At 42.1% G+C, this 72,089-nt stretch overlaps 2 protein-coding genes across 2 annotated transcripts; both read right to left on the bottom strand.

Moving 5' to 3' along the window:
* Nucleotides 1-14,491: 14,491 nt before the first annotated feature.
* On the bottom strand, nt 14,492-43,122 carry LOC133125949 (butyrophilin subfamily 1 member A1-like). The gene is made up of 6 exons (XM_061237697.1): nt 43,028-43,122; nt 42,306-42,398; nt 18,266-18,334; nt 17,311-17,664; nt 14,833-15,114; nt 14,492-14,514 (listed from the first exon to the last, which is right to left on the bottom strand). Exons 3-6 carry the CDS (start codon nt 18,330-18,332, stop codon nt 14,492-14,494), a joined length of 726 nt encoding a protein of 241 aa, XP_061093681.1. The 5' UTR covers nt 18,333-18,334; nt 42,306-42,398; nt 43,028-43,122.
* On the bottom strand, nt 33,952-58,271 carry LOC133125948 (butyrophilin-like protein 2). The gene is made up of 5 exons (XM_061237696.1): nt 58,019-58,271; nt 55,850-56,131; nt 37,349-37,417; nt 36,363-36,716; nt 33,952-34,241 (listed from the first exon to the last, which is right to left on the bottom strand). Exons 1-5 carry the CDS (start codon nt 58,269-58,271, stop codon nt 33,952-33,954), a joined length of 1,248 nt encoding a protein of 415 aa, XP_061093680.1.
* Between the last annotated feature and the right edge of the window lie 13,818 nt (nt 58,272-72,089).

The raw sequence follows: 72,089 nt of genomic DNA, 5'->3' as shown, positions 1-72,089 counted from the left end.
ATGCTCCCCAACAGACTGAACAGTGTATCCAGTCTTTCATCTGAAAGAGCTGACACAGACTTTGGACCCAGAAGAAATATTGCCTTGTTGAAGATCAGGCCACGTAGTCTTGCTCTGTAATGAGGCTGCACCTGGTAACGTTACCCGATTTCATTTGTTACCGTTATGACACAATTCAACCGAACACTGTTGTATTATGCCAGAATGCTGTCCTCGTAGCAGAAACATAGAAAAGCGGACTGTACTGTTATATAATATTGTTCAATGTAGCCTATTAATGCAAAGTACTGAAGACAGTGGTGGCATTGCCCTGTAACCATAGGAATATACAGTACACTAAAGGCCTAGGCTTGGCAAACTCGCAACTTTGCTACAGACTGTATATCAGTATTGAGAGAAAGTTTGCACAGTCCCTCCGACAATGCGTCTGTCTATAGGGATGTTGGAAAAGGGAAGCTGCAAGCATTTGTAGCCCGTTCTGCAACTCCAGGCCTGTTATTGTGGCAATTCAACAGAACATTTTGAGTGTACTTTTAATATTGTTTGATGTACATTGAGGACAGTGTGGTGGCGGCATAGCCTGATAATATTATGAATATACAGTAAAGGCTTGTGGTTGAAAAACTGATCCTGTGCTTCACTTTTTTCAGTTCTAGTACACCCTATTTTCCTGTAGGCACACCCAATTTTATATTTCTAGCTACGCCCCTGGTGTATACATGGCTAAAAAGCACTTCAATAATGCGACTATGATAGGAGTAACGTTACTCCACATTGTTTAATTAGATTATTGCTTACTCCGACTATGACTTTAATCTGATTAAGGTAATCAGAAAATGCTGTTTGCATGACAATTACTTAATTAGAGTATTGCCTTAATCGGATTAATATTGGAGGTTTTGCAGTCCATGTAAACGTAGTTAATTTAAGTCATGACTACTATGCTCTTCATGACACATTGTGGGATTATCAATTTGAGCTAGGCCACGCCATCATATGAATGAGGCTTAAAATAAAATGTTGATCCATATGCGAATATGCCTAGCTAGTACGTTGGCCTCTCATATCATGAACAAAGTAGTCTAAGCACGATTTAGAATTGGCCTCTTTCCAAATGTGTGCTTCAAACAGGCAACATAAAGTGAGCACCAATGTTATGTGCACAGTGACCCATTTTTATTTTGGTTCTGTACTCTTTGAGTTTGAAAGGATACGATAATAAGGTTAAAGTGCAGACTGTTAGCATTAATTTGAAAGTATTTGCATTCATATCTGATGAACCGTTTAGAAATTCAACATCACCAGACTTTTGATACGTTCTTTAAATTGCATATGAAAACTGCCGTCTGTAGCTTCAAGCAGCTATCTCTGTCGTGTCTGTAACTACCAAACTACAACTGCCCCACTCACTATAACTATATTTATATATATCTATAAATACAAATAACCACATTCAACTTGTATGTACACGGCTTCAGTCACATGTGTATATGTCGATCCATAACAGGTTTATGGATGGTATAACATGCATTTTATTATTGACCATCTTTTCTATTGAAAGCAAGGTCATACATGGGTGTTGCATCTCTTTGAGTGCCATTCTAGTTTTCATGTACTCTTACAAGCCGATACTACAACCTCTTTTCATATCAACACATATCTATGGGAATTGGGGGGTGACTAGATTAAACTGTAAATTACTCAGGTACAGTATGGAACACAATGATTGGGTAAATGGCTGTATTAAAGTCATCAAGGGTCTGTCTGTATCAAACAAGCCTTAAGCCATCATGCTGCTGCAAGATGTGGTAGATATGGATGGTTCACTTTAAAGGAATATGTCATAGTGTTTCTACTTCTTTTTTTTATTTATTTTTTTATTTAAGTCCCACTACTACTTATCACTCCAGACCGTTTTTAGGTACATTGCTTGTTTTATTAGATACTTATGTAGGACATTTTGTTATTGTTTTTTGGCCCATATGGCCCATTCAGTCAGAAAGTACAGCTTAAATACCTGATGAATGCTCCAAACCAAGTCCTAAAGCATTGATATTCCTTCCGATGAGTTCGGTGAGTTAAAAAGTTAGAAAAGTTACTTCTTCTAAAATCAACCTATTGAATTCCCTGTGTTGACATTTGAAGGCTGAGAACCATGCATTTCACCATGTTCAATTTGTTTGGTTAAAATTCTGTGATAATGGTAACATTAGCTAAATCACAGGTATATGTACACAGATAACTCAGAACAAAGGCGAGGCGATTCTTCGTTTGTAAGTTCTGCCTTGCCTAGTTGACCCATCTCCTGCCACTCATGCTCCACGCATCACACTTGAAGAAGACAAAGCGAGTAAACGTCCGCTAAGGCGAAATAGTCCTTTGTTTTTATATCAAGATTGGTTTGAGTGGTGGTAAGAGATTTGAGAAATCTGAGCATTTTCGTGTCACTTCTAAAATAACAAAATACGGGAGTTACAGACCTAAAAACGTTCTGGGGTGATTAGTAGTAGTGGGGCTAAGTCAGATTTATTTGGATGAAAAATTCCTCATCTGCAGGTTGCTCCACACAACCTCGTCCACATCAGAATCAGTCAGTGCTACAATTTCTACAACGCTGTCTACAAAGTCTTCCACTGTTTCTATAATATTATTGAGTGGTACATTACCACTATCAATGGTATCTGCCAGTCTTAATGGTATCGTTTCATTTCTTAGCTCCGATAAAAACTCCATTTTGGTACCTAGCTAACCGGTAGTATAGTCACACTTGTAAAGAACTTGTAGACAATCCAATCCCAGCATAGGCCACTGCAGTCCAATCAGAACAGCTAGCCCAACTGAAACCCACCCCCTTATTTGCATGTTGGAGCATGAAATCCTTAAATAAATATATCCTTAAATAAATCCATAAATAAATCCATAAATGCATCCTTAAATAAAAGTGTCAATAAATCATTAAATAAATAAATAAATAAATAAATAAATAAATCTATAAAATGGTAAATAAATAAATAAATAAATAAAATGGTAAATAAATGATTAAATAAATGTTTTTATTTCCGTATATATTGATGGATTTATTTATGGATTTATTTATTGATGGATATATTGAAGTATTTATTGATGGATTTAATGAAGGATTTATTTATTAATATGTCACAAAGCGTCCTCCATAGAGGTGATGTATTTAATGGGCCCTCTGGCTGATGTGGGGGCTCTCCAAGCCAAGGACAACCAGACCTGCGGCTACGTGTTCGTGTTTGCTGCGATGTTGGGCTGGACGTAACATCGGAACACATTATGAAGAGGAAAATACACTCACTGAGCACTTTATTAGGTACACATGATGAAGAGGAAAATACACTCACTGAGCACTTTATTAGGTACACATTATGAAGAGGAAAATACACTCACTGAGTACGTTACAGAGACGTGTGCACCAGCTTGTTCATGCAAACATTCAATCAGCCAATCATGTGGCAGAAATTAAATGCATAAAAGCATGCAGACATGGTCAAGAGGGCCAGCTGTTTTTCAGACCAAATGTCAAAATGGGGAAGGAATGTGACCTAAGGAACTTTGACTGTGGAATGATTGTTGGTGCCAGACAGGGTGGTTTGAGTATCTCTCTGCTGGAATTTTTACGCACACAAGTCTCCAGAGTTTGCAGGGAATGGTGCAAAAACGAAAAACATCCAGTGCACATAAGCAGCAGTTACATAAGTTTCACCACATGCAGTGCCATGTAAGTCCAGTTACCCGGTACAGGGTTTTGGAAAAACAATTCAATGAAAATGGAAAGGTTTGCTTGAAGAATGCTGAGATCATGACCTCACACGCACTCACACATGCACACACACGCACACATGCGCACACACACAAACACACACGCACACATGCATACACAAACAAACACACACACAAACACACACACGCACAAACACACACACACTCACACAGAGAAAGAAATATTGAGGTCATGATGGGCCCACATATACAGTTGGCTTCCATGAAATTCAATTTGGTGGTTTTTGAAGGGTTAGGGTGTTACCTACAGATAAATATTAACCACACAGTGAAGTTACAGGTAGAGCACCTGGCAGTATTTGAATGGCATTAATAGCTTGCTAAAATACATCCTAATGGGCCCTATGGCAGTTCATTCATGACATTGCACAACGGCACAGATAAGTCTATTCTGACTGACACAATAGTTGGGACTGGGGGCTTATTCGGTAACAGGTGATACAGGGGTGTTCTGCTGAAGGGAATGCCATGTTTAGCTGAACAGGTGAGTGTTGGGTGGGGGGCTGCACTTGATTGGCAGTATACATCATCTGTTGGTGTTATGTTTAGGATAATTTCAGGTTTAAATGGCGACATGGCTCAGGCAGTAAGAGCAGTTGTCTGGCAGTCGGAGTTGTGTGAGTGTGTGTATGAATGGGTGAATGAGAAGCATCAATTGTACAGCGCTTTGGATAAAGGCGCGATATAAATGTCAACCATTTACCATTTAAATGAAAGTATCATTTATATGGACTTGGCCAAGTACTCTACATCTGTAATGACAGTGCTCATTGCCCCCATTGAACACTGTCCAAACAAACACAACACTTCATGAGTCATTTATGGTGTTTATTTGCTTATAAGAAACAACCTTTTGATTCAGCAAAAATTACAAGATGTTTTCTTATGGCAGAGTACAGAAGTACAACAATCAAAATAAATTATTCCGATAAGTCAGATAAAACATTAGTGAATAAAAATGCTCCAGGACAGTTAGCATGCTGTAAACACGGAGATATTACCGATCAGGACGGAGCTGCCCGGCGACCGGCAGGCTCTGAGGCGATTGCTCTGGCCTTACGGGCCTCACCGTCTCCAGCACCGTGCTCAGTGCGGCTCCTGACGGTGTTAGAGCTCTCCTGCAGAATTAGACCCATCAGTCAAGGATCAGATAGATCTCTTATTTAATACCAATTCAGGTAGATTCAATTAAATACATTTACGAACATCAAAAAAAATGTGATCTGAATTCATTGGACCGACTAACATTCACTCTCGTGTCATGTGTCCATGATGCAGGCTACATACACTCGTATAACAGAATACAGATAACACACATTTACATGATTTATTATTCAATGATTAGCAAATACAAACGCAAAAGTAATTATTAAATGTACATTCAAGACATTGTATCTATATTTTCTCTCAAAAGGGAAGTCTATTTAACAATGAACCTGTGATGTGGTCTGAAACTCCACATTAGCCATATTCCAGCAGCTCCGCCTGAGTCTGGCCTATAACATACATGCGCGTGGTTGAGGCTCCACTAAATACAATTTGGTGGTTTTCAGAAGGCACTATTTTTATTCAGTATATTTTTCTTCTAATTATTAGGATTGGGTTTTTTGTTGGAAAATGCTTAGGGCATTTCGCCGAAATCAAACGGAAAATAACTAGCTGTCTACACCCCACGCTAACCGCTATACTGACAGGCACTCCGTGAAAAAACAGCATTCAGCTTTTCACTAAACCCGAACGTAGCCTACTCTCATATAGGTAAGCAATTTAATAACGATTTTCCTGTCTTCCGTTCCCCAGGTAATACAGTGACGATGAATAACACGCTATTTCTCTGGGAAGGAGAGTGCCAGGCGAGCCTTTCCGACCCTAGTACACAGCACTGCAACCTGACCACAAACAAAACCACACATAACCGCAAACGGAAATGAGTTACAAAAAAGTTAAAGTGCCACACCTTCCCTGAAATTGTAGCATTCTGTTTTAAGTATCTCTGTAATACACATACCATATAATGAATATATATCTGGTTCAATAATCTCCAAGAGCGACACCCGCTGTTTAAAGAGGCGATTACTCAGTTAATTGCTCATCTCTAATAGCACGCTTTTCTTGCTCGGAAAAATGTACTTTTAAAACGTATGCGTTTGTGATTTGAGGGGAAAAAAGATTTTAACGATCAAGTAGCAATGAAATGAAGGAAGGACTTTTGACAGCGGACGAGTGTGAATGTAGTTACAGCACTTTAAGCGGACACGGACGAGTTTGAATGTAGTTACAGCACTTTAAGCGGACACGGACGAGTTTGAATGTAGTTACAGCACTTTAAGCGGACACGGACAAGTGTGAATGTAGTTACAGTACTTTAAGCGGACACGCCCGCGGAGTTCCCATATGCGCGCAGCATCACAGTTAAATATAGAAAAGGCCATCGCGCTCAATCGGACACAAACGTCCCGTCTGATTTGGGCAGTCTGTATGGAATGTGATGGGATTTCATGGGAAACGTGGAGACATTGAGCAGAAATAGGACGACACAACATTGAAGAGATACGCGAACATTAAATGTGATCGACTTCCCATAATCGCTCTTGTAAACATTTAGTACAGACGGATTAGGACACAACTAAAGCAGAAATAAATACACAATCTACACATTTTAAAGTCCAGGGCCTTTTTGCAACAAGCGTCAGAACCAAGGCATCGGAACGTCCCACGTCCCATCACCACGAGCCTTTCTCTCTGCCAATCACCGACGTGGAGGCCGAACCTTTGACAAAATAACTGGAAAGCACATGTAGATATATATTCCGAAAATGGAATGCGCGTACACGTTTGCAACCACAAACCGATTCCATGTAATATTCAAAAGTAAATAATTCACATTAATTATAATCATTCCTATTCATAGTTATAAAGTAAACAGATATTAAATATTACGTCCAGGTGATGCAGTACGTATTAGCGGATTAACTCAGTCGGGTGACATTGTATGAATGACTTAACGCACAGACGGTGAGAAGAGCCCTATGGACGGATCTCACCGCCACAATACGCACGAGAACAGAGTTTACCGCACTGACTGTGGAAGTGCCAAACTCCTGTTTAAAGCACTGCGTAACCTCACAGGGAGACAATGTGGGACAACGTGAATCTGTAGTTTTGGATTTACATGTCTAGTATCATTAGAAGTGTAGCTATTTGTACTGAATAATGCCTTAGGGTGGTTCTGCTGTCCACTGAGCGTTTCCTCGGCAAACAGCCGTTTACTCCGTATGCAGGCTCGTGACTCCTATCACTGCAGAGTGTAGCTCATCATCCAGAGCCAGACACTGACTTCATGCTTATTTTTATACTGCTGATGTGTGCGTGTGGAAATGAGAAGCACAATGAATGAGTTTGTAATACAGCTGGGCTGTTCTGGTTCTTATGGGCTGCTCTGGTTCTCCAGTGGCATGGTGGACTGGGCTTACTGGTCTGCAGAGGTACAAGGGGAGGCTGGAAAGGCTGAACTGCATTATTTACTTAATTTCATTCTTTAAATTATGTCTAACTACTAACTAATTATGTCTAACAATTTACTTTTTAATGTTTTTTTGTCTATTCTTATGTAACGCACATTGAATTGCCTCTGTGTATGAAATGTGCTATACAAATAAACTTGCCTTGCCTACTGAAAACCACTGCTGCTCCACTGTAGAAGTGAGGTTTAAAGGAAACTATAATTTATAAATGATGAACTGCACTCATGCGGGACAGAATTATGGCTCGTGAGACTGGTTTGTGTGCACGCGATCCCCACCTGTCACCAGCGTGATGGTCATATTTAATCAGCGCTTGTACCCTTCTGCTGGTGCGCTGTGACTGGTCAGTTACGAGCATATCCCTGATCTGATTGGCCGGCTGGAGCCCTGGGACACATGACCAGGGGGAGATTTAGCAGCTGTTAGCAGCGGAGAACGTCCGGGTGTCTTTCTGCCACAGACGGATTCATCCAGGGTTTCAGTCTTAGTCATGCAGCTGCAGCCTTTTCAATCCTTCACTTCCTGGACTGCGGCGCTTTCCCCACCTCACTTCCTGTGCAGCAGTTGACTTGACTTATTAGATGTGATCGTTTCGGTCAAAACAACGTCGGATACGTAACGTCGGCTAACGTTAGTTGAAAACTTCGTTTAAAAGGTGAACACCCGCATTATTAGCTTCGGCTAACTTATCCCGGTCGTTCACCTCCGGAAATTACAATCAGGAAGCAAGTTGATGCAGTTTACGATCAGAAGATGGTGCTAGTATTCACGTTAAGCAAATGCAATGGGGTAGGCGCCACAAAATTACGTGTTCTTCCAAAGTGAAACGTCCATTTAAGCGGTTGTGGAGAGCAGGCTAAGTTAGCTAACGTTATGTACGTTAACTAGGCTTTCTATTAGCTAGCGAGTCTAAGCTAACCTTTATAAGTGAAAAGAGACCGCTCAAAAATACATTTATATCGCCAGTCTAATTTACGTCTTCTTGAAATGATTCAGCTATGCGTATAACATCCATCATAGTAAACTTAGGTAACGTTAACAGAGACTATAAAAAGGATCTGTTGGGGCCATGCATGTGTTCAGAGCATGTCTACAGTCCATGGTTTTGGGTTTTGGCACAAATAAACATCCCCATCCCCTCATGTTATACCCTTGCTGAAAAACTGAGATTTCAAAAATAGAAATGTTAATAGTTTATAGAAAAATCTAATTCAAATCAATATTTGGTGTGACCACACTTAGCCTACAAACCAGCATCAATTATTCTAGGTACACTTGCACAAAGGGATTTTGTAGGCATATAGTCAGGTGTGTGATTAACCAATTATACCAAACAGGAGCTAATGATCATCAATTTAATATGTAGGTTGAAACACCATCATTAACTGAAACAGCTGTGTAGGAGGGTTAAAACTGGGTGAGGAACAGTCAATCTCATGCTTCCAAGATGAAGTTGCTGAAGACAGTTTAATGTCAGAAGTCATATATCATGGCAAGACTGAGCACAGCAACAAGACAGAAGGCAGTTATACTGCATCAGCAAGGTCTCTCCCAGGCAGAAATTTCAAGGCAGACAGGGGTTTCCAGATGTGCTGTCCAAGCCCTGATGAAGAAGCACAAAGAAACGGGCAACGTTGAGGACCGTAGGCGCAGTGGTTGGCCAAGGAAACTTAGTGCAGCAGATGAAAGACACATCATGCTCACTTCCCTTCACAATTAGAAGATATCCAGCATTGCCATCAGCTCAGAATTGGCAGAAACCAGTGGGACCTAGGTACACCCATCTACTGTGCAGAGAAGTCTGGTCAGAAGTGGTCTTCATGGAAGAATTGCGGCCAAAAAGCCATACCTCCGACGTGGAAACAAGGCCAAGTGACTCAACGATGCACAAAAACACAGGAACTGGGGTGCAGAAAAATGGCAGCAGGTTTTCTGGACTAATGAGTGAAAATGTGAAATTTGCCTGTAGCATAAGGCAGTATGTTTGCCGAAAGGCTGGAGAGTGGTACAAGAATGAGTGTCTGCAGGCAACAGTGAGCATGGTGGAGGTTCCTTGCAAGTTTGGGGCTGCATTTCTGCAAATGGAGTTGGGGATTTGGTCAGAATGAATGGTCTCCTCAATGCTGAGAAGTACAGGTAGATACTTCTCCATCATGCAGTACCACCAGGGAGGCATCAGATTGGCCCCAAATTTATTCTGTAGCAGGACAATGACCCCAAACATACAGCCAACTATCTTCAGCGTAAAGAAGAACAAGGAGTCCTGGAAGTGATGGTATGGCCCCCACAGAGCCCTGATCTCAACATCATCGAGTCTGTCTGGGATTACATGAAGAGACAGAAGCATTTGAGGCTGCCTAAATCCACAGAAAAACTGTGGCTAGTTCTCCAACATGTTTGGAACAACCTACCTGCCAAGTTCCTTCAAAAACTGCGTGCAAGTATACCAAGAAGAATTGGTGCTGTTTTGAAGGCAAAGGGTGGCCACACCAAATATTGATTTGATTTAGATTTTTCTTCTGTTCATGCATTTTGTTAATTGATTAAAATAAAGTATTAACATTTCTATTTTTGAAAGCATTCTTATTTTACACCATTTTTTCACACCTGCCTAAAACTTTTGCACAGAACTGTATATTCTAATTCAGTAAAAATGCTCAGAGAAGAGGTTGATACTCCAGGACAATCATCCAGTCATTAACTCTACTGTACATGCAGGGGGTTCTCATTTGAATGAATGGTGCACTGGGACTGATGCCGTGCGGATTATGTTCTGAAATACTGACTGGGAAAGTTACTGAGAGCGCAATGAAAAGGCTCTGAAAATAGGATGTGGGCTCCAAGAAATTCAGGATATTATTCATTTACAGCACATTAAACAGTGTGTTGAAGGTAACTGGTGTTCATGGTTACAGCACAGTGAACAGAGTGTGTTAAAGGTAACGTGTTCATGGTTACAGCACAGTGAACACAGTGTGTTAAAGGTAACTGGTGCTCATGGTTACAGCACAGTGAACAGAGTGTGTTAAAGGTAACTGGTGTTGATGGTTACAGCACAGTGAACACAGTGTGTTAAAGGTAACTGGTGCTCATGGTTACAGCATAGTGAACACAGTGTGTTAAAGGTAACTGGTGCTCATGGTTACTGCACAGTGAACACAGTGTGGTAAAGGTAACTGGTGTTCATGGTTACAGCGTCTCAGCCTTGTGTTGTGTGTTCTGGCTCCCCCTGCTGTGTGCTGTAGGAATGATCTGCATCATCACTGAGCACAAGAGCATATCATGATCCACACTGTCAACTGCACAGAAAATATACCTGCATAGAAAAATACTTTCTTAACCCCAAACATACAGCCAATGTCATTAAGAACTATCTTCGGCATAAAGAAGAACAAGGAGTCCTGGAAGTGATGGTATGGCCCCCACAGAGCCTGTCACTTTGGCAATGCACAATGGTCGCTCTTGCAACATTATAACAGTAGAGATGATGATTTACTGTTAGGTCCCTTTCTAAAACCATGAGGAGCTCAATATGGCAGAAGTAGCGTGTAACTGCTACACGGTGTGGAGACGGTGTGATGGAGGACAGAAAACAGGAATGAGTGAGCAGACGGGTGATTGGCAGCCCAGTGACAGTCCGTTTCAGTCACAGGATGCATATAGATACAGACGGGAGACAGAGGACAGATAAACCTGAGTAAATCAGTGGAGAAACATACTGAATGCAGGTGCTTCCATACAGGTGTAATGCCTGATACAATTGTATCAAACTTTATTTAGAAATGAGACAGACTGAGACTGAGTACATTACATTTTATTCAGCAGAAGCTTTTATTCAAAGTAAAAAACAAAACACTGTAAAACAGTGCATATCAAGGTCATATAAAACAGTGCATATCAAGCTCATATAAAACAGTGCATATCACACTCATATAAAACAGTGCATATCAAGCTCATATAAAACAGTGCATATCAAGCTCATATAAAACAGTGCATATCAAGCTCATATAAAACAGTGCATATCACACTCATATAAAACAGTGCATATCAAGCTCATATAAAACAGTGCATATCAAGGTCATATAAAACAGTGCATATCAAGCTCATATAAAACAGTGCATATCAAGCTCATATAAAACAGTGCATATCAAGGTCATATAAAACACTGCATATCAAGGTCATATAAAACAGTGCATATCAAGGTCATATAAAACACTGCATATCAAACTCACACACACCATACTGGCACCAACTGGCTCACCAGGAGCAACTGGGGGTTGGGTGTCTCGCTCACTTTGTCACACCTAGGGCGGGATCGAATCGGCAACCCTCCAACTCTTACTTCCTGAGCCAATGCCACCCCCATTATAAATATCTACGGATATTTACAGATTATTATTTAAACCTGCCACACTATATACAGTACTGTACAGAAGTCTCATTCAGCCTCGATTTCTTCAATATGAAGTTGGTCTTAGGTATTTATTTTTGTTACAATAGACCAGTATGCACCAGGATATTTAAATAACAAAAAATGAACCCCCCAATGAGTTCACAAGACTTCCATTTTCATTAAAATGTTTTACTTGTGAATGCTTATGATTATCTGCTTATATAAGTGCACCTACATTTAATTAAATATGAAGTGTCCATACACATGTTTATACAGTTTATAGCACATAGGCTGATTGGTGTATACCACACCTGCATGAAGACCTGATGCTGTCACGTTCAACAAGGGGGAAGCTGTTTAATTCTTCTGTATTACACATCTAGCATTTCATTTCAATCCGTTCTCCCATATCATATCTTTTCAAATCTATATATTTCCGCTTCTTCCTCTGTGTGTCTCATTTCATATCCCTGGAGGATGATGGCTGTGGAAGAAAACAACAAGAACATTACATGCTGGACTAAATTACTTCAACAGACTCAATGAAATAATTTGCACAATCTCCCAATGAAATGTACAATCACCTGCATGTACACAATAATTTTCAAATTCTGGACAAACACAGAAATTGGTTGTATAGATTGCTGATGATAGGTGAAGTAGGATGAGTTTTCATTCTGCAGAGGATGATATTGTGATTCTCCATCAGCTTACAGAAGTAAGTGTTGTAAAAGTGCTGTTTCAGAGTCAGTTGTGTGTAAAAGTGCTGTTTCAGAGTCAGTTGTGTGTAAAAGTGCTATTTCAGAGTCAGTTGTGTGTAAAAGTGCTATTTCAGAGTCAGTTGTGTGTAAAAGTGCTGTTTCAGAGTCAGTTGTGTGTAAAAGTGCTATTTCAGAGTCAGTTGTGTGTAAAAGGTCTGATTAAATACTAGATCACTGGCCTCATGATCAAAGTACAGGACTGTTCCTTTGAGCAGTTTTCCTCAATTCCCTATTCTACAGACAGACGCACACACACATATATACACAAACACACACACACACACACACACACACTCACATATACGCACACTCACACTCACACGCACACACACACTCACACATATACACACACTCACACGCACACACATATACACACACATACACATATACACACACACATACTCACACTCTCACACACACACACACACACATATACACACACACACACACACACACACACACATATACACACACTCGCACTCGCACTTCTTGATTATCTCTGTTGCCCCTGTTTGCATGCATTCGACCTGCCTGATCTGCCTGTCATTGAATAAAGACATCTATTCTGCTTCTGTGCTGTGATTGGTTCTGCAGCTGATACTATTATAGACATTCAGAATAATTTAAGGAGCTTACATTTTTAAGAACACAATCCATTTACAAAACTAGATATTTACGAAACAAGTTGAGTTCAAAATCAAGTTCAAAACCACCCCAACCTGACATTAAACCTCTTTAATTAGTTACTTAGATACTTTTATCACCTTCACAGTGTCCCCCAATAGCCAAACCCTTTACTAGTTAATTTAATCTCCTCATATTCCTTTTCCAACTGACTTCTCAGAATGACATTAACAGCTTTATTTCAATTGATACTTTCATATTATTTACGTTAAAGATCAACTTTTCATTTACCTTTTCTTCCAGCGATGGATGAACACACACTGGACGATGCCCAAGAGAATAAGTGCAGTCATAGTGACAGCAAAGGCAACTCTCCATGGACGGCTTTGACACTCATCTGAAACATATATGGGTATTTTTACATAGTTTGTTCATTCTTTCACTCTTTCACTCTCCAGTCACACACCTCAGAAATAAGGAGTCCAAGCACATCCCAGGTATACAGTGCAGGGAATGAAATTATCCCAGGTATACAGTGCAGGGAATGAAATTATCCCAGGTATACAGTGCAGGGAATGAAATTATCCCAGGTATACAGTGCAGGGAATGAAATTATCCCAGGTATACAGTGCAGGGAATTAAATTATCCCAGGTATATAGTGCAGGGAATGAAATTATCCCAGGTATACAGTGCAGGGAATTAAATTATCCCAGGTATACAGTGCAGGGAATTAAATTACCGGGATTCTAAATAAATTAACACAATGGACAAATGACAATGTATGAACAAATGTTTGTGAGAGTCAGTGAGAAATTCAGTCGATGAGTGCTTAGATTAAGAATACAGATTGTGGTTAATTCAAAGAAATTAAGATGACTCTGGGAAAACCAGTAGATAGAACTAATGCCACACTAATAGAATGAGCTTTTGCAAAGGAATTGGAGAAATTGGTGGCACATCCACACAGTTCCAGGCATTGATCACAATGTGTGGAATAGTTTGCCAGCACATGTAGTGGAAGCAGAAACACTGGGGGTTTTCAAGAGCAGGCTGGATACGGTGTTAGATTTTATTTAGCTGATAGGCAATTTAGGTGGTAGGTACACTTAGGGGCAGGAAAAGGTGAGCATTGCTGGGCTGAAGGCCTGTTCTCACCATTACCTTGTTATGTTATGTTATGTTATGTTATGTTATGTTATGGTATGGTATGGTATGGTATGTTATGTTATGTTATGTTATGTTATGTTATGTTATGTTATGTTATGTTATGGTCAACACGATTTCTCTAACATGGGGTTTTTCAACGGATTCTAGCTAACTTTCGGGTGCTGAATCCAAATCTGGCATTAGCCTATCACATCAGGTTTCTGAACAGCCACACTCACGACTCACAAGTCTTCACAGCTGCAAATCACAAAAAACATAAACAAAGACATAAAACATTTGTACAATTCTTTTAAGGCCCTGAATGAAGAGGTTTTGGTGAGAATAAACAGAATTTGCTATTTTATCCCCACCAAGACTGCAGACTGTATGGTAAAATTTTACTGTATGGTAAAATCCATGAATATGGAGCATACAGATAGCACAAAAACTTAATTTGATAGAGCAAATCCGAGCTCAGCTGAAAATTTGACAAAACCAGTTTCCAAAATCCATGCAAGAAAGAAATACATTTTTTTGTGGAGTGTGTGCTGTTTGATTCTGTAAGGTCTTACTCACCATGGAGGTAAAACTCTGTCACCTTTTCATCATTGAGCTTCTGCTGCAGAACTCGACAGGTGAATGTGCTGCTGCCTTCTCTCTTTATGACGACACGTGTTCTTATGACAATGAGGCCCAGGCTGTCCCTGAGTATCTCGGGTTTCTCAGTGGTGAGATTGTGACCCTCACTGTCCTGCCAGATGAGGTCAGGCTGAGGATACCAGCCTTTAGATTCACACAGCAGGCCAACCTCCCCTTCTTCATCTGCTTCCCTGAAGATCACTGGCTCAGTTCCTACAGCTGCAGAAATAGGATGTAAGTAACAGCTTATATCATCTAATAGTCTCTGCATTCATCTACATTTGCCATCATATGTTTATCCATTTCCAAAATATCCTTCAATATAATTTTTGATAAAGTAAAACAGTCTTTTTAAAAAACAAACATTTTTAAAAGTCAAGAAAGTTTATAATGACTTTTCTGTAGCATACTAGCATACCAGACAAAGCATCAAACGCATGTCCGAGTCGATCCTCAAGTCTCTGGGCTAGAGTCTGAGTCAAGCCTCAAGTCTCTGGGCTAGAGTCTGAGTCAAGCCTCAAGTCTCTGGGCTAGAGTCCGAGTCAAGCCTCAAGTCTCTGGGCTAGAGTCTGAGTCAAGCCTCAAGTCTCTGGGCTAGAGTCTGAGTCAAGCCTCAAGTCTCTGGGCTAGAGTCTGAGTCAAGCCTCAAGTCTCTGGGCTAGAGTCTGAGTCAAGCCTCAAGTCTCTGGGCTAGAGTCTGAGTCAAGCCTCAAGTCTCTGGGCTAGAGTCTGAGTCAAGCCTCAAGTCTCTGGGCTAGAGTCTGAGTCAAGCCTCAAGTCTCTGGGCTAGAGTCTGAGTCAAGCCTCAAGTCTCTGGGCTAGAGTCTGAGTCAAGCCTCATGTCTCTGGGCTAGAGTCTGAGTCAAGCCTCAAGTCTCTGGGCTAGAGTCCGAGTCAAGCCTCAAGTCTCTGGGCTAGAGTCTGAGTCAAGCCTCAAGTCTCTGGGCTAGAGTCTGAGTCAAGCCTCAAGTCTCCAGAATGCTGTAGCCTAAACAGTAAATGAATCACGATTGCTATGCTAGTTGAAGATATAGAAACCAGAAATTTAGATTTTGTATATGGCATCACATGTCTGATAGCTGAAGAAACAGTATTATCAGGGGCACACACAAAAAAGAAAGTTATGTCATTTATTCATATATCAATGAACTACCACACCTGAGCCAACATTTTGGCAAAGCCTTCCTCAAGATGGCTGGTGAGGTGGTTCACTGATATATCCATAAATAAGATAAAATAAATAACCATTCTACACCGTGTGACTCACGTGACATAATGTAAACATTACATGGGCCTGTAATTTAAGGTGAGGATCAATAACAAACTAGGGGCCTGTTACATGGACACAGATTAAGCTCAATCCTTGACTAAATGCAGCTTTGTATGGAGAATCTCTCATTTAATTTAGCCTAGGACTAGGCTTAATCTGCATCTGCGACTTAATAATGATTATAACTTTATTTGTAAATGTGGAATTAGAGTGTTGAAAATACTTGCGGTTTCTTAAGATACTCTTACTTTTTTTATTTTTAAATGAAAGGTAAGTGTTAATCATTCAAGAAAATGAGTTCTAGATATTTTTTTGCAAGAAATCGGGAGCTATGATTTTGTGCCTACATTATGCTATCAGAAAACCTAGCTAGAATCCTATAGAATGCCATTAACCAATGCATAGTGCAATTATAAATCATTTCTAAACCGTGTGCAACTACAGCACATGCCAAACTTGGGTTCTACAGCTTTTAATGCCGATGTCTATTAGAAACTAAAATACATACAGCCCATATTTGTATGACACTGGAATAAGAGTCAATGTCCACGACATAACGTCACATTCAAAATCACTCTGTCCTGCTTGCATATCGAGCCCCACTCCTTATATCAGTCCTCATTCAGTTCACCTGTTTCATCAGTTAGTCTATTTAAACCTGTCCTGTTCAGTTCCTTGTTGCGAGTTCATCTTTCTGTGTTTCTGTTCCCGACCCTGGTTCTACCCTGGTTCTAGCTTCCCCGTACCTGTTCCGTTCCGGATACTTTGTTCATGACCCCTGCCTGCTCTTTGGACACTGTCTTTGGATTACGATTTCTGTACCTCTGCCCCGTTTAGACTGACCACCCGGTTTTTTCACTGTTGCCTGCCTGTTTGGATTACGCTCTGTCTGCCCCTTCATTGCCATTTCACTGCTTCCCTGAGTCTGTGTCTGTGTTTTAACCAAGGATTATTTTGAATATAAATCATTGAAAAATAATGATTGGTTGTGAAATTGTTCATGACTCTTATTTTGAGTTATTTTTGATGAGTCCGAGTCGAGTCTGGAGTCTGTGTGTGTGCGACTTGAGTGTGAGTCCCCATCTCTGTAACATACAGTGTGAAGGGAGCATCTCTGAACCTCAAAACCCCAAAAAGGTACTGACCTCTTACTTCCAGTGAAACCATGATGCGGTAATTATTGTCAGACTTGGACTGAATGTAACATGAATACTGCCCCTCATCAGAGACCTGGACCCTGCCCAGCCTCAGAGACGTATTGCCCTTCCTCAGTTCCTCAGGGAAGAGTGTGGTCCTTCCGCTGTACGATGGGTTCTGGTGCTCATTCCTGCTCTCTCCCAGAAGGTAGAGATGCACCAGTGGGTCTCTGTTCTGTGGTCTGAACCACTCTATGTGCATATCCTCTGCACTTATGTTGGGTTTGAGGTGAGTGGGAAGGACAACATCTTCACCAACTACAGCAATGACAGGACCAGCTGGACCCAGAAGCTGGAACATCTCTGCAGAGAAAGAGCACACACTAAGACTACTGCTGGACCAGCTACAGACCAACACTGCAGCCCTGCACCAGCTACAGACCAACACTGCAGCCCTGCTCCAGCTACAGACTGACACTACAGTCCTGACCAGCTACAGACCAACACTGCAGTCCTGCACCAGCTACAGACCAACACTGCAGTCCTGCACTACTCAAATCCAGGTCCTGCATTTTGTCCAAATAGAAAAACTGTAAGGGGCGAATACTTTCTCACAGCACTATACCTCAGGCAACTGACTGTAAGTCTTCTCCAAATCCAGAAGGCTCACGGCCATGTTCACTGGGGGGTGCTGGTGGGATATGTTAATCTAAGTGTGTAAACAAAGCAAGCAGAAATTAAAGGGTCATCTACAGTGTGCTTATAGCTGGAATTTAAACCTCAGGTTTAATCCTCTAGAACACAGTACTCCATAACAACTGGAACTGCTCATCCTTATTTCACAGTTTGTAGTCACTGTAGTTCACATTTGCGGAGCTGGTCCAGTTGTAATGCAGTTAATTCCATGCAATGTTACTGATGTATGATGTACACTGTGTCATATTGCAGTGAGCATATTCTGTACCTGATCTGGAGGTCTGGTGGAGGATCAGGAGAATCAAATACGGGCACATTGACCAATCAGCCTTCATCTCTGGAAGAGACACAAACCCATGTGTAAATCACTGTGTAAATCACTGTGTAAATTATAGAGCCACATAGTGATCAGGGTGAGGGGAAAAAGCTTTTCTTCACACTTGGTTAATATTATGACCTGTGATTTTGGTTTGGTGATATGAGCTAATACAACCAAACAGCCCCACAGTGGTGGAATGACCTTCCTGTGAAGGTCAGAACAGCAGAGTCGTTGACCTCCTTCAAATGCAGAGTGAAGACTCACCTGTCCATGCTGCACCTTTCCCTCCTTACCTCACTGTAATAATTATCCATGTATGCTGTGTGTATGCTGTTTGTAATGATCACACCTGTATTTCATTATGTTACTATTCTTAGTGTTCTACGCTTAGTGTTCTATGCTTAGTGTTCTATGCTTAGTGTTCTACTCTTAGTGTTCTACGCTTAGTGTTCTACACTTAGTGGTCTATTCTTAGTGTTCTATGCTTGGTGGTCTACTCTTAGTTGCCAAAAGTTTGGTATTGCTGCTTGTTGGTCAGTTGATCTTAATTTTTCTACAAGGGTTAAAGTTTTATCGATGTTATCACTCTTGGAACAGTACTTCCCTCTAGGGTCTTCAGTGTACGTGTCCCTGGTTCTGATTGGCACTTTATTGTATGTCGTAATGTTGATTATGGTTGGAATGGTTGAGTGGAAACAGTGTCGGATGAAATGAAGCACTAAGGAGGTTCACATATTCGTTCTGTAACCCACATAGGATATGCTGTCAGGGTTAACAAAATGAATGTCAAATCACATGATGCCACAAGGGGCGCACATGCGCAAATCAGTCGTGAGAGATTCCTTTAAGGGAGTAGCAAAGAAGAGCTCCAGACCATCTGGCGAAAACAAATAAAAAAGTAGAAAAGATAATTGTTCAATTCTTACCAGGAATTGTAGAAAAGTGCGTTTTTGTTCAAACTAAAGTACTGCATCGTACTGCTGTTTTTTTTTTTACCGTGCTCTTTCTTCCGAGTGTCCGTTGTCTGAACCGGCACATTAACCTCCCACTAGTTACAATGAGTGGGATATTATCAGTGAACCATGTTAAGTGTTTCGATCACATACTATTACAAAAAACAATCGGAGTGATGTGAGAGTATTGTTTACATATTATATTTTGATCTTTTTTTGTTACTTGTGTTTTGGCAACAACAACAAAAAAAAGAGTCATTTAGTTAAGTTAATGCGTTTTGAATGTGTTTTACCGAAGCACTAATGGAGTAAAAAAAATAACGCATTCATTTCATGTTGCTAAAAAGTAATAATTTATAGTTCATATGTTTAAGATAAATTAAGATATTGAGAAAAGATATATACCATATATTCAAAAGAAATAGAAATGATTGAAACTGATTATATCTTTTCTGTACTGCTACGTGCAGATTAGTGTTTGATCCTGGATTTAGTTTTGTTCCATACCAGACTGAGTTTGATGGCGAGCCTGTCCCAGTGAGTGACTTTTCACAGGACGAAGGTTTGGAGGCGGTGTGGCCAGCTGTTTTGGGCTTCATTCTGTGGAGTGATTGAGCTGATTCCCATCAGGATTTCAGATAAGGAACACTTAGAAGTGTTTTGTTCTACTACCCGAGTAGTTTGAATCACTAATCTTTTTAAAAAGAAAACAAAGATCATTTTTTTTTTTTTTCTATTTTTTTTAAACAAAAGAGCTCGATTTTATTTAGGGTATTTTCAAATAAATTCTGTGAATGTTATGTTGCAGAGATTGTGCAATAAATCTGCCAGCTGTTATTGTTTTCCAAAAGCAACATCTCCTTCTGAGTCTTCTCCATTTTACTGCTCAGAACCTTTAGGTCTCTGATGTATAGCTATCCTTTTCAATTCAGTTAGAGGTGCTACAATTCACTTAATTTGTTTTACTAAATGGTGAGATTTAGTTTCCAGGTGTCCATCCTTTCACCAAATCAGTGCCTATTGATTCACCTCAGACCTCGTTTGGCACATTACGTTACATTATTGGCATTTAGCAGACGCTCTTATCCAGAGCGACTTACAGTTGATTAGACTAAGCAGGAGACAATCCTCCCCTGGAGCAATGCAGGGTTAAGGGCCCTTGATCAAGATTAGAACCACCGACCTTGCGTGTCCCAGTCATTTACCCTAACCACTATGCTACAGGCCGCCCCAAACATACATTGTGTTGTGTGTAAATCTTCAATGTCTAAACCATTATGTTTGCCGGTTTAATTCTTTGAGGAGGTATTATTTAGGAACTCCCCTATGATTCATATTTCTCCTTACAGAAATACAGCTGAGCCTCATTACTGCTACAGAATGCCCCCCAGGCACATCCACTCCCAGTCAGACACACAGCAGATAAACCACAGCCATGTGCTCTGAGAGCAGTGCTCCCATGAGAACCAGCTCTTCCAGCTCCCAGACTGTTCCCTCAGCCCTCAGTGATGTAGGTTCAGCTTAGTTTTCATTTACACTTTGCTCCATGTTCTACTTTAATCATGTGATTGAGAAGGCTAGGACTAAACTGAATCAATGGTTACAAAGAGATCTTTCTTTGAAAGGCAGAGTGTTACTTACTAAAGCAGAGGGACTCTCCAGACTCTCCTATACTTCTTTATCTCTTCACCTTGACAACAGGATTTGTAAGGATATTGACCGAATGCTTTTTAACTTTGTCTGGAAGAACCATACTCATTATATAAGGAAATCAGTAGTCATGAATACCTATGAAAATGGTAGCCTTAATTTCTTAGATTTCTGTACTTCGAACCATACTTTTAAAATAAACTGGGCTAAGCATTTTTTGAAAAACCCCACTTCAATTTGGAATTTTATTCCTAATGATATTTTCTCTAGCATTGGTGGCCTTAAGTTTTTGTTATTATGTAATTACAATCCCGGAAAAATTCCAGCAAAATTGTCTGCTTTCCATAGACAAATGTTATTGGCTTGGTCAATGGTTTACAAACACAACTTTTCCCCACACCGATATTATATTTGGAACAACAGAGACATTTTGTATAAATACAGATCTTTATTTTTGAAAAATTGGTTAGATAATCGCATCATTTTGGTAAATCAATTGATCAACTCTCAGGGATGTCTATTATCATATCAGGAGTTTTTTAATTTATATTTGATTCCTATATCCCAGAAGGAGTACGCAATTGTTTTTGGTGCCAAACCTGAGGGTTCATTAATGTTTTTGTAAGTATTTGCTTACAAATAAAATTAGAGAGGTATCATTTAAAATTATACGTAAGTATTACCCAGCCAATCATTATCTGAGGAAACTAAAGAAAGATATTGATGTCAGCTGCTCTTTTTGTGATACAAGCCCTGAAACGTTGGTCCACTTATTTTGGCACTGTCACCATGTGAAGTTGTTCTGGAAAGATCTTTGTAGATTTGTGATAGATCATGTTCATAGTGACTTTTCTTTATTTTGGAAAAAACATTTTGTTTGGTTTTACTGTATATGATAGATCTAAGGACAAGGAATTTCACCTGATGAATTTGATTATTTTATTGGCCAAATTTCATATCCATAAATGCAAATTTATGAAAAAAAAGCCCCTTTTTTTTAGTTTTTATCAAAGAATGTGAAAATTTTACTAGTTTAATTAAACATTATTTTAATAAGAAAGCTGCCAAAACTATTAATGTCTGTACTTACTTTAAGTTATTTGTAGATTGAATTTATTGTATTGATGCCTTTTGTATAACACCCCTCCCCCCCTGGTATTTCTTGTTTTTCTTTGTTTTTTGTTGGCTCAGTGATTGTTCTGTATACATTGTATTTGTATACTTATTATTTTGTATGTTTGTATTGTCTGCATAATAAATAAAAAATAAAAAATAAATAAAAACTTGCTCCATGTTCTTTTATTGTTTTTATTGATATCCAATGGCTTTTCCAGACCTGCCAACCGTTACGCATTTTGCGTAGCAGATACGCATTTAGACACCAAACTACACTGCTACGATTTGTCACTTCAAAATTTGAGTTAAACTGTCTGTACATTCGCGCACTAGGCAACTCGTCTATGGGTGTAACCGCATTGGGCAGCAACCTGTTGGGAAAAGAAGACTTCGACCAATCATAGCGCTAGTTTTAAACTCTTCAAATAGGCTACAAGCGGAGAGCAGGGGAGCCGTCAAAACGAAAGTAACGAAATTGTTTTTCATCCCTCTCAGTCCATCTAAATACTGTGACTGGTTTTACAAGGGAACACCGTTTCAAAGGTAAATGGGCAGCGTATGGGAATTGTGAATTGCGTCCATTATAATAAGCCTGCCAACTTCTGGAAAATAAAGCAAGGACAGCCGTCCAAACGTGATAGCTCAAACCCAATGTTCCGCCTTATCTGAAGGAAATATTTGTCCCAGCTTGTTTCGATATTTGACCCAGACCTATATCAAAACAATATTGCATAGCCTAAAGTGAAAAATTATGGTAGCCTACTGACGTTTCCATCCACTCAACCGATAGGCTACTGTGCGTTAAGACCTTCCAAACTACACGTGCATGTGAGATTCTTATGAGCAGCGTACGAAGTGTTTTCACGCAAGTGCGTGTGGTAGCCTAATAAGAAAAACACGAGGATGATGATGATGTGTTCGTGTATGTGTGTGCCTTGCAGTTAATAATACACATGACGTCAGATGAGGATACTGACAGAGAGAGAGGGAAGCAAATCTAAAAAGAAGCGAGTCTATGCCCCTCATAGACTCAAGTCATGCGTTTTGCACCGTGTGCAATTATGATTTTGACGTTAGCCATCAAGGAGCTACAGGTAATAATATAAGTTTAAGTTCTGTTTAAGGGATTTTCAGTTTCCTTATGCCAAATGTCTTGGTGAAAACATTGGAACATTTGAAGTGTATCAAAGCACAGAAAACATATATATTTAAATATATTGCCTTTTCATTAAAAGAGTTCTTGTTTTCTTCATAGTCTACTTGTATGTTGAATAACTAGATATGGTGGTGAGTGGGATCTATGTCCTGAGTAATAAGTTGTGATGAGTGAGCATGTGAACTCAATCAATCCTGATCAGCCAATGTGCCTGACCTCACGCCGCGCCGTTTTCAGGCCTGCAACACCATAACTGGATATAATAGTGTATACCCTTCGATGGGGGCAGGGACTGCAGAACAGTGTTTATGGGTCTGATTTGAAGCCCAAAGTTTTGAATCTTTTAATCATTTTAGCAACAACATTTCCAAGTTTGAGTACCACTTCTCCAAGCGACCGCTGTTTGCCTAAAAACTCGCCCGATCGTGACAGTCCTCATCAGGAGACATCACTACTGTTAAACAGGAATCTACACCCAGTGCTAGTTACTCAAAATGGCCGCCAGATTACTGAAGCACATGCATTAAAACGGCAATTATATTATTTTTCAACCTGATCACCTCAGAACATATATAGGTAACAGTAAAACTAAACAAATATGCAGCCTCCTTACCTGTCGTAGATAATCTTTGTCGATTCTTAAAGGTACACATTAGGCACACATTATGAAGAGGAAAATACACTCACTGAGTATGTTACGGAGACGTGTGCACCAGCTTGTTCATGCAAATATTTCATGCAAATATTCAAACTGCCACAAGATTTTTTCTCATGCAGCTCCAGTACAGTTTGTTTTTACTGAAGAAATAATTTTTTTTTTACCTAACCTTACTTACCACCCTAACGCTAATGGCAGCCCAAACCCTAATTCTAATGGTTGGTGGCAGACAAGGTAGTTTGAGTATCTCAGAAACTGTTGATCTGGGATTTTCACGCACACAAGTCTCCAGAGTTTGCAGAGAATGGTGCAAAAAGAAAAAAACATCCAGTGTACATGAACAGCAGTTACATAAGTTTCACCACATGCAGTACTATGTAAGTCCAGTTACCCTGTAGGGGGTTTTGGAAGAACAATTAAATGAAAATGGAAAGATTTGCTTGAAGAATGCTGAGACCATGACCTCACACAGACACACACACGCACGCACATGCGCACACACACACATGCACACACTCACACACACACACACACACACATGCATACACACTCACACACACTCACACATGTGCACACACACTCACACACACATGCACACACACATGTGCACACGCACAAACTCACACATTACATTACATTACATTATTGCCATTTGGCAGACGCTCTTATCCAGAGCGACGTGCATACCCATAACCAGGGATAAGCGCACTGAAAGACCCTAGAGGGAGGTACAATTTCAACTGCTACCCGTACAACAAAGATAAGGACCAGGGCCTATCTTTTTTTTCTTTTTCTTTTCAACAAACAAATAAACAAACAAACAACAAAGCAAAAGTGACCAAACTTAACTATCCAAATACTGCTTACCAGCCAACTAAAACTACCGAAACACAAAGTAAATCACAAAGACAACTATTAAGGTTCACAGGGAGGTAGGGAGGGATGGGGAGAGGTGCTGCTTGAAGAGGTGTGTCTTCAGTTTGCGCTTGAAGGTGGGGAGAGATTCTACAGTTCTGACCTCAACGGAGAGTTCGTTCCACCACCGTGGAGCCAGAACAGACAGTAGTCGTGAGCGTGAGGTGGAAGTTCGGAGAGGGGGAGGTGCCAAGCGGCCTGTGGAGGCTGAACGAAGAGGTCTGGCAGGAGTGTAGGGTCTGATGATTTTTTGAAGGTAAACTGGGGAAGACCCCTTAACTGCTTGGAAGGCTAGCACCAATGTTTTGAATTTGATGTGAGCCATGACAGGCAGCCAGTGGAGGGAAGTAAGCAGGGGGGTGACGTGTGAGTATTTTGGAAGGTTGAAGACCAGACAAGCTGCTGCATTCTGGATAAGTTGGAGGGGTCTGATGGCGGACGCTGGGAAGCCAGCCAAGAGGGAATTGCAGTAGTCCAGGTGGGATAGAACCATCGCTTGGACCAGGAGCTGGGTCGAGTAGGGGGTGAGAACATGCACACAATCACACACACACACGCACACACAAACACACACGCACATGCACACACAAACACACACACACACACGCACACACACATGCATAAAGAAATACTGAGGTCATGATGGGCCTGCATATACGGTTGAGGCTTCCATTATATTAAATTTGGTGGTTTTTGAAGGGTTAGGGTGTTAACTACAGATAAATATTAACCGCACAGAGAAGTTGCAGGTAGAGCACCTGGCAGTATTTGAATGGCATTAATAGCTTGCTAAAATACATCCTAATGGGCCCTATGGCGGCTCATTCATGACATTGCACAACGACACAGATAAGTCTATTCTGACTGACACAATAGTTGGGACTGGGGGCTTATTCAGTAACAGGTGATACAGGGGTGTTCTGTTGAAGGGAATGCATGTTTAGCTGAACAGGTGAGTGTTGGGTGGGGGGCTGCACTTGATTGGCAGTATACATCATCTGTTGGTGTTATGTTTCGGATGTTTCGGCTTATTTTTATACTGCTGATGTGTGCGTGTTGAAATGAGAAGCATAATAATTGAGTTTGTAATACAGCTGGGCTGTTCTGGTTCTCATGGGCTGTTCTGGTTCTCCAGTGGAAAGCAGACTTCATTCAGAGACATGGTGGACTGGACTTACTACTCTGCAGAGGTACAGGGGGAGGGAAAGGCTAAAAAAAAAAAAAAAAAATCAAATAGGCCCTGGTCCTTATCGTTGTTGTACAGGTAGCAGTTGAAATTGTACTTCCCTCTAGTGCACCTATCCCTGGTTATGGATATGCACTTTGTTGTACGTCGCTCTGGATAAGAGCGTCTGCCAAATGCCATTAATGTAATGTAATGTAAAAACCCGCGTATCAAATGGCTTTCTCCGGAGTACAATTCCTCAAATGGGACGGAAACTCGACGCCTTTCCTTTCACATGCAGTTCCACGGCCACAGGACCACACTCAAAATACCACACGTAATACAAATGCTTAGTTATAATAATGTAATAATTCATCCTTAAATTCCTTAAATGCTTGTATCAGTGTCTGTCCGTTGGCAAGACTGTTTGTCAAAGGCAACACATTGCCTGCATTCTGCACTCCATCAGATGGAGGTGCACCCTGCTCCACTGTACTCCTAGCACTGGCATATTTCACATTTCTTGTTCTAGTTTCAGTAAATACATTCATGTCATTCCTACAGGGCTATTCAAAGACTATAAGTGAAATTGTAACCATAGCATAGATGTAGTCCTCTACTATAGACAAACTTCCATCTTTCTCTATATACAGTGAAGTCAAATATTTGGTGAAAGCAAAAAAAGGCATATTTTGATTCTTTTTCTTTTTTTTTTCATTTAGAAGAACCACTTATCTAGAGCAACCAAAATATTATTTAAATGTACAACCTAGTTATACAAGTGGAAAATTTCACTGGATAAAATTCAAGATAGGTGCCTTACTGAAGGTTAGAGTCACATTGACCTAGCTGGGAATTGGACACAGAACCATAACATTACAGGGTCATCTGCCTAAGAGTTATACAGCACTATACTACACCATTATACAATACCATATGCCCTAACCATTATACAGCACTATACTACACCATTATACAATACCATACGCCCTAACCATTATACTACACTATACTACACCATTATACAATACCATACGCCCTAACCATTATACAACACTATACTACACCATTATACAATACCATACGCCCTAACCATTATACGACACCATTATACAATACCATACGCCCTAACCATTATACTACACTATGCTACACCTTTATAAATACCATATGCCCTAACCATTATACTACACTATACTACACCTTTATAAATACCATATGCCCTAACCATTATACTACACTATACTACACCATTATACAATACCATACACCCTAACCATTATACTACACTATGCTACACCTTTATAAATACCATATGCCCTAACCATTATACTACACTAAACTATACCATTATACAACACCAGACTCCCAAACCATCATACGTACTGCACTATACTGCCAGCAGATGGCAACCTGTTTCCCTTCCTTTTGTCTTTCTCACAGAATTCTAGAGACTACCACCTCAAGTGTGAAATACATCCCATTGCTGGAGGTCCCAAACCACGCCCACTAGAATGCCAGGCCTTCACTTCCTGTTACACAGAATGATTCCAGTATTCATACAAAGTTGTTGTTGTGATAGCTTACTGAATTACTGAATTGGGGTGGCCTGTAGCATAGTGGTTAAGGTAACGCAACGTGGCACACGCAAGGTCGGTGGTTCTAATCCCAGTGTAGCTACAATTAGATCCACACAGCCGTTGGGCCCTTGAGCAAGGCCCTCAACCCTGCATTGCTCCAGGGGAGGATTGTCTCCTGCTTAGTCTAATCAACTGTATGTTGCTCTGGATAAGAGTGTCTGCCAAATGCCAATAATGTAATGAATTGCACTTACTTACTTAATTTAATTCTTTAAATTAACTAATTATGTCTAACTATGAACTATTTTTTATGTTTTTGTTTTTTTTGTCTGTTCTTATGTAAAGCACATTACATTGCCTCTGTGTATGAAATGTGCTATACAAATAAACTTGCCTTGCCTACTGAAAACCACTGCTGCTCCACTGTAGAAGTGAGGTTTAAAGGAAACTATAATTTATAAATGATGAACTGCACTCACGCGGGACAGAATTATGGCTCGTGAGACTGGTTTGTGTGCACGCGATCCCCACCTGTCACCAGCGTGATGGTCATATTTAATCAGCGCTTGTACCCTTCTGCTGGTGCGCTGTGACTGGTCAGTTATGAGCATAGCCCTGATCTGATTGGCCGGCTGGAGCCCTGGGACACATGACCAGGGGGAGATTTAGCAGCTGTTAGCAGCGGAGCATGTCCGGGTGTGTTTCTGCCACAGACACGGATTCATTCAGGATTTCAGTCTTATTCATGCAGCTGCAGCGTTTTCAATCGGTATTCCTTCACTTCCTGGACTGCTTCCCTTTCCCCACCTCCTGTGCAGCAGTAGACTTATTAGATGTGATCGTTTCGGTCAAAACAACGTCGGATACGCAACGTCGGCTAACGTTAGTTGAAAACTTCGTTTAAAAGGTGAACACCCGCATTATTAGCTTCGGCTAACTTATCCCGGTCGTTCACCTCCGGAAATTACAACCAGGAGGCAAGTTGATGCACTTTACGATCAGAAGATGGTGCTAGTATTCACGTTAAGCAAATACAATGGGATAGCAGGCTAAGTTAGCTAACGTTATGTACGTTAACTAGGCTTTCTATTTGCTAGCGAGTCTAAGCTAACCTTTATAAGTGAAAAGAGACCGCTCAAAAAGACATTTATATCGCCAGTCTAATTTACGTCCTCTTGAAATCATTCAGCTATGCGGATAACATCCATCATGGTAAACTTAGGTAACGTTAACGGAGACTATGAAAAGGAACTGTTGGGGTCATGCATGTGTTCAGAGCATATCTACAGTCCATGGGTTTGGGTTTTGGCACAAATAAACATCCCCATCCCCTCGTGTTATATTGTTGCTGAAAAACTGAGATCATACAGTAATGTGCAAAGGTTTTAGGCAAGTGTGAAAAAAGGAATAGCTTGCAATGCTTTCAAAAATAGAAATGTTAATAGTTTATAGAAAAATCTAAATCAAATCAATATTTGGTGTGACCACACTTAGCCAACAAACCAGCATCAATTATTCTAGGTACACTTGCACAAAGGGATTTTGTAGGCATATAGTCAGGTGTGTGATTAACCAATTATACCAAACAGGAGCTAATGATCATCAATTTAATATGTAGGTTGAAACACCATCATTAACTGAAACGGCTGTGTAGGAGGGTTAAAACTGGGTGAGGAACAGTCAAACTCATGCTTCCAAGATGAAGTTGCTGAAGACAGTTTAATGTCAGAAGTCATATATCCTGGCAAGACTGAGCACAGCAACAAGACAGAAGGCAGTTCATCAGCAAGGTCTCTCCCAGGCAGAAATTTCAAGGCAGTCAGGGGTTTCCAGATGCGCTGTCCAAGCCCTGATGAAGAAGCACAAAGAAACGGGCAGCGTTGAGGACTGTACTTAGTGCAGCAGATGAAAGACACATCATGCTTACTTCCCTTCACAATTAGAAGATATCCAGCATTGCCATCAGCTCAGAATTGGCAGAAACCAGTGGGACCTAGGTACACCCATCTACTGTGCAGAGAAGTCTGGTCAGAAGAATTGTGGCCAAAAAGCCATACCTCCGACGTGGAAACAAGGCCAAGTGACTCAACGATGCACAAAAACACAGGAACTGGGGTGCAGAAAAATGGCAGCAGGTTTTTCTGGACTAATGGGTGAAAATGTGAAATTTGCCTGTAGCATAAGGCAGTATGTTTGCCGAAGGGCTGGGGAGTGGTACAAGAATAAGTGTCTGCAGGCAACAGTGAAGCATGGTGGAGGTTCCTTGCAAGTTTGGGGCTGCATTTCTGCAAATGGAGTTGGGGATTTGGTCAGAATTGATGGTCTCCTCAGTGCTGAGAAGTACAGACAGATACTTATCCATCATGCAATACCGTCAGGGAGGCATCTGAGTGGCCCCAAATTTATTCTGCAGCAGGACAACGACCCCAAACATACAGCCAATGTCATTAAGAACTATCTTCAGCATAAAGAAGAACAAGGAGTCCTGGAAGTGATGGTATGGCCCCCACAGAGCCTGTCACTTTGGCAGTGCACAATGGTCGCTCTTGCAACATTATAACAGTAGAGATGATGATTTACTGTTTGGTCCCTTTCTAAAATGATGAGGAGCTCAATATGGCAGAAGTAGCGTGTCACTGCTACACGGTGTGGAGACGGTGTGATGGAGGACAGAAAACAGGAATGAGCGAGCAGACGGGTGATTGGCAGCCCAGTGACAGTCCGTTTCAGTCACAGGATGCATATAGATACAGACGGGAGACAGAGGACAGATAAACCTGAGGCTATCAGTGGAGAAACATACTGAATGCAGATGCTTCCATACAGGTGTAATGCCTGATACAATTTAGCAATTAACATCCCATCAGTCAGTGTGTGCATGTTAAAACCCCACACACACTGTACCAAACTTTATTTAGAAATGAGACTGAGACTGAGAGTACATTACATTTTATTCTGCAGAAGCTTTTATTCAAAGTAAAAAACAAAACACTGTAAAACAGTGCATATCAAGGTCATATAAAACAGTGCATATCAAGGTCATATAAAACAGTGCATATCAAGCTCATATAAAACAGTGCATATCACACTCATATAAAACACTGCATATCAAGCTCATATAAAACAGTGCATATCACACTCATATAAAACAGTGCATATCAAGGTCATATAAAACAGTGCATATCAAGGTCATATAAAACAGTGCATATCAAGGTCATTTAAAACAGTGCATATCAAGCTCATATAAAACAGTGCATATCAAGCTCATATAAAACAGTGCATATCAAGGTCATATAAAACACTGCATATCAAGGTCATATAAAACACTGCATATCAAGGTCATATAAAACAGTGCATATCAAGGTCATATAAAACACTGCATATCAAACTCACACACACCATACTGGCACCAACTGGCTCACCAGGAGCAACTGGGGGTTGGGTGTCTCGCTCACTTTGTCTCACCTAGGGGGGGATCGAACCGGCAACCCTCCAACTCTTACTTCCTGAGCCAATGCCACCCCCATTATAAATATCTACAGATATTTACAGATTATTATTTAAACCTGCCACACTATATACAGTACTGTACAGAAGTCTCATTCAGCCTCGATTTCTTCAATATGAAGTTGGTCTTAGGTATTTATTTTTGTTACAATAGACCAGTATGCACCAGGATATTTAAATAACAAATGCACCCCCCAATGAGTTCACAAGACTTCCATTTTCATTAAAATGTTTTACTTGTGAATGCTTATGATTATCTGATTATATAAGTGCACCTACATTTAATTAAATATAAGTGTCCATACACATGTTTATACAGTTTATAGCACATAGGCTGTTTGGTGTATACCACACCTGCATGAAGACCTGATGCTGTCACCTTCAACAAGGGGGAAGCTGTTTAATTCTTCTGTATTACACATCTAGCATTTCATTTCAATGTTCTCCCATATCATATCTTTTCAAATCTATATATTTCCGCTTCTTCCTCTGTGTGTCTCATTTCATATCCCTGGAGGATGATGGCTGTGGAAGAAAACAACAAGAACATTACATGCTGGACTAAATTATTTAAACAGACTCAATTCAATAATTTCCACATTCTCCCAGTGAAATGTACGATCACCTGCATGTACACAATCATTATCAAATTCTGGACAAACACAGAAATTGCTTGTATAGATTGCTGATAAGTGAAGTAGGGTGGGTTTTCATTCTGCAGAGGATGATATTGTGATTCTCCATCAGCTTACAGAAGTAAGTGTTGTAAAAGTGCTGTTTCAGAGTCAGTTGTGTGTAAAAGTGCTGTTTCAGAGTCAGTTGTGTGTAAAAGTGCTGTTTCAGAGTCAGTTGTGTGTAAAAGTGCTGTTTCAGAGTCAGTTGTGTGTAAAAGGTCTGATTAAATACTAGATCACTGGCCTCATGATCAAAGTACAGGACTGTTCCTTTGAGCAGTTTTTCTCAATTCCCTATTCTACAGACAGACGCACACACACATATATACACAAACACACACACACACAAATACACACAATCGCACTCGCACTTCTTGATTATCTCTGTTGCCCCTGTTTGCCTGCATTCGACCTGCCTGATCTGCCTGTCATTGAATAAAGACATCTATTCTGCTTCTGTGCTGTGATTGGTTCTGCAGCTGATACTATTATAGACATTCAGAATAATTTAAGGAGCTTACATTTTTAAGAACACAATCCATTTACAAAACTAGACATTTACGAAACAGGTTGAGTTCAAAATCAAGTTCAAAACCACCCCAACCTGACATTAAACCTCTTTAATTAGTTACTCAGATACTTTTATCCCCAATAGCCAAACCCTTAACTAGTTAATTTAATCTCCTCATATTCCTTTTCCAACCGACTTCTCAGAATGACATTAACAGCATTATTTCAATTCATACCTTCATATTATTTATGTTAAAGATCAACTTTTAATTTACCTTTTCTTCCAACGATGGATGAACACACACTGGACGATGCCCAAGAGAATAAGTGCAGTCATAGTGACAGCAAAGGCAGCTCTCCATGGACGGCTTTGACACTCATCTGAAACATATATGGGTATTTTTAAATAGTTTGTTCATTCTTTCACTCTTTCACTCTCCAGTCACACACCTCAGAAATAAGGAGTCCAAGCACATCCCAGGTATACAGTGCAGGGAATGAAATTATCCCAGGTATACAGTGCAGGGAATGAAATTACCAGGATTCTAAATAAATTAACACAATGGACAAATGACAATGTATGAACAAATGTTTGTGAGAGTCAGTGAGAAATTCAGTCTATGAGTGCTTAAATTAAGAACACAGATTGTGGTGTATTCAAAGAAATTAAGATGACTCTGGGAAAACCAGTAGATAGAACTAATGCCGCACAAATAGAATGAGCTTTTGCAGAGGAACTGGAGAAATTGGTAGCACATCCACACAGTTCCAGGCATTGATCACAATGTGTAGAATAGTTTGCCAGCGCATGGAGTGGAAGCAGAAACACTGGGGGTTTTCAAGAGCAGGCTTGATACGGTGTAAGATTTTATTTAGGGGTAGGAAAAAGGCGAGCATTGCTGGGCTGAATGGCCTGTTCTCACCATTACCTTGTTATGTTATGTTACGTTACGTTACGTTACGTTATCTTATGTTACGTTACGTTACGTTACGTTACGGTACGTTACGGTACGGTACGTTACGTTACGTTACGTTACGTTACGTTACGTTTTATGTTATGTTATGTTACGTTACGTTACGTTACGTTACGTTACGTTACGTTTTATGTCACGTTACGTTACGTTACGTTACGTTACGTTACGTTACGTTGCGTTACGTTACGTTACGGTACGTTACGGTACGTTACGGTACGTTACGGTACGTTACGTTACGTTACGTTACGGTACGGTACGGTACGGTATGTTACATGTTATGTTATGTTACGTTACGTTACGTTACGTTACGTGTTATGTTATGTTATGTTATGTTATGTTACGTTATGTTATGGTCAACACGATTTCTCTTGCATGGGGTTTTTCAACGGATTCTAGCTAACTTTCGGGTGCTGAATCCAAATCTGGCATTAGCCTATCACATCAGGTTTTTCAACAGCTGCACTCACGACTCACGAGTCTTCACAGCTGCAAATCTCAAAAAAACATAAACAAAGACATAAAACATTTGTACAATTCTTTAAAGGCCCTAAATGAAGTTTTGGTGAGAATAAACAGAATTTGCTGTTTTATCCCCACCAAGACTGCCAGACTGGATAGTCAACTTTTGTAAAATCCATGAATATGGAGCATACAGATAGCACAAAACTTGATGTGATAGAGCAAATCTGAGCTCAGCCCAAAATTAGCCAAAACCAGTTTCCAAAATTTTTTTTAGATCATCTGTGTGCAGTATGTGCTGTTTGATTCTGTAAAGTCTTACTCACCATGGAGCTTAAACTCTGTCACCTTTTCCTCATTGAGCTTCTGCTGCAGAACTCGACAGGTGAATCTGCTGCTGCCTTCTCTCTTTATGACGACACGTGTTCTTATGGCAATGAGGCCCAGGCTGTCCCTGAGTATCTCAGGTTTCTCAGTGGTGAGATTATGACCCCTGCTGTCCTGCCAGATGAGGTCAGGCTGAGGATACCAGCCTTTAGATTCACACAGCAGGCCAACCTCCCCTTCTTCATCTGCTTCCCTGAAGATCACTGGCTCAGTTCCTACAGCTGCAGAAATGGGATGTAAGTAACAGCTAAGATCATCTAATAGTCTCTACATTCATCTACATTTGCCATCATATGTTTATCCATTTCCAAAATATCCTTCAATATAATTTTGGATGAAGCAAAAAACAAACAAAAACAAACATTTAAAAAAGTCAAGAATGTTTATAATGGGGTGTCTCGGTGGCGCAGCCTGTAGAGCACTGACCGCATGCTCATTGCGAGCCGCGACGTCGGCGGTTCGAATCCGACCGTCTGACATTTGTCGCATGTCTTCCCCTCTCTCTCGCTCCCATTCTTCCTGTCTCTCTATACTATACTGTCCAATAAAGCTGAAAAAGGCCTAAAAAATATCTTAAAAAAAAAAAGAATGTTTATAATGACTTTTCTGTAGCATACTACGATACCAGACAATCAAAAATCAAACGCATGTCCAAGTCAAGCCTCAAGTCTCTGGGCTAGAGTCTGAGTCAAGTCTCAAGTCTCCAGAATGGTGCAGCCTAAACAGTATGACTATTCAAATTAATCATGATTGCTATGCTAGTTGAAGTTATAGAAACCAGAAATTTCTGACAGCTGAAGAAACAGTATTATCAGGGGCACACACAAAAAAAACTAGTTATATAATTTATACATATATCAATGAACTACCACACCTGAGCCAACATTTTGGCAAAGCCTTTCTCAAGATGGCTGGTGAGGTAGTTTATTGATATATTACATTATTGGCATCTGGCAGACGCTCTTATCCAGAGTGACGTACAGTTGATTAGACTAAGCAGGAGACAGTCCTCCCCTGGAGCAATGCAGGGTTAAGGGCCTTGCTTAAGGGCCCAACGGCTGTACGGATTTTATTGTGGCTACACTGGGATTAGAACCATTGACCTTGTGTGTCCCAGTCATTTACCGTTACCACTATGCTACAGGCCACCCTATATATCCATAAATAAGATAAAATAAATAACCATTCTACACCGTGTGACTCATGTGACATAATGTAAACATTACATGGGCCTGCAATTTAAGGTGTGGATCAATAACAAACTAGGGGCCTGTTACATGGACACAGATTAAGCTCAATCCTTGACTAAATGCAGCTTTGTATGGAGAATCTCTCATTTAATTTAGCCTAGGACTAGGCTCAATCTGCATCTGCGACTTAATAATGATTATAACTTTATTTGTAAATGTGGAATTAGAGTGTTGCAAATACTTGCGGTTTCTTAAGATACTCTTACTTTTTTATTTTTAAATGAAAGGTAAGTGTTAATCATTCAAGAAAATGAGTTCTAGATATTTTTTTGCAAGAAATCAGGAGCTATGATTTTGTGCCTACATTATGCTATCAGAAAACCTGGCTAGAATCCTATAGAATGCCATTAACCAGTGCTTAGTGCAATTATAAATCATTTCTAAACCGTGTGCAACTACAGCACATGCCAAACTTGGGTTCTACAGCTTTTAATGCCCATGTCTATTACAAACTAAAATAAATACAGTCTATATTTGTATGACACTGGAATAAGAGTCAATGTCCACGACATAACGTCACATTCAAAATCACTCTGTCCTGCTTGCATATCGAGCCCCACTCCTTATATCAGTCCTCATTCAGTTCACCTGTTTCATCAGTTAGTCTATTTAAACCTGTCCTGTTCAGTTCCTTGTTGCGAGTTCATCTTTCTGTGTTTCTGTTCCCGACCCTGGTTCTAGCTTCCCCGTACTTGTTCCGCTCCGGATATTTTGTTCATGACCCCTGCCTGCTCTTTGGACACTTCTCTTTGGATTACGATTTCTGTACCTCTGCCCCGTTTAGACTGACCACCCGGTTTTTTCACTGTTGCCTGCCTGTTTGGATTACGCTCTGTCTGCCCCTTCAGTGCCATTTCACTGCTTCCCTGAGTCTGTGCCTGTGTTTTAACCAAGGATTATTTTGAATATAAATCATTGAAAAATAATGATTGGTTGTGAAATTGTTCATGACTCTTATTTTGAGTTATTTTTGATGAGTCCGAGTCGAGTCTGGAGTCTGTGTGTGTGCGACTTGAGTGTGAGTCCCCATCTCTGTAACATACAGTGTGAAGGGAGCATCTCTGAACCTCAAAACCCCAAAAAGGCACTGACCTCTTACTTCCAGTGAAACCATGATGCGGTAATTATTGTCAGACTTGGACTGAATGTAACATGAGTACTGCCCCTCATCAGAGACCTGGACCCTGCCCAGCCTCAGAGACGTATTGCCCTCCCTCAGTTCCTCAGGGAAGAGTGCGGTCCTTCCGCTGTACGATGGGTTCTGGTGCTCATTCCTGCTCTCTCCCAGAAGGTAGAGATGCACCAGTGGGTCTCTGTTCTGTGGTCTGAACCACTCTATGTGCATATCCTCTGCACTTATGTTGGGTTTGAGGTGAGTGGGAAGGACAACATCTTCACCAACTACAGCAATGACAGGACTAGCTGGACCCAGAAGCTGGAACATCTCTGCAGAGAGAAAGAGCACAGACTAAGACTACTGCTGGACCAGCTACAGACCAACACTGCAGCCCTGCACCAGCTACAGACCAACACTGCAGCCCTGCTCCAGCTACAGACTGACACTACAGTCCTGACCAGCTACAGACCAACACTGCAGTCCTGCACCAGCTACAGACCGACACTGCAGTCCTGCTCCAGCTACAGACCAACACTGCAGTCCTGCACTACTCAAATCCAGGTCCTGCATTTTGTCCAAATAGAAAAACTGTAAGGGGCGAATACTTTCTCACTGCAGTATACCTCAGGTAACTGACTGTAAGTCTTCCCCAAATCCAGAAGGCTCATGGCCATGTTCACTGGGGGGTGCTGGTGGGATATGTTAATCTAAGTGTGTAAACAAAGCAAGCAGAAATTAAAGGGTCATCTACAGTGTGCTTATAGCTGGAATTTAAACCTCAGGTTTAATCCTCTAGAACACAGTACTCCATAACAACTGGAACTGCTCATCCTTATTTCACAGTTTGTAGTCACTGTAGTTCACATTTGGTAGCTGGTCCAGTTGTAATGCAGTTAATTCCATGCAATGTTACTGATGTATGATGTAAACTGTGTTATATTGCAGTGAGAATATTCTGTACCTGATCTGGAGGTCTGGTGGAGGATCAGGAGAATAAAATACGGGCACATTGACCAATCAGCCTTCATCTCTGGAAGAGACACATACCCATGAGTAAATCACTGTGTAAATCACTGTGTAAATTACAGAGCCACATAGTGATCAGGGTGAGGGGAAAAAGCTTTTCTTCACACTTGGTTAATATTATGACCTGTGATTTTGGTTTGGTGATATGAGCTAATACAACCAAACAGCCCCACGGTGGTGGAATGACCTTCCTGTGAAGGTCAGAACAGCAGAGTCGTTGACCTCCTTCAAGTGCAGACTGAAGACTCACCTGTCCATGCTGCACCTTTCCCTCCTTACCTCACTGTAATAATTATCCATGTATGCTGTGTGTATGCTGTATGTAATGATCACACCTGTATTTCATTATTTTACTATTCTTAGTGTTCTACGCTTAGTATTCTACGCTTAGTGTTCTATGCTTAGTGTTCTACTCTTAGTGTTCTACGCTTAGTGTTCTACACTTAGTGTTCTACGCTTAGTGTTCTATGCTTAGTGTTCTACTCTTAGTGTTCTATGCTTAGTGTTCTACACTTAGTGGTCTATTCTTAGTGTTCTATGCTTGGTGGTCTACTCTTAGTTGCCAAAAGTTTGGTATTGCTGCTTGTTGGTCAGTTGATCTTAATTTTTCTACAAGGGTTAAAGTTTTATCAATGTTATCACTCTTGGAACAGTACTTCCCTCTAGGGTCTTCAGTGTACGTGTCCCTGGTTCTGATTGGCACTTTATTGTATGTCGTAATGTTGTTTATGGTTGGAATGGATGAGTGGAAACGGTGTCGGATGAAATGAAGCACTGAGGAGGTTCACATATTCGTTCTGTAACCCACATAGGATATGCTGTCAGGGTTAACAAAATGAATGTCAAATAACATGATGCCCCCTCCGAGGAATCGCCACCTTAACGTGGTGGAGGGGTTTGTGTGTCCCGGTGATCCTGGGAGCTAGGTTGTCGGGGGCACTGTTAGCCCCCAGTAGGGTCTCCCAAGGCAAATTGGTCCCGGGGGAGGGGCCGGACTAAGAGCGATTCAAAGACTCCCATGACACGGCCACACAAAGACCCAGTTACCTCGCCCGGAAAAGGGAAACCGGGGCCCCCTGCTGGAGCCAGACCCGGGAGGGGAGCTCGTCGGCGAGCGTCTGGTGGCCGGGCCTTATCCCATGGGGCCCAGCCGGGCACAGCCCGAACTGGTCACGTGGGGTCGCCGCCCTGTGGGCTCACCACCTGCAGGGGTCGGCATCGGAGTCGGGTGCTTTGCCCAACGGGCAGTAGGCAAAGGCGGGGATCCGGGCGTGCTGATCCTCGGCGTCGCAGACTGGTTCTGGGGACGTGGAACGTCACCTCTCTGGTGGGGAAGGAACCGGAGCTAGTGCGGGAGGCGGAGCGGTACCAACTAGATATAGTTGGGCTCACCTCCACGCACAGTACTGGTTCCGGAACCAAACTCCTGGAGAGGGGCTGGACTCTGTTCTTTTCTGGAGTTGCTCAAGGTGAGAGGCGCCGGGCGGGTGTGGGGATACTCACAAGCCACCGGCTGAGCGCCACTGTGTTGGAGTTCCACCCGGGGAACGAGAGGGTCGCTTCTCTGCGACTACGTGTCGCTGGGAGGAAGGCTCTGACTGTCATTTGTGCGTATGCACCAAATGGCAGTTCAGAGTATCCGGCCTTCTTGGAGTCACTGGGTGGCATCCTGGAAAGGGTGCCACCCGGAGACTCCATAGTTCTGCTGGGCGACTTCAACGCTCACGTGGGCAATGACGGAGAAACCTGGAGGGGGGTGATTGGGAGGAACGGCCTGCCTGATCTGAACCCAGTTTTGTTATTGGACTTCTGTGCTGGCCATGGATTGTCGATAACAAACACCATGTTCGAGCATAGGGTAGCTCATAAGTGTACTTGGTACCAGAGCACCTTAGGCCAAAGATCGATGATCGACTTTGTGGTCGTATCATCAGACCTGCGGCCGTATGTCTTGGACACTCGGGTGAAGAGAGGAGCAGAGCTGTCAACTGATCACCACCTGGTGGTGAGTTGGATCAAGTGGCCGGGGAGGCTGCCTGACAGACCCGGTAAACCCAAACGTGTAGTGAGGGTGAACTGGGAACGTCTGGCGGAGGCCCCTGTTCGCGAGGTCTTCAACTCCCACCTCCGGAAGAACTTCTCACGCATCCCGGGGGAAGCTGGGGACATGGAGTCCGAGTGGGCCATGTTCAAAGCCTCCATTGCAGAGGCGGCAAGCAGGAGCTGTGGCCAGAAGGTCATCGGTGCCTGTCGGGGCGGCAACCCAAGAACCCGCTGGTGGACACCAGCGGTGAGGGAGGCCGTCAAGCTGAAGAAGGAGGCCTTTCGGGCTTGGCTGGCCCGGGGGTCCCCTGAAGCAGCAGACAGGTACCGGGTGACCAGAAGGGCTGCAGCTTCGGCAGTCGCTGAAGCAAAAACCCGGGTATGGGAGGAGTTCGGGGAGGCTACGGAGAAGGACTTTTGGTTGGCCTCGAGGAAGTTCTGGCAAACCATCCGACGACTCAGAAAGGGAAAGCAGGGCTTGTCTCAGGCTGTTTTCAGCAGGGGAGGAGAACTGCTGACCCGGACTGGGGATATTGTCGGGCGGTGGAAAGAGCACTTCGAGGAGCTCCTGAACCCGAACAACACGTCCTCTGTGGAAGAGGCAGAGCCTGAAGACTCGGGGGAATCTGCACCTATATCCCTGGCGGAAGTTGCTGAGGTAGTCAAAAAGCTCCTCAGTGGCAAGTCGCCGGGTGTAGATGAGATTCGCACTGAGATGCTGAAGGCTCTGGACATTGTTGGGCTGTCTTGGCTGACACGCCTCTTCAGTGTCGCGTGGAGATCGGGGACAGTACCTGTAGAGTGGCAGACCGGGGTGGTGGTCCCCATTTTCAAGAAGGGGGACCGGAGGGTGTGCTCCAATTACCGGGGTATCACACTCCTCAGCCTCCCTGGGAAAGCTTACTCTAGGGTACTGGAAAGGAGGCTCCGACCGACGGTCGAACCTTGGATTCAGGAGGAGCAATGTGGCTTCCGTCCTGGCCGTGGAACAGTGGACCAGCTCTTTACCTTGGCAGGGTTGCTGGCGGGGTCATGGGAGTTTGCCCATCCAGTCCACATGTGCTTTGTGGACTTGGAGAAGGCTTTCGACCGTGTCCCCTGGGGAACCCTGTGGGGTGTACTGCGGGAGTACGGGGTACCGGGGCCGTTGTTACGAGCCATCAGGTCCCTGTATAACCAAAGTGAGAGCTGTGTCCGCATTCTCGGCACAAAGTCAAGCACGTTTCCGGTGGGTGTTGGACTCCGCCAAGGTTGCCCCTTGTCACCGGTCCTGTTTGTGGTATTCATAGACAGGATCTCAAGGCGAAACCGAGGTGAGGAGAGTGTCCGGTTTGGTGACCTCAGAATCGCATCTCTGCTTTTTGCGGATGATGTGGTTCTGCTGGCTTCATCGGACCGTGACCTTCAGCACGCACTGGAGTGGTTTGCAGCCGAGTGTGAAGCGGCCGGGATGAGAGTCAGCACCTCCAAGTCCGAGGCCATGGTTCTCTGCCGGAAAACGGTGGATTGCTTCCTCCGGGTTGGGAACGAGTCTTTGTCCCAAGTGAAGGAGTTCAAGTATCTCGGGGTCTTGTTCACGAGTGAGGGTAGAAGGGAGCGTGAGATCGACAGGCGGATCGGTGCAGCGTCAGCAGTAATGCGGGCGTTGCACCGGACCGTTGTGGTGAAGAAGGAGCTGAGCCGGAAGGCGAAGCTCTCGATTTACTGGTCGATCTACGTCCCAACCCTCACCTATGGTCACGAGCTTTGGGTAGTGACCGAAAGAACGAGATCGCGTATACAAGCGGCCGAAATGAGCTTCCTCCGTAGGGTGGCCGGGCTCAGCCTTAGAGATAGGGTGAGGAGCTCGGACATCCGGAGGGAGCTCGGAGTAGAGCCGCTGCTCCTTCGCATCGAAAGGAGCCAATTGAGGTGGTTCGGGCATCTCATCAGGATGCCTCCCGGGCGCCTCCCTTTGGAGGTTTTCCGGGCTCGTCCAACTGGGCGGAGACCCCGAGGGAGACCCAGAGCCCGCTGGAGAGATTATATATCTCTCCTGGCCAGGGAACGCCTCGGGATCCCCCAGGAGGAGCTAGAATGCGTTGCTGGGGAGAGGGACGCCTGGAATACCCGGCTTTGCCTACTGCCCCCGCGACCCGACTCCGGATAAGCGGGTGACGATGGATGGATGGATGGATGGATCACATGATGCCACAAGGGGCGCACATGCGCAAATCAGTCGTGAGAGATTCCTTTAAGGAAGTAGCAAAGAAGAGCTCCAGACCATCTGGCGAAAACAAATAAAAAAGTAGAAAAGATAATTGTTCAATTCTTACCAGGAATTGTAGAAAAGTGCGTTTTTGTTCAAACTAAAGTACTGCATCGTACTGCTGTTTTCTTTTTTACCGTGCTCTTTCTTCCGAGTGTCCGTTGTCTGAACCGGCACATTAACCTCCCACTAGTTACAATGAGTGGGATATTATCAGTGAACCATGTTAAGTGTTTCGATCACATACTATTACAAAAAACAATCGGAGTGATGTGAGAGTATTGTTTACATATTATATTTTGATCTTTTTTTGTTACTTGTGTTTTGGCAACAACAACAAAAAAAAGAGTCATTTAGTTAAGTTAATGCGTTTTGAATGTGTTTTACCGAAGCACTAATGGAGTAAAAAAAATAACGCATTAATTTCATGTTGCTAAAAAGTAATAATTTATAGTTCATATGTTTAAGATAAATTAAGATATTGAGAAAAGATATATACCATATATTCAAAAGAAATAGAAATGATTGAAACTGACTATATCTTTTCTGTACTGCTACATGCAGATTGGTTTTTGATCCTGGATTTAGTTTTGTTCCATACCAGACTGAGTTTGATGGCGAGCCTGTCCCAGTGAGTGACTTTTCACAGGACGAAGGTTTGGATGCGGTGTGGCCAGCTGTTTCAGACTTCATTCTGTGGAGTGATTGAGCTGATTCCCATCAGGATTTCAGATAAGGAACACTTAGAAGTGTTTTGTTCTACTACCCGAGTAGTTTGAATCACTAATCTTTTTAAAAAGAAAACAAAGATCATTTATTTTATTTTTCTATTTTTTCTTAAACAAAAGAGCTCGATTTTATTTAGGGTATTTTCAAATAAATTCTGTGAATGTTATGTTGCAGAGATTGTGCAATAAATCTGCCAGCTGTTACTGTTTTCCAAAAGCAACGTCTCCTGAGTCTTCTCCACTTTACTGCTCAGAACCTTTAGGTCTCTGATGTATAGCTATCCTTTTTAATTCAGTTAGAGGTGCTACAATTCACTTAATTTGTTTTACTAAATGGTGAGATTTAGTTTCCAGGTGTCCATCCAGCGACCGCTGTTTGCCTAAAAACTCGCCCGATCGTGACAGTCCTCATCAGGAGACATCACTACTGTTAAACAGGAATCTACACCCAGTGCTAGTTACTCAAAATGGCCGCCAGATTACTGAACAGAGATCCATTAAAATGGCAATTATATTATTTTTCAACCTGATCACTTCAGAACTCCATCATATATAGGTAACATAGTGAAACTAAACAAATATGCAGCCTCCTTACCTGTCATAGAAAATCTTTGTTGATTCTTAAAGGTACACATTAGGCACACATTATGAAGAGGAAAATACACTCTCTGAGTACGTTACGGAGACGTGTGCACCAGCTTGTTCATGCAAATATTTCATGCAAATATTCAAACTGCCACAAGATGTTTTCTCATGCAGCTCCAGTACAGTTTGTTTTTACTGAAGAAAGATTTCTGGGGAAGACCCCTTAACTGCTTGGAAGGCTAGCACCAATGTTTTGAATTTGATGTGAGCCATGATAGGCAGCCAGTGGAGGGAAGTAAGCAGGGGGGTGACGTGTGAGTATTTTGGAAGGTTGAAGACCAGACAAGCTGCTGCATTCTGGATAAGTTGGAGGGGTCTGATGGCGGACGCTGGGAAGCCAGCCAAGAGGGAATTGCAGTAGTCCAGGTGGGATAGAACCATCGCTTGGACCAGGAGCTGGGTCGAGTAGGGGGTGAGAACATGCACACACTCACACACACACACGCACACACAAACACACACACACACGCACACACAAACACACACACACATGCATAAAGAAATACATGATGGGCCTGCATATACGGTTGAGGCTTCCATTATATTCAATTTGGTGGTTTTTGAAGGATTAGGGTATTACCTACAGATAAATATTAACCACACAGAGAAGTTACAGGTAGAGCACCTGGCAGTATTTGAATGGCATTAATAGCTTGCTAAAATACATCCTAATGGGCCCTATGGCGGCTCATTCATGACATTGCACAACGACACAGATAAGTCTATTCTGACTGACACAATAGTTGGGACTGGGGGCTTATTCGGTAACAGGTGATACAGGGGTGTTCTGTTGAAGGGAATGCATGTTTAGCTGAACAGGTGAGTGTTGGGTGGGGGGCTGCACTTGATTGGCAGTATACATCATCTGTTGGTGTTATGTTTCGGATGTTTCGGCTTATTTTTATACTGCTGATGTGTGCGTGTTGAAATGAGAAGCATAATAATTGAGTTTGTAATACAGCTGGGCTGTTCTGGTTGTTATGGGCTGTTCTGGTTCTTATGGGCTGTTCTGGTTCTCCAGTGGAAAGCAGACTTGATTCAGAGGCATGGTGGACTGGGCTTACTACTCTGCAGAGGTACAGGGGGAAGGAAAGGCAAAAAAAAAAAAAAAATCAAATAGGCCCTGGTCCTTATCGTTGTTGTACAGGTAGCAGTTGAAATTGTACTTCCCTCTAGTGCATCCCTGGTCTATCCCTGGTTATGGGTATGCACTTTGTTGTACGTCGCTCTGGATAAGAGCGTCTGCCAAATGCCATTAATGTAATGTAATGTAAAAACCCGCGTATCAAATGGCTTTCTCCAGAGTACAATTCCTCAAATGGGACGGAAACTCGACGCCTTTCCTTTCACATGCAGTTCCACGGCCACAGGACCACACTCAAAATACCACACGTAATACAAATGCTTAGTTATAATAATGTAATAATTCATCCTTAAATTCCTTAAATGCTTGTATCAGTGTCTGTCCATTGGCAAGACTGTCAAAGGCAACACATTGCCTGCATTCTGCACTCCATCAGATGGAGGTGCACCCTGCTCCACTGTACTCCTAGCACTGGCATATTTCACATTTCTTGTTCTAGTTTCAGTAAATACATTCATGTCATTCCTACAGGGCTATTCAAAGACTATAAGTGAAATTGTAACCATAGCATAGATAGTCCTCTACTATAAACAAACTTCCATCTTTCTCTATATACAGTGAAGTCAAATATTTGGTGAAAGCAAAAAAAGGCATATTTTGATTCTTTTTCTTTTTCTTTTTTTTTTTCATTTAGAAGAACCACTTATCTAGAGCAACCAATATATTATTTAAATGTCCAACCTAGTTATACAAGTGGAAAATTTCACTGGATAAAATTCAAGACAGGTGCCTTACTGAAGGTTATAGTCACAGTGACCTAGCTGGGAATTGGACACAGAACCATAACATTACAGGGTCATCTGCCTAACAGTTATACAGCACTATACTGCACAATTATATAACACCATATGCCCTAACCATTATACTACACTATACTACACCATTATACAATACCATACGCCCTAACCATTATACTACACCATTATACAATACCATACGCCCTAACCATTATACTACACTATACTACACCATTATACAATACCATACGCCCTAACCATTATACTACACCATTATACAATACCATACGCCCTAACCATTATACTACACTATACTACACCATTATACAATACCATACGCCCTAACCATTATACTACACTATACTACACCATTATACAATACCATACGCCCTAACCATTATACTACACCATTATACAATACCATACGCCCTAACCATTATACTACACTATACTACACCATTATACAATACCATATGCCCTAACCATTATACAACACTATGCTACACCATTATACAATACCAGACGCCCTAACCATTATACGACACTATACTACACCATTATACAATACCATATGCCCTAACCATTATACAACACTATACTACACCATTATACAATACCAGACGCCCTAACCGTTATACTACACCATTATACAATACCATATGCCCTAACCATTATACAACACTATGCTACACCATTATACAATACCATATGCCCTAACCATTATACTACACTATACTACACCATTATACAATACCAGACGCCCTAACCATTATACTACACCATTATACAATACCATATGCCCTAACCATTATACAACACTATGCTACACCATTATACAATACCAGACGCCCTAACCATTATACGACACTATACTACACCATTATACAATACCATACGCCCTAACCATTATACTACACTATACTACACCATTATACAATACCATACGCCCTAACCATTATACTACACCATTATACAATACCATACGCCCTAACCATTATACTACACTATACTACACCATTATACAATACCATATGCCCTAACCATTATACAACACTATACTACACCATTATACAATACCATATGCCCTAACCATTATACTACACTATACTACACAATTATATAATACCATACGCCCTAACCATTATAGAACACTATACTACACCATTATACAATACCATACGGCCAAACCATTATACTACACCATTATACAATACCATACGCCCTAACCATTATACAACACTATACTACACCATTATACAATACCATATGCCCTAACCATTATACTACACCATTATACAATACCATACGCCCTAACCATTATACAACACTATACTACACCATTATACAATACCATATGCCCTAACCATTATACTACACCATTATACAATACCATACGCCCTAACCATTATACTACACTATACTACACCATTATACAATACCATATGCCCTAACCATTATACGACACCATTATACAATACCATATGCCCTAACCATTATACAACACTATACTACACCATTATACAATACCAGACGCCCTAACCATTATACTACACCATTATACAATACCATATGCCCTAACCATTATACAACACTATGCTACACCATTATACAATACCAGACGCCCTAACCATTATACGACACTATACTACACCATTATACAATACCATATGCCCTAACCATTATACAACACTATACTACACCATTATACAATACCAGACGCCCTAACCGTTATACTACACCATTATACAATACCATACGCCCTAACCATTATACAACACTATACTACACCATTATACAATACCATATGCCCTAACCATTATACTACACCATTATACAATACCATACGCCCTAACCATTATACTACACTATACTACACCATTATACAATACCAGATGCCCTAACCATTATACTACACCATTATACAATACCATACGCCCTAACCATTATACTACACTATACTACACCATTATACAATACCATACGCCCTAACCATTATACTACACCATTATACAATACCATACGCCCTAACCATTATACTACACTATACTACACCATTATACAATACCATACGCCCTAACCATTATACTACACTATACTACACCATTATACAATACCATATGCCCTAACCATTATACAACACTATACTACACCATTATACAATACCATACGCCCTAACCATTATACTACACTGTACTACACCATTATACAATACCATACGCCCTAACCATTATACTACACTATACTATATGATCCCTAACTATTATACTTGACTTTACGATACCATTATACAATACCATACGCCCGAACCATTATACTACACTAAACTATACCATTATACAACACCAGACTCCCAAACCATCATACATACTGCACTATACTGCCAGCAGATGGCAACCTGTTTCCCTTCCTTTTGTCTTTCTCACAGAATTCTAGAGACTACCACCTCAAGTGTGAAATACATCCCATTGCTGGAGGTCCCAAACCACGCCCACTAGAATGCCAGGCCTTCACTTCCTGTTGCACAGAATGATTCCAGTATTCATACAAAGTTGTTGTTGTGATAGCTTACTGAATTACTGAATTGGGGTGGCATGTAGCATAGTGGTTAAGGTAAATGACTGGCACACGCAAGGTCGGTGGTTCTAATCCCAGTGTAGCTACAATTAGATCCACACAGCTGTTGGGCCCTTGAGCAAGGCCCTCAACCCTGCATTGCTCCAGGGGAGGATTGTCTCCTGCTTAATCTAATCAACTGTATGTTGCTCTGGATAAGAGTGTCTGCCAAATGCCAATAATGTAATGAATTGCACTTACTTACTTAATTCAATTCTTTAAATTAACTAATTATATCTAACTATGAACTATTTTTTAGGTTTTTGGTTTTTTTGTCTATTCTTATGTAAAGCACATTAAATTGCCTCTGTGTATGAAATGTGCTATACAAATAAACTTGCCTTGCCTACTGAAAACCACTGCTGCTCCACTGTAGAAGTGAGGTTTAAAGGAAACTATAATTTATAAATGATGAACTGCACTCACGCGGGACAGAATTATGGCTCGTGAGACTGGTTTGTGTGCACGCGATCCCCACCTGTCACCAGCGTGATGGTCATATTTAATCAGCGCTTGTGCCCTCCTGCTGGTGCGCTGTGACTGGTCAGTTATGAGCATAGCCCTGATCTGATTGGCCGGCTGGAGCCCTGGGACACATGACCAGGGGGAGATTTAGCAGCTGTTAGCAGCGGAGCATGTCCGGGTGTGTTTCTGCCACAGACGGATTCATTCAGGATTTCAGTCTTATTCATGCAGCTGCAGCGTTTTCAATCGGTATTCCTTCACTTCCTGGACTGCTTCCCTTTCCCCACCTCCTGTGCAGCAGTAGACTTATTAGATGTGATCGTTTCGGTCAAAACAACGTCGGATACGCAACGTCGGCTAACGTTAGTTGAAAACTTCGTTTAAAAGGTGAACACCCGCATTATTAGCTTCGGCTAACTTATCCCGGTCGTTCACCTCCGGAAATTACAACCAGGAGGCAAGTTGATGCAGTTTACGATCAGAAGATGGTGCTAGTATTCACGTTAAGCAAATACAATGGGATAGCAGGCTAAGTTAGCTAACGTTATGTACGTTAACTAGGCTTTCTATTTGCTAGCGAGTCTAAGCTAACCTTTATAAGTGAAAAGAGACCGCTCAAAAAGACATTTATATCGCCAGTCTAATTTACGTCCTCTTGAAATCATTCAGCTATGCGGATAACATCCATCATGGTAAACTTAGGTAACGTTAACGGAGACTATGAAAAGGAACTGTTGGGGTCATGCATGTGTTCAGAGCATATCTACAGTCCATGGTTTTGGGTTTTGGCACAAATAAACATCCCCATCCCCTCGTGTTATATTGTTGCTGAAAAACTGAGATCATACAGTAATGTGCAAAGGTTTTAGGCAAGTGTGAAAAAAGGAATAGCTTGCAATGCTTTCAAAAATAGAAATGTTAATAGTTTATAGAAAAATCTAAATCAAATCAATATTTGGTGTGACCACACTTAGCCAACAAACCAGCATCAATTATTCTAGGTACACTTGCACAAAGGGATTTTGTAGGCATATAGTCAGGTGTGTGATTAACCAATTATACCAAACAGGAGCTAATGATCATCAATTTAATATGTAGGTTGAAACACCATCATTAACTGAAACGGCTGTGTAGGAGGGTTAAAACTGGGTGAGGAACAGTCAAACTCATGCTTCCAAGATGAAGTTGCTGAAGACAGTTTAATGTCAGAAGTCATATATCCTGGCAAGACTGAGCACAGCAACAAGACACAAGGTAGTCATACTGCATCAGCAAGGTCTCTCCCAGGCAGAAATTTCAAGGCAGTCAGGGGTTTCCAGATGTGCTGTCCAAGCCCTGATGAAGAAGCACAAAGAAACGGGCAGCGTTGAGGACTGTACTTAGTGCAGCAGATGAAAGACACATCATGCTTACTTCCCTTCACAATTAGAAGATATCCAGCATTGCCATCAGCTCAGAATTGGCAGAAACCAGTGGGACCTAGGTACACCCATCTACTGTGCAGAGAAGTCTGGTCAGAAGAATTGTGGCCAAAAAGCCATACCTCCGATGTGGAAACAAGGCCAAGTGACTCAACGATGCACAAAAACACAGGAACTGGGGTGCAGAAAAATGGCAGCAGGTTTTTCTGGACTAATGAGTGAAAATGTGAAATTTGCCTGTAGCATAAGGCAGTATGTTTGCCGAAGGGCTGGGGAGTGGTACAAGAATAAGTGTCTGCAGGCCTCAGTGAAGCATGGTGGAGGTTCCTTGCAAGTTTGGGGCTGCATTTCTGCAAATGGAGTTGGGGATTTGGTCAGAATTGATGGTCTCCTCAGTGCTGAGAAGTACAGGCAGATACTTATCCATCATGCAATACCGTCAGGGAGGCATCTGAGTGGCCCCAAATTTATTCTGCAGCAGGGCAACGACCCCAAACATACAGCCAATGTCATTAAGAACTATCTTCAGCGTGAAGAAGAACAAGGTGTCCTGGAAGTGATGGTATGGCCCCCACAGAGCCTGTCACTTTGGCAATGCACAATGGTCACCCTTGCAACATTATAACAGTAGAGATGATGATTTACTGTTTGGTGCCTTTCTAAAACGATGAGGAGCTCAATATGGCAGAAGTAGCGTGTCACTGCTACACGGTGTGGAGACGGTGTGATGGAGGACAGAAAACAGGAATGAGCGAGCAGACGGGTGATTGGCAGCCCAGTGACTGTCCGTTTCAGTCACAGGATGCATATAGATACAGACGGGAGACAGAGGACAGATAAACCTGAGGAAATCAGTGGAGAAACATACTGAATGCAGGTGCTTCCATACAGGTGTAATGCCTGATACAATGAAGCAATTAACATCCCATCAGTCAGTGTGTGCATGTTAAAGCCCCACACACCCTGTACCAAACTTTATTTAGAAATGAGACTGAGACTGAGTACATTTCATTTTCTTCAGCAGAAGCTTTTATTCAAAGTAAAAAACAAAACACTGTAAAACAGTGCATATCAAGGTCATATAAAACAGTGCATATCAAACTCATACACACCATACTGGCACCAACCGGCTCACCAGGAGCAACTGGGGGTTGGGTGTCTAGCTCACTTTGTCACACCTAGGGCGGGATCGAACCGGCAACCCTCCAACTTTTACCTCCAGAGCCAATGTCACTCCCATGATAAATATTTACAGATTATTATTTAAAGCTGCCACACTATATACAATGCTGTGCAAAAGTCTTATTCAGCCTAGACTTCTTCAATATAATTTAATGAAACAAATCTCAAATTTGCATCAAAGCCCAAATCTAGGCCTATGATTGTTTTAAAGACGTGCTGAAACTGAAGTGATGACGTATACACGACTGAAAGGGATCTTTGAAGGACAGGGAATCCATTTGAGTGACATGTGAAAAAGGCTGCTGTGAAAAGGATACTGATTGGAGGAGGATGGAAGATTGACACACATTTGATCAACATACACGCCCACTGGTACAGGATGATGTGAAATCTACATTCTAATCGTTTTCCAGGAAGTGCTTGGAGAAGTGCTGCTCTAACTTCTGTTCCAGCTCATCTTTAATTTAAGATTTATTTCAGCAGCGAGTCTGAGGCTCCTTTTCAGCAGGGCCTGTATTATAAAACATCAGACATACTGGAGACACAGGGCCTGTATTATAAAACATCAGACATACTGGAGACACAGGGCCTGTATTATAAAACATCAGACATACTGGAGACACAGGGCCTGTATTATAAAACATCAGACATACTGGAGACACAGGGCCTGTATTATAAAACATCAGACATACTGGAGACACAGGGCCTGATTATAAAACATCAGACACCCTGGAGACACAGGGCCTGTATTATAAAACATCAGACACACTGGAGACACAGGGCCTGTATTATAAAACATCAGACATACTGGAGACACAGGACCTGATTATAAAACATCAGACACACTGGAGACACAGGGCCTGATTATAAAACATCAGACATACTGGAGACACAGGGCCTGTATTATAAAACATCAGACATACTGGAGACACAGGGCCTGATTATAAAACATCAGACATACTGGAGACACAGTGCTACAAGCACAGGCTCAAAAATAACTCCTTACATTACATTACATTATTGGCATTTGGCAGACGCTCTTATCCAGAGCGACGTACAGACTAAGTAGGAGCAATGCAGGGTTTAGGGCCTTGCTCAAGGGCCCAACAGCTGTGTGGATCTTATTGTGGCTACGGTGGGATTGGAACCCCCGACCTTGCGTGTCCTTAACCACTACTCTACAGGCTGTCCCTCAAAATATAAACACAAATAACTGTCATAGCAGAAAAATGACAATTATAATGAAAGACTCTGAGAACAGCTTGGCACAAAAACTGCATAACCAGCATTCAAACAGCATAACTAGCATTCAAACAGCATAACCAGCATTCAAACTGCATAACCAGCATTCAAACTGCATAACCAGCATTCAAACAGCATAACTAGCATTCAAACAGCATAACCAGCATTCAAACTGCATAACCAGCATTCAAACTGCATAACCAGCATTCAAACTACATAACCAGCATTCAAACTGCATAACCAGCATTCAAACTGCATAACCAGCATTCACACTACATAACCAGCATTCAAACTGCATAACCAGCATTCAGAGTGCATAACCATAACGAGGGACAAGTGCACTAGAGGAAGGTACAGTTCCAGGTTCCAGCTCAGATTAATCCAAAGAGAAAAATATATGAAAGGAGCAATAGATCTGTCTTAGCAAACACAATGCTCGAACAACAGAACAAGTATACACAATTGTGAGAATTCAGTCTTCAGCCTTCTTCCCTCCATGGGAATTACATGGTACTGCATGTGGTGAAACTTAGGGAGGAATAGATTCCATGCTTTGTGGAATATGGCACGTGGTCTTTATATGATTTAAATATTAAAAATTCTACAGGTCCTGGAGCACCTGTTACGATAGACCATTGGGGGGGTGCATTGTTTTGTTTTTTAAATATCTGGGTAGGTACAGGGTGGGGGAAGCTGCTTAATTCTTCAGGATTACTCTCTCATTTACCATTTACAATCCCCCTGTACATAGTGCTCCGTTTTCCTCTCTGGGTTCCTCTTCGCGTTTATATATGTTGTTTCCTCTTTGTGTTCCCCTGTGGACCTCTTCATGATCCTCTGAAGAAGAAGATGACAATTGCTCTTTGTGTTTCTCATTTCCATCTGCTGTGGGTTCCACTTGAGAACCGTGAGACCTTGCTGATGCAGTATAAGTCTTGTTGCTGTGCTCAGTCTTGCCATGATATAAGACTTCTGACATTAAACTGTCTTCAGCAACCTCACCTTGGAAGCAGAGTTTGGCTGTTCCTCACCCAGTTTTAACCCTCCTACACAGGTGTTTCTGTTTCAGTTAATGCTCGGTCCCCAGTACATAGTGCTCCGTTTTCCTCTGTGGACCCCACTGTGCTGTTGTCTCTGTGCATCTGTAGCTCTTTGTGGATCTGTTTGTGTTTCCCTGTGGAAGAAAACAACAAGAACATTACATTCTGGACTCAATTATTTCAATAGACTCAATTAAATAATTTCCACATACTCCCAGTGAAATGTGCAATCACCTGCATGTACAATCACCTGCACACTTTCAAATTCTGGACAAACACAGAAATTGGTTGTATAGATTGCTGATGATAAGTGAAGTATGAGTTTTCATCAGGGGGGCTCAGGCAGCGTCTGGCAGTTGGAGGGTTGCCGGTTCGATCCCCCACCCGGGCTGTGTCGAAGTGTCCCTGAGCAAGACACCTAACCCCCCCAAATGCTCCTGACGAGCTGGTCGGCGCCTTGCATGGCAGCCAATCGCCGTCGGTGTGTCGGTGTGTGAGTGTCTGTATGAATGGGTGAATGAGAAGCATCAATTGTACAGCGCTTTGGATAAAGGTGCTATAAAAATGCCAACAATTTACCATTTCCTTCTGCAGAGGATGATATTGTGATTCTCCGTCAGCTTACAGAAGTAAGTGTTGTAAAAGTGCTGTTTCAGAGTCAGTTGTGTGTAAAAGGTAGAGTAAATGGTAAATGGTTGGCATTCATATAGCACCTTTATCAAAAGTGCTGTACAATTGATGCTTCTCATTCACCCATTCATACACACACTCACACACCAACGACGATTGGCTGCCATGGCAAGTCACCAATCAGCTCATTAGGAGCATTTGGGGGTTAGGCGTCTTGCTCGAGGACACACCCAGGGCGGAATCAAACCAGCAACTCTCCGACTGCCAGATGACTGCTCTTACCGCTGAGCCAATGTTGCCCCCAATGTAGACTACTGCCTTACGATTACAAGTAAAGGACAGTTCCATTGAGCAGTTTCTCAATTCCTTATTCTACAGACAGACACACACACTCACACGCACACGCACACGCACACTCGCATGCACGCACGCACGCACGCACGGCGCACACACACACACACACACACACACGTTACCTTTCCATTCCATTAAACGACGGATGAACACACACTGGACGAACACGGCAATGCCGATGAGAATAAGTGCAGGTATAGTGACAGCAAAGGCCACTTTCCATGGAAGGTTGTGACACGCCTCATCTGAAACATACATGGGTATTTATTAAATAGTTTATTCACTTATGGAGGTTAGGCACATCCCAGGTATACAGTGCAATGAATGAACAAATGACATTACATTACATTACATTACATTACATTACATTACAGGCATTTAGCAGACACTCTTATCCAGAGCGACATATGGTACTGTGGAAAAGTTTTAGGCAGGTGTGAAAAAAATGCTGTAAAATAAGAATGCTTTCAAAAATGTTAATAGTTTATTTTTTTATCAATTAACAAAATGCATGAACAGAGGAAGTGAATGAACTGAAGAAAAATCTAAATCAATATTTGGTGTGACCACTCTTTGCCTTCGAAACAGCACCAATTCTTCTTGGTATACTTGCACACAGTTTTTGAAGGAACTCGGCAAGTAGGTTGTTCCAAACGTCTTGGAGAACTAGCCACAGTTCTTCTGTGGATTTAGGCAGCCTCAAATGCTTCTGTCTCTTCATGTAATCCCAGACAGACTTGATGAAGTTGAGATCAGGGCTCTGTGGGGGCCATACCATCACTTCCAGGACTCCTTGTTCTTCTTTACACTGAAGATAGTTCTTAATGACATTGGCTGTATGTTTGGAGTCGTTGTCCTGCTGCAGAATAAATTTGGGGCCACTCAGATGCCTCCCTGATGGTATTGCATGATGGATAATTATCTGCCTGTACTGAGGAGACCATTCATTCTGACCAAATCCCCAACTCCATTTGCAGAAATGCAGCCCCAAACTGGCAAGGAACCTCCACCATGCTTCACTGTTGCCTGCAGACATTCATTCTTGTACCGCTCTCCAGCCCTTCGGTGAACAAACTGCCTTCTGATACAGGCAAATTTCTCATTTTCACTCATTAGTCCAGAGAATCTGCTGCCATTTTTCTGCACCCCAGTTCCAGTGTTATTGTGCATAGTTGAGTCACTTGGCCTTGTTTCCACGTCGGAGGTATAGCTTTTTGGCCGCAATTTTTCCATGAAGACCACTTCTGACCAGACTTCTCTGCACAGTGGATGGGTGTACCTGGGTCACACTGGTTTCTGCCAATTCTGAGCTGATGGCACTGCTGGATATCTTCCGATTGCGAAGGGAAGTGAGCATGATGTATTTTTGATCTGCTGCACCAAGTTTCTTTGGCCGACCACTGCGTCTACGGTCTTCAACGTTGCCCATTTCTTTGTGCTTCTTCAACAGAGCTTGGACAGCACATCTGGAAACCCCCTGTCTGCCTTGAAATGTCTGCCTGGGAGAGACCTTGCTGATGCAGTACCTTGTGTCTTGTTGCTGTGCTCAGTCTTACCATGGTGTATGACCTCTGACATTAAACTGTCTTCAGCACCCTCACCTTGGAAGCAGAGTTTGGCTGTTCCTCACCCCGTTTTAACCCTCCTACAAAGCTGTTTCTGTTTCAGTTAATGATTGTGTTTCAACCAACATATTAAATTGATGATCATTCCTAATAGGTTAATCACACACCTGACTATATGCCTAAAAAATCCCTGACTTTGTGCAAGTGTACCTAGAATAATTGATGCTGGTTTGAAGGCAAAAATAGAGACAGTGGTTCATTCTGTGAAATTAATTAATTAAGATGAATTTCACCCAGTGTATGCTGTTTGATTCTGTAAAGAAAGAAATACATTTTTTTGTGGAGTGTGTGCTGTTTGATTCTGTAAAGTCTTACTCACCATGGAGGTTAAACTCTGTCACTTTTTCTTCATTGAGCTTCTGCTGCAGAACACGACAGGTGAATGTGCTGCTGCCTTCTATCTTTATGACGACACGTGTTCTTATGGCAATGAGGTCCAGGCTGTCCCTGAGTATCTCAGGTTTCTCAGTGGTGAGATTGTGACCCCCGCTGTCCTGCCAGATGAGGTCAGGCTGAGGATACCAGCCTTTAGATTCACACAGCAGGCCAACCTCCACTTCTTCATCTGCTTCTGTGAAGATCACTGGCTCAGTTCCTACAGCTGCAGAAATGGGATGTTAGTAACAGCTTATATCATCTAATAGTCTCTGCATTCGTCTACATTTGCCATCATATGTTTATCCATTTCAAAAATATCCTTCAATATAATTTTGGATTTTTAAAAAACAAACAAAAGTAAAAAATGTTCATAATGACTTTTCTGTAGTATACTAGCATACCGGACAAATCATCAAACACAATGTCTGAGTCAAGCCTCAAGCCTAAACAGTATGACTATAAAAATGAATCACGATTGCTATGCTAGTTGAAGATATAGAAACTAGAAGTTTAGATTTTGTATATGACATCACATGTCTGACAGCTGAAGAAACAGTATTATCAGGGGCACACACAAAAAAACTACTTATATTATTTACTCATATCAATGGACTGCCACACCTGAGCCAACATTTTGGCAAAGCCTTCCTCAAGATGGCTGGTGAGGTAGTTCACTGATATATCAATAAATAAGATAAAATAAATAACCATTCTACACCGTGTGACTCACGTGACATAATGTAAACATTACATGGGCCTGAAATTTAAGGTGAGGATCAATAACAAACTAGGGGTCTGTTACATGGACACAGATTAAGCTCAATCCTTGAGTAAATGCAGCTTTGTATGGAGAATCTCTCATTTAATTTAGCCTAGGGCTAGGCTTAATCTGCATCTGCGACTTAATAATGATTATAACTTTATTTGTAAAATTAGAGTGTTGAAAGCCAATACTTGCGGTTTCTGAAGATACTCTTACTTTTTTTATTTTTAAATGAAAGGTAAGTGTTAATCATTCAAGAAAATGAGTTCTTGATATTTTTTTGCAAGAAATCGGGAGCTATGATTTTGTGCCTACATTATGCTATCGGAGAACCTAGCTAGAATCCTATGGAATGCCATTAACCAATGCATAGTGCAATTATAAGTACATGCCAAACTTGGGTTCTACAGCTTTTAATGCCAATGTCTATTACAAACAAGCTAAAGTACATACAGTCCATATTTCTATGACACTGGAACAACAGTCAATGTCCACGACATAACGTCACATTCAAAATGACTCACTGTCCTGCTTGCATATCGAGCTTAAAGATCACGATTTTAAATAGTGCAGCCCTTTGCTCATGTCAGCTTCTGTGTTTTCTGTTTCCTGATTTTCTGTCTCCTAGTGTTTCCGTCTCCTAGTGTTTCCGTTTCCTGATTTTCTGTCTCCTAGTGTTTCCATCTCCTAGTGTTTCTGTCTCCTAGCGTTTCTGTCTCCTAGTGTTTCTGTCTCGTGTCCCTCTGTGACCACCATAGTCTGTTTTCAGTTTCATTTCCTCATTCATCTGTTCCACCTGTTTCATTTCCTGTCTCCGCCTCCCCACTCCTTATATCAGTGCTCATTCAGTTCACCTGTTTCTCATTGTCTGTCAATCAGTTAGTCTATTTAAACCTGTCCTTTTCAGTTTCTTGATGTGAGTTTGTCTTTCTATGTTTCTGTTCCCGACCCCGGTTCTAGCTTCCCCGTACCTGTTCCGTTCTGGATATTTTGTTCATGACCCCTGCCTGCTCTTTGGACACTCTCTTTGGATTACGATTTCTGTACCTCTGCCCCATTTAGACTGACCACCCGGTTTTTTAACTGTTGCCTGCCTGTTTGGATTACGCTCTGTCTGCCTCTTCATTGCCATTTCACTGCTTCCCTGAGTCTGTGTCTGTGTTTTAACCAAGGATTATTTAGAATATAAATCATTGAAAAATAATGATTGGTTGTGAAATTGTTCACAACTTATTTTTCAGGAGTCATTTTTGAGTGTGTGTGTGCGACTTGAGTGTGAGTCCCCATCTCTGTAACATAGTGTGAAGGGAGCATCTCTTTATCTCAAAACCCCAAAAAGGCACTGACCTCTTACTTCCAGTGAAACCATGATGCGGTAATTATTGTCAGACTTGGACTGAATGTAACATGAATACTGCCCCTCATCAGAGACCTGGACCCTGCCCAGCCTCAGAGACGTATTGCCCTTCCTCAGTTCCTCAGGGAAGAGTCCGGTCCTTCCGCTGTATGATGGGTTCTGGTGCTCATTCCTGCTCTCTCCCAGAAGGTAGAGATGCACCAGTGGGTCTCTGTGCTGCGGTCTGTACCACTCTATGCGCATATCCTCTGCACTTATGTTGGGTTTGAGGTGAGTGGGCAGAACAACATCTTCACCAACTACAGCAATGACAGGACCAGCTGGACCCAGAAGCTGGAACATCTCTGCAGAGAGAAAGAGCACACACTAAGACTACTGCTGGACCAGCTACAGACCGACACAGCAGTCCTGCTCCAGCTACAGACCAACACTGCAGCCCTGCACCAGCTACAGACTGACACTGCAGTCCTGCACCAGCTACAGACCGACACTGCAGTCCTGCTCCAGCTACAGACCAACACAGCAGTCCTGCTCCAGCTACAGACCAACACTGCAGCCCTGCACCAGCTACAGACTGACACTGCAGTCCTGCACCAGCTACAGACCAACACGGCAGTCCTGCACTACTCAAATCCAGGTCCTGCATTTTGTCCAAATAGGAAATCTGTAAGGGGCGAATACTTTCCCACAGCACTATACCTCAGGTAACTGACTGTAAGTCTTCCCCAAATCCAGAAGGCTCACAGCCATGTTCACTGGGGTGTCTTGTGGGAAGTGCTGGGGGGATATGTTAATCTAAATGTGTGTAAACAAAGCAAGCAGAAATTAAAGGGTCATCTACAGTGTGCTTATAGCTGGAATTTAAACCCCAGGTTTAATCCTCTAGAACACAGTACTCCATAACAACTGGAACTGCTAATCCTTATTTCACAGTTTGTAGTCACTGTAGTTCACATTTGGTAGCTGATCCACTTGTAATGCAGTTAATTCCATGCAATGTTACTGATGTATGATGTAAACTGTGTTATAGTGCAGTGAGCATATTCTGTACCTGATCTGGAGTTCTGGTGGAGGATCAGGAGAATCAAATACGGGCTCATTGACCAATCAGCCTTCATCTCTGGAAGAGACACATACCCATGTGTAAATCACTGAGTAAATTACAGAGCCACATAGTGATAGGTTGAGGGAAAAAAGCTTTTCTTCACACTTGGTTAATATTATGACCTGTGATTTTGGTTTGGTGACATGAGCTAATACAACCAAACAGCCCCATGGTAGTGGAATGACCTTCCTGTGAAGGTCAGAACAGCAGAGTCTTTGACCTCCTTCAAGTGCAGACTGAAGACTCACCTGTCCAGGCTGCACCTTTCCCTCCTTACCTCACTGTAATAATTATCCATGTATGCTGTGTGTATGCTGTATGTAATGATCACACCTGTATTTCATTATGTTACTATTCTTAGTGTTCTACCCTTAGTGTTCTATGCTTGGTGTTCTACTCTTAGTGTTCTACGCTTAGTGTTCTATGCTTAGTGTTCTACACTTAATGGTCTATTCTTAGTGTTCTATGCTTGGTGGTCTACTCTTAGTTGCCAAAAGTTTGGTATTGCTGCTTGTTGGTCAGTTGATCTTAATTTTTCTACAAGGGTTAAAGTTTTATCAATGTTATCACTCTTGGAACAGTACTTCCCTCTTGGGTCTTCAGTGTACGTGTCCCTGGTTCTGATTGGCACTTTATTGTATGTCGTAATGTTGATTATGGTTGGAATGGATGAGTGGAAACAGTGTCGGATGAAATGAAGCACTAAGGAGGTTCACATATTCGTTCTGTAACCCACATAGAATATGCTGTCACTAAAGGGTTAACAAAATGATGCCACAAGGGGTGCACATGCGCAAATCAGTCGTGAGAGATTCCTTTAAGGAAGTAGCAAAGAAGAGCTCCAGACCATCTGACGAAAACAAATAAAAAAGTAGAAAAGATAATTGTTCAATTCTTACCAGGAATTGTAGAAAAGTGTGTTTTTGTTCAAACTAAAGTACTGCATCGTACTGCTGTTTTTGTTTTTACCGTGCTCTTTCTTCCGAGTGTCCGTTGTATGAACAGGCACATTAACCTCCCACTAGTTATAATGAGTGGGATATTATCAGTGAACCATGTTAAGTGTTTCGATCACATACTATTACAAAAAACAATCCGAGTGATGTGAGAGTATTGTTTACATATTATATTTTGATCATTTTTTTGTTAATTGTGTTTTGGCAACAACAACAAAAAAAAGAGTCATTTAGTTAAGTTAATGCGTTTTGAATGTGTTTTACCGAAGCACTAATGGAGTAAAAAAAATAACGCATTCATTTCATGTTGCTAAAAAGTAATAATTTATCATTTATGTTTAAGATAAATTAAGATATTGAGAAAAGATATATACCATATATTCAAAAGAAATAGAAATGATTGAAACTGACTATATCTTTTCTGTACTGCTACATGCAGATTGGTTTTTGATCCTGGATTTAGTTTTGTTCCATACCAGACTGAGTTTGATGGCGAGCCTGTCCCAGTGAGTGACTTTTCACAGGACGAAGGTTTGGATGCGGTGTGGCCAGCTGTTTCAGACTTCATTCTGTGGAGTGATTGAGTTGATTCCCATCAGGATTTCAGATAAGGAACACTTAGAAGTATTTTGTTCTACTACCCGGGTAGTTTGGCTAATCTTTTTTAAAAGACAAACAAAGATCATTTATTTTATTTTTCTATTTTTTCTTCTTCTTCGATTTTATTTTGGGTATTTTCAAATAAATTCTGTGAATGTTATGTTGCAGAGATTGTGCAATAAATCTGCCAGCTGTTACTGTTTTCCAAAAGCAACATCTCCTTCTGAGTCTTCTACACTTTACTACTCAAAACCTTTAGGTCTCTGATGTATAGCTATCCTTTTTAATTCAGTTAGAGGTGCTACAATTCACTTAATTTGTTTTACTAAATGGTGAGATTTAGTTTCCAGGTGTCCATCCAGCGACCGCTGTTTGCCTAAAAACTCGCCCGATCGTGACAGTCCTCATCAGGAGACATCACTACTGTTAAACAGGAATCTACACCCAGTGCCAGTTACTCAATGGCCACCAGATTACTGAACAGAGATCACTGAGAACATGCATTAAAATGGCAATTGTATTATTTTTCAACCTGATCACTACAGAACTCCATCATATATAGGTAACAGTAAAACTAAACAAATATGCAGCCTCCTTACCTGTCGTAGAAAATCTTTGTCGATTCTTAAAGGTACACATTAGGTACACATTATGAAGAGGAAAATACACTCACTGAGTACGTTACAGAGACGTGTGCACCAGCTTGTTCATGCAAATATTTCATGCAAATATTCTAACTGCCACAAGATGTTTTCTCATGCATATGTGATATGTGAACGGTGGTTCACATATTCATGTGTACAGTTTGCTTTTACTGAAGAAAGATTTTGTTTTTTACCTCCCCTTACTTACAACCCTAACGCTAATGGCAGCCCAAACCCTAATTCTAATGGTTGGTGGCAGACAAGGTAGTTTGAGTATCTCAGAAACTGTTGATCTGGGATTTTCACGCACACAAGTCTCCAGAGTTTGCAGAGAATGGTGCAAAAAATAAAAAACATCCAGTGTACATGAACAGCAGTTACATAAGTTTCACCACATGCAGTACTATGTAAGTCCAGTTACCCTGTAGGGGGTTTTGGAAGAACAATTAAATGAAAATGGAAAGATTTGCTTGAAGAATGCTGAGACCATGACCTCACACATGCACACACACGCACTCACACACACACACACTCACACACACTCACACACACATGCACACACACATGTGCACACGCACAAACTCACACATTACATTACATTATTGGCATTTGGCAGACGCTCTTATCCAGAGCGACGTACAACAAAGTGCATACCCATAACCAGGGATAAGTGTGCTGAAAGACCCTAGAGGGAAGTACAATTTCAACTGCTACCTGTACAACAAAGATAAGGACCAGGGCCTATCTTTTTTTTCTTTTTCTTTTCAACAAACAAATAAACAACAAAGCAAAAGTGACCAAAATTAACTATCAAAATACTGCTTACCAGCCAACTAAAAATACCGAAACACAAAGTAAATCACAAAGACAACTATTAAGGTTCACAGGGAGGTAGGGAGGGATGGGGAGAGGTGCTGCTTGAACAGGTGCGTCTTCAGTTTGCGCTTGAAGGTGGGGAGAGATTCTACAGTTCTGACCTCAACGGGGAATTCGTTCCACCACCGTGGAGCCAGAACAGACAGTAGTCGTGAGCGTGAGGTGGAGGTTCGGAGAGGGGGAGGTGACAAGCGGCATGTGGAGGCTGAACGAAGAGGTCTGGCAGGGGTGTAGGGTCTGATGATTTTTTGTAGGTAAGCTGGGGAAGACCCCTTAACTGCTTGGAAGGCTAGCACCAATGTTTTGAATTTGATGTGAGCCATGACAGGCAGCCAGTGGAGGGAAGTAAGCAGGGGGGTGACGTGTGAGTATTTTGGAAGGTTGAAGACCAGACAAGCTTCTGCATTCTGGATAAGTTGGAGGGGTCTGATGGCGGACGCTGGGAAGCCAGCCAAGAGGGAATTGCAGTAGTCCAGGTGGGACAGAACCATCGCTTGGACCAGGAGCTGGGTCGAGTAGGGGGTGAGAACATGCACACACTCACACACACACACGCACACACAAACACACACGCACACATGCACACACAAACACACACACGCACACACACACACACACACACATGCATAAAGAAATACTGAGGTCATGATGGGCCTGCATATACGGTTGAGGCTTCCATTAAATTCAATTTGGTGGTTTTTGAAGGGTTATGGTGCTACCTACAGATAAATATTAACCGCACAGAGAAGTTGCAGGTAGAGCACCTGGCAGTATTTGAATGGCATTAATAGCTTGCTAAAATACATCCTAATGGGCCCCTATGGCAGCTCATTCATGACATTGCACAACGACACAGATAAGTCTATTCTGACTGACACAATAGTTGGGACTGGGGGCTTATTCGGTAACGGGTGATACAGGGGTGTTCTGTTGAAGGGAATGCATGTTTAGCTGAACAGGTGAGTGTTGGGTGGGGGGTTGCACTTGATTGGCAGTATACATCATCTGTTGGTGTTATGTTTAGGATGTTTCGGCTTATTTTTATACAGCTGATGTGTGCGTGTTGAAATGAGAAGCATAATAATTGAGTTTGTAATACAGCTGGGCTGTTCTGGTTCTCATGGGCTGTTCTGGTTCTTATGGGCTGTTCTGGTTCTCCAGTGGAAAGCAGACTTGATTCAAAGGCATGGTGGACTGGGCTTAGTACTCTGCAGAGGTACAGGGGGAGGGAAAGGCTAAAAAAAAAAAAAATCAAATAGGCCCTGGTCCTTATCGTTGTTGTACAGGTAGCAGTTGAAATTGTACTTCCCTCTAGTGCACCTATCCCTGGTTATGGGTATGCACTTTGTTGTACGTCGCTCTGGATAAGAGCGTCTGCCAAATGCCATTAATGTAATGTAATGTAAAAACCCGCGTATCAAATGGCTTTCTCCGGAGTACAATTCCTCAAATGGGACGGAAACTCGACGCCTTTCCTTTCACATGCAGTTCCACGGCCACAGGACCACACTCAAAATACCACACGTAATACAAATGCTTAGTTATAATAATGTAATAATTCATCCTTAAATTCCTTAAATGCTTGTATCAGTGTCTGTCCATTGGCAAGACTGTTTGTCAAAGGCAACACATTGCCTGCATTCTGCACTCCATCAGATGGAGGTGCACCCTGCTCCACTGTACTCCTAGCACTGGCATATTTCACATTTCTTGTTCTAGTTTCAGTAAATACATTCATGTCATTCCTACAGGGCTATTCAAAGACTATACGTGAAATTGTAACCATAGCATAGATAGTCCTCTACTATAAACAAACTTCCATCTTTCTCTATATACAGTGAAGTCAAATATTTGGTGAAAGCAAAAAAAGGCATATTTTGATTCTTTTTCTTTTTCTTTTTTTTTTCATTTAGAAGAACCACTTATCTAGAGCAACCAATATATTATTTAAATGTACAACCTAGTTATACAAGTGGAAAATTTCACTGGATAAAATTCAAGATAGGTGTCTTACTGAAGGTGAGAGTCACAGTGACCTAGCTGGGAATTGGACACAGAACCATAACATTACAGGGTCATCTGCCTAACAGTTATACAGCACTATACTGCACAATTATATAATACCATATGCCCTAACCATTATACTACACTATACTACACCATTATACAATACCATACGCCCTAACCATTATACTACACTATACTACACCGTTATACAATACCATACGCCCTAACCATTATACTACACTATACTACACCATTATACAATACCATACGCCCTAACCATTATACTACACTATACTACACCATTATACAATACCATACGCCCTAACCATTATACTACACCATTATACAATACCATACGCCCTAACCATTATACTACACCATTATATAATACCATACGCCCTAACCATTATACTACACTATACTACACCATTATACAATACCATACGCCCTAACCATTATACTACACTATACTACACCATTATACAATACCATACGCCCTAACCATTATACTACACCATTATATAATACCATACGCCCTAACCATTATACTACACTATACTGCACCATTATACAATACCATATGCCCTAACCATTATACTACACCATTATACAATACCATACGCCCTAACCATTATACTACACTATACTACACCATTATACAATACCATACGCCCTAACCATTATACTGCACCATTATACAATACCATACGCCCTAACCATTATACTACACTATACTGCACCATTATATAATACCACATGCCCTAACCATTATACTACACCATTATACAATACCATACGCCCTAACCATTATACTACACTATGCTACACCTTTATAAATACCATATGCCCTAACCATTATACTACACTATACTACACCATTATATAATACCACATGCCCTAACCATTATACTACACTATACTACACCATTATACAATACCATACGCCCTAACCATTATACTACACTATGCTACACCTTTATAAATACCACATGCCCTAACCATTATACCACACTATACTACACCATTATACAATACCATACGCCCTAACCATTATACTACACTATACTACACCATTATACAATACCATATGCCCTAACCATTATACTACACTATACTACACCATTATACAATACCATATGCCCTAACCATTATACTACACTATACTACACCATTATACAATACCATACGCCCTAACCATTATACTACACTATACTACACCATTATATAATACCATACGCCCTAACCATTATACTACACCATTATACAATACCATACGCCCTAACCATTATACTACACTATGCTACACCTTTATAAATACCATATGCCCTAACCATTATACTACACTATACTACACCATTATACAATACCATACGCCCTAACCATTATACTACACTATACTACACCATTATACAATACCAGACGCCCTAACCATTATATTACACCATTATACAATACCATACGCCCTAACCATTATACTACACTATACTACACAATTATATAATACCATATGCCCTAACCATTATACAACACTATACTACACCATTATATAATACCATATGCCCTAACCATTATACAACACTATACTACACCATTATACAATACCATATGCCCTAACCATTATACAACACTATACTACACCATTATACAATACCATCCATCCATCCATCCATCGTCACCCGCTTATCCGGAGTCGGGTCGCGGGGGCAGTAGGCAAAGCCGGGTATTCCAGGCGTCCCTCTCCCCAGCAACGCATTCTAGCTCCTCCTGGGGGATCCCGAGGCGTTCCCTGGCCAGGAGAGATATATAATCTCTCCAGCGGGCTCTGGGTCTCCCTCGGGGTCTCCGCCCAGTTGGACGAGCCCGGAAAACCTCCAAAGGGAGGCGCCCGGGAGGCATCCTGATGAGATGCCCGAACCACCTCAATTGGCTCCTTTCGATGCGAAGGAGCAGCGGCTCTACTCCGAGCTCCCTCCGGATGTCCGAGCTCCTCACCCTATCTCTAAGGCTGAGCCCGGCCACCCTACGGAGGAAGCTCATTTCGGCCGCTTGTATACGCGATCTCGTTCTTTCGGTCACTACCCAAAGCTCGTGACCATAGGTGAGGGTTGGGACGTAGATCGACCAGTAAATCGAGAGCTTCGCCTTCCGGCTCAGCTCCTTCTTCACCACAACGGTCCGGTGCAACGCCCGCATTACTGCTGACGCTGCACCGATCCGCCTGTCGATCTCACGCTCCCTTCTACCCTCACTCGTGAACAAGACCCCGAGATACTTGAACTCCTTCACTTGGGGCAAAGACTCGTTCCCAACCCGGAGGGAGCAATCCACCGTTTTCCGGCAGAGAACCATGGCCTCGGACTTGGAGGTGCTGACTCTCATCCCGGCCGCTTCACACTCGGCTGCAAACCGCTCCAGTGCGTGCTGAAGGTCACGGTCCGATGAAGCCAGCAGAACCACATCATCCGCAAAAAGCAGAGATGCGATTCTGAGGTCACCAAACCGGACACTCTCCTCACCTCGGCTGCGCCTTGAGATCCTGTCCATGAATACCACAAACAGGACCGGTGACAAGGGGCAACCTTGGCGGAGTCCAACACCCACCGGAAACGTGCTTGACTTTGTGCCGAGAATGCGGACACAGCTCTCACTTTGGTTATACAGGGACCTGATGGCTCGTAACAACGGCCCCGGTACCCCATACTCCCGTAGTACACCCCACAGGGTTCCCCGGGGGACACGGTCGAAAGCCTTCTCCAAGTCCACAAAGCACATGTGGACTGGATGGGCAAACTCCCATGACCCCGCCAGCAACCCTGCCAAGGTAAAGAGCTGGTCCACTGTTCCACGGCCAGGACGGAAGCCACATTGCTCCTCCTGAATCCGAGGTTCGACCGTCGGTCGGAGCCTCCTTTCCAGTACCCTAGAGTAAGCTTTCCCAGGGAGGCTGAGGAGTGTGATACCCCGGTAATTGGAGCACACCCTCCGGTCCCCCTTCTTGAAAATGGGGACCACCACCCCGGTCTGCCACTCTACAGGTACTGTCCCCGATCTCCACGCGACACTGAAGAGGCGTGTCAGCCAAGACAGCCCAACAATGTCCAGAGCCTTCAGCATCTCAGGGCGAATCTCATCTACACCCGGCGACTTGCCACTGAGGAGCTTTTTGACTACCTCAGCAACTTCCGCCAGGGATATAGGTGCAGATTCCCCCGAGTCTTCAGGCTCTGCCTCTTCCACAGAGGACGTGTTGTTCGGGTTCAGGAGCTCCTCGAAGTGCTCTTTCCACCGCCCGACAATATCCCCAGTCCGGGTCAGCAGTTCTCCTCCCCTGCTGAAAACAGCCTGAGACAAGCCCTGCTTTCCCTTTCTGAGTCGTCGGATGGTTTGCCAGAACTTCCTCGAGGCCAACCGAAAGTCCTTCTCCATAGCCTCCCCGAACTCCTCCCATACCCGGGTTTTTGCTTCAGCGACTGCCGAAGCTGCAGCCCTTCTGGCCACCCGGTACCTGTCTGCTGCTTCAGGAGACCCCCGGGCCAGCCAAGCCCGAAAGGCCTCCTTCTTCAGCTTGACGGCCTCCCTCACCGCTGGTGTCCACCAGCGGGTTCTTGGGTTGCCGCCCCGACAGGCACCGATGACCTTCTGGCCACAGCTCCTGCTTGCCGCCTCTGCAATGGAGGCTTTGAACATGGCCCACTCGGACTCCATGTCCCCAGCTTCCCCCGGGATGCGTGAGAAGTTCTTCCGGAGGTGGGAGTTGAAGACCTCGCGAACAGGGGCCTCCGCCAGACGTTCCCAGTTCACCCTCACTACACGTTTGGGTTTACCGGGTCTGTCAGGCAGCCTCCCCGGCCACTTGATCCAACTCACCACCAGGTGGTGATCAGTTGACAGCTCTGCTCCTCTCTTCACCCGAGTGTCCCTAACCATTATACAACACCATTATACAATACCATACGCCCTAACCATTATACAACAGTATACTACACAATTATATAATACCATATGCCCTAACCATTATACAACACTATACTACACCATTATACAATACCATATGCCCTAACCATTATACAACACCATTATACAATACCATACGCCCTAACCATTATACAACACTATACTACACCATTATACAATACCATACGCCCTAACCATTATACTACACTATACTACACCATTATACAAAACCATACGCCCTAACCATTTTACTACACAATTATATAATACCATACGCCCTAACCATTATACTACACTATACTACACCATTATACAATACCATACGCCCTAACCATTATACAACACTATACTACACCATTATACAATACCAGACGCCCTGACCATTATACTACACCATTATACAATACCATACGCCCTAACCATTATACTACACTATGCTACACCTTTATAAATACCATATGCCCTAACCATTATACTACACTATACTACACCATTATACAATACCATACGCCCTAACCATTATACTACACTGTACTACACCATTATACAATACCAGACGCCCTAACCATTATACTACACCATTATACAATACCATACGCCCTAACCATTATACTACACTATACTACACCATTATACAATACCATACGCCCTAACCATTATACTACACTATACTATATGATCCCTAACTATTATACTTGACTTTACGATACCATTATACAATACCATACGTCCTAACCATTATACTACACTAAACTATACCTTTTACAACACCAGACTCCCAAACCACCATACGTACTGCACTATACTGCCAGCAGATGGCAACCTGTTTCCCTTCCTTTTGTCTTTCTCACAGAATTCTAGAGATTACCATCTCAAGTGTGACATTCATCCCATTGCTGGAGGTCCCAAACCACGCCCACTAGAATGCCAGGCCTTCACTTCCTGTCGCACAGAATGATTCCAGTATTCATACAAATTGTTGTTGTGATAGCTTACTGAATTACTGAATTGGGGTGGCCTGTAGTGTAGTGGTTAAGGTAAATGACTGGCACACGCAAGGTCGGTGGTTCTAATCCCAGTGTAGCTACAATTAGATCCACACAGCCGTTGGGCCCTTGAGCAAGGCCCTCAACCCTGCATTGCTCCAGGGGAGGATTGTCTCCTGCTTAGTCTAATCAACTGTACGTCGCTCTGGATAAGAGCGTCTGCCTCATGCCAATAATGTAATGAATTGCACTTATTTACTTAATTTAATTCTTTAAATTAACTATTAACTAATTATGTCTAACTATGAACTATTTTTTAGGTTTTTGGTTTTTTTGTCTATTCTTATGTAAAGCACATTGAATTGCCTCTGTGTATGAAATGTGCTATACAAATAAACTTGCCTTGCCTACTGAAAACCACTGCTGCTCCACTGTAGAAGTGAGGTTTAAAGGAAACTATCATTTATAAATGATGAACTGCACTCATGCGGGACAGAATTATGGCTCGTGAGACTGGTTTGTGTGCACGCGATCCCCACCTGTCACCAGCGTGATGGTCATATTTAATCAGCGCTTGTACCCTCCTGCGGGTGCGCTGTGACTGGTCAGTTACGAGCATAGCCCTGATCTGATTGGCCGGCTGGAGCCCTGGGACACATGACCAGGGGGAGATTTAGCAACTCTTAGCAGCGGAGCATATCTTCATATCTTTCTGCCACAGACGGATTCATCCAGGGTTTCAGTCTTATTCATGCAGCTGCAGCCTTTTCAATCCTTCACTTCCTGGACTGCGGTGCTTTCCCCACCTCACTTCCTGTGCAGCAGTTGACTTATTAGATGTGATCGTTTCGGTCAAAACAACGTCGGATACGCAACGTCGGCTAACGTTAGTTGAAAACTTCGTTTAAAAAGGTGAACACCCGCATTATTAGCTTCGGCTAACTTATCCCGGTCGTTCACCTCCGGAAATTACAACCAGGAGGCAAGTTGATACAGTTTACGATCAGAAGATGGTGCTAGTATTCACGTTAAGCAAATACAATGGGGTACGCTCCACAAAATTACGTGTTCTTCCAAAGTGAAACGTCCATTTAAGCGGTTGTGGATAGCAGGCTAAGTTAGCTAACGTTATGTACGTTAACTAGGCTTTCTATTAGCTAGCGAGTCTAAGCTAACCTTTATAAGTGAAAAGAGACCGCTCAAAAAGACATTTATATCGCCAGTCTAATTTACGTCCTCTTGAAATGATTCAGCTATGCGGATAACATCCATCATAGTAAACTTAGGTAACGTTAACAGAGACTATGAAAAGGAACTGTTGGGGCCATGCATGTGTTCAGCATATCTACAGTCCATGGTTTTGGGTTTTGGCACAAATAAACATCCCCATCCCCTCGTGTTATATTGTTGCTGAAAAACTGAGATCATACAGTAATGTGCAAAAGTTTTCGGCAAGTGTGAAGAAATGCTGTAAAGTAAGAATGCTTTCAAAAATAGAAATGTCAATAGTTTAAAGAAAAATCTAAATCAAATCAATATTTGGTGTGACCACACTTAGCCAACAAACCAGCATCAATTATTCTAGGTACACTTGCACAAAGGGATTTTGTAGGCATATAGTCAGGTGTGTGATTAACCAGTTATACCAAACAGGAGCTAATGATCATCAATTTAATATGTAGGTTGAAACACCATCATTAACTGAAACAGCTGTGTAGGAGGGTTAAAACTGGGTGAGGAACAGTCAAACTCATGCTTTCAAGATGAAGTTGCTGAAGACAGTTTAATGTCAGAAGTCATACACCATGGCAAGACTGAGCACAGCAACAAGACACAAGGTAGTCATACTGCATCAGCAAGGTCTCTCCCAGGCAGAAATTTCAAGGCAGTCAGGGGTTTCCAGAAGTGCTGTCCAAGCCCTGATGAAGAAGCACAAAGAACGTTGAGGACCGTAGGCGCAGTGGTTGGCCAAGGAAACTTAGTGCAGCAGATGAAAGACACATCATGCTTACTTCCCTTCACAAATGGAAGATACCCAGCATTGCCATCAGCACAGAATGGGCAGAAACCAGTGGGACCTAGGTACACCCATCTACTGTGCAGAGAAGTCTGGTCAGAAGAATTGCGGCCAAAAAGCCATACCTCCGACGTGGAAACAAGGCCAAGTGACTCAACGGTGCACAAAAACACAGGAACTGGGGTGCAGAAAAATGGCAGCAGGTTTTTCTGGACTAATGAGTGAAAATGTGAAATTTGCCTGTAGCATAAGGCAGTATGTTTGCCGAAGGGCTGGGGAGTGGTACAAGAATGAGTGTCTGCAGGCAACAGTGAAGCATGGTGGAGGTTCCTTGCAAGTTTGGTGCTGCATTTCTGCAAATGGAGTTTGGGATTTGGTCAGAAGTAATGGTCTCCTCAGTGCTGAGAAGTACAGGCAGATACTTCTCCATCATGCAGTACCACCAGGGAAGCATCTGATTTGCCCCAAATTTATTCTGCAGCAGGACAATGACCCCAAACATACAGCCAACTATCTTCAGCGTAAAGAAAAACAAGGAGTCCTGGAAGTGATAGTATGGCCCCCACAGAGCCCTGATCTCAACATCATTGAGTCTGTCTGGGATTACATGAAGAGACAGAAGCATTTGAGGCTGCCTAAATCCATAGAAGAACTGTGGCTAGTTCTCCAACATGTTTGGAAAAACCAACCTGCCGAGTTCTTTCAAAAACTGTGTGCAAGTATACCAAGAAGAATTGGTGCTGTTTTGAAGGCAAAGGGTGGCCACACCAAATATTGATTTGATTTAGATTTTTCTTCTGTTCATTCACTTCTTCTGTTCATGCATTTTGTTAATTGATAAAAATAAACTATTAACATTTCTATTTTTGAAAGCATTCTTATTTTACAGCATTTTTTCACATCTGCCTAAAACTTT

This window comes from Conger conger, chromosome 4, assembly GCF_963514075.1.
Source record: "Conger conger chromosome 4, fConCon1.1, whole genome shotgun sequence".
In the NCBI taxonomy this organism is placed as follows: domain Eukaryota; kingdom Metazoa; phylum Chordata; class Actinopteri; order Anguilliformes; family Congridae; genus Conger; species Conger conger.
Note: the sequence above shows the minus strand (reverse complement) of the source record. Positions and strands in the feature narration are given on the sequence as shown.

Bases quoted from the DNA above. Each gene is read 5' to 3' on its own strand.
- LOC133125949 (XM_061237697.1), bottom strand. From the start codon at position 18,332: ATGAAGGCTGATTGGTCAATGTGCCCGTATTTGATTCTCCTGATCCTC. The intron at 17,665-18,265 runs GTACAGAATATG...CTTTCTCTGCAG, and splicing joins CCACCAGACCTCCAGATCAG to AGATGTTCCAGCTTCTGGGT. The intron at 15,115-17,310 runs GTCAGTACCTTT...CTATTTCTGCAG, and splicing joins GGTTTCACTGGAAGTAAGAG to CTGTAGGAACTGAGCCAGTG.
- LOC133125948 (XM_061237696.1), bottom strand. From the start codon at position 58,271: ATGCGCATAGAGTGGTACAGACCGCAGCACAGAGACCCACTGGTGCAT. The intron at 37,418-55,849 runs GTGAGTAAGACT...TGTCTCTTCCAG, and splicing joins GACAGAGTTTAACCTCCATG to AGATGAAGGCTGATTGGTCA. The intron at 36,717-37,348 runs GTACAGAATATT...TTCTCTCTGCAG, and splicing joins CCACCAGACCTCCAGATCAG to AGATGTTCCAGCTTCTGGGT.